At 32.9% G+C, this 72,089-nt stretch overlaps 3 protein-coding genes and 2 pseudogenes across 3 annotated transcripts in view; all 5 read left to right on the top strand.

The window, feature by feature from the left end:
* Window positions 1-8,776: 8,776 nt before the first annotated feature.
* On the top strand, window positions 8,777-9,832 carry LOC133194922 (receptor-interacting serine/threonine-protein kinase 4-like). The gene has a single exon (XM_061330820.1). It carries the CDS (start codon window positions 8,777-8,779, stop codon window positions 9,830-9,832), a length of 1,056 nt encoding a protein of 351 aa, XP_061186804.1.
* Window positions 9,833-10,800: 968 nt separating this feature from the next.
* Window positions 10,801-11,708, top strand: LOC133194921 (uncharacterized; annotated as a pseudogene).
* A 14,798-nt stretch (window positions 11,709-26,506) lies between these two features.
* LOC133194443 (uncharacterized) lies at window positions 26,507-35,281 on the top strand (annotated as a pseudogene).
* An 8,670-nt stretch (window positions 35,282-43,951) lies between these two features.
* On the top strand, window positions 43,952-45,103 carry LOC133194920 (receptor-interacting serine/threonine-protein kinase 4-like). Its single transcript, XM_061330818.1, has one exon. The coding sequence runs from the start codon at window positions 43,952-43,954 to the stop codon at window positions 45,101-45,103; it is 1,152 nt and encodes a 383-aa protein (XP_061186802.1).
* A 26,554-nt stretch (window positions 45,104-71,657) lies between these two features.
* LOC133194217 (P2X purinoceptor 7-like) overlaps window positions 71,658-72,089 on the top strand; it is a 1,462-nt gene continuing 1,030 nt past the window's right edge. The window contains exon 1 of the mRNA XM_061330221.1: window positions 71,658-71,869. Coding sequence (XP_061186205.1) covers window positions 71,658-71,869 — 212 coding nt within the window. The remainder of the gene's footprint in view (window positions 71,870-72,089) is intronic.

Below are 72,089 nucleotides of genomic sequence, written 5' to 3'. Positions count from 1 at the left end.
TTTAATTCAGTGCTAGGTATCGAGGACGTTATGGTGCATTGCGTATTTTATACGCAAGTGGAAAGACGATATCAGGGAGTTATTCAATCATTTTTAAAAAAGTAATCAACAGGAAATTCAATATCATATAGTTAAATATGGAATTTATTTCACTCGTGAGACAGACGTTTTTGATATTCTCTATATGTTTTCTACAAAACATTGAATATCTTCTACATATGTTGTATCAGATATACTTAAACAAACTTTTATTCCTTGCTGGAAATATCTGAGGTTTTGCGGATTAATTTCTTTTGCTAGCGAATATTTCTTGCTGCGAACCCTTTATACTGTGTATAAATTTACGCAGGATGTTTTCTCTGTTTCGCAAATTAATAGTAGTGGATCTATTTATACCGACGAATAATCAAATGTTTGGTTTGAAATATTAATTTCTGGATAAGGAGCCCCAAGAAACGCGTGAAATGGTTTTTGAAAATATTTATTTCTTCTGTGGACCTATTTGTTTGGGTTTTGTTTGTTTTGTTTTGTTTTTAAAAAATATACATATTAATAGTCAGTCAAGTATACATTATCAAACGTTTGTAAGCTTAAACAAACAAAATTTAGCCATATATAAATACTGTAGTTTAAACTGTTAAAAGTTTAGGGAAGCCTGTTTAAGTTCTTCCAGAGTATTACAAAATTGTGGATTAAATACAGGCTCTGAAGATAAGAAACAATTCTCTAAGCATGGTGAAAATTTGTTTTTGAATTAATTGCAATGACAGCTTATCGTACTCGCAAAAGATAAAGTACAACAATGGACCGCTTGATTTGAATCCATATATATATATATATATATATATATATATATATATATATATATATATATATATATATATATATATATATATATATATATATATATATATATATATATATATATTAAATTGAAATGGCATCACCTCCCTCTTAATAAAAAAATATAATCCGCTTGTTTTTTATCGTCATTCTCACATTGGAAACATTGAATAAATGAAATTTTTAAGGAAGCCATGAACTATCCTTTTCCGAAATTTTGGGAAGACTTCATTTTTGTGTGTCATGAAAATCTAACAAAAGTTTTGAAATACTATACTCAGAAAAAAGTTCTTGCATCATTCATTTTTACAACCCGGCCAAATTATACGACTTCGTGTCGATTCCTTATGAGACTGTTTGCAGATGTGGTAATTTATTACACTGAAGATGTTACTGTATCTATTTTTCTTAATTTTAAGATTAATTGAATATAGAACCATATACATAGCGTCAACAATTAAAAAAACAAAATCAATGTGAAGATTCTTAAAATACGGGATATAAAAATTCATTGGGAGGTGTGGATGTTCGTATATTTAATAATGCATTATAGAAGAAAACATAGTAATAATAAATAAATTCAGCATTACAGCAAGAGTCGACATTTCGTGCACATGGCTACTAGGAATGTCCATATCTAAACACACTTAGAATTTCGCTTGGTGTAAAAGATGCCCGTTTACTTAATAATGAAACTTCTGTTTACAAATTATCAAAATCTTATGAAAATTATTTATAATGAACATGGCTAGTGTTGTTTTCCTTGCTGTCATTCGTTCCTCTCTCAGAGCCGATTTTGTTTTTTGACGTATTAAAGATTTCCACTGCCAGATGGCGATTACGTTTTCCAAATGCAATCTCTCGGAGCTCCACGGGTGGCTCGTGCCTCGCACACAAACCTCGGACGTAAACATTTTGCAGATACAGTCATGTGATCCTCAAATTAACAACATTTACACGTCTTTGATAAACGTTAAAATTGGAATGAAAGTAAATTTATTTATTGGAAAGACGATCAATGGACGATCAAAGTTTTACTTAGGAATACATAGGAAAAATCTTTTTCTCAAGAACAGCAAAGCTATGATTGGTCATATTTATATAGAAGCATCCTCAGGCAGTGAATATTCAAGTTTGTTCAAATCATGACCCCGGGATAGGGTGGGGCCACAATGGACGATCAAAGTTTTACACAGGAATACATCGGAAAAATCTTTAAAAATATTTTTCTCAAGAACATCAAAGCAATCGTTGGTCATATTGATATGGAAGCATCCTCAGGTGGTGTAGATTCAAGTTTGTTTATATCATCCCCCCCTTTATATTTAAACTTTTCAATACTGAACTGATTTCTTTTTTCCTAGCCAGCTACAGTGCTCAGGTGAGCGATGTGGCCCATGGGCCTTTTATTGTAGTTAAGTTCATCTGATAACCTCGTCCGTCCAGCTGTCCGCCCTTTGTCTTTCTATTAACATTTCATATTTTTTACTTCTTTTCAGAAATTATAAATTAATTTCGATGAAATTTACCGTCACGGTAGCTCAATCGGTAGAGCGCTCGCTCCGTGATCGGAAGGTCGTGTGTTCGAATTATGGCCGCGACTGACCTAAGTTGATAAAAAAAAATAGGTAGCAACTGTTCCTTCGCCAAGCGCTCGTCACTTTGAAGTGAAAGTTGCGGGTCCTTAGGATGAGACCTTAAAATCCGAGGCCCCATGTCACGGTAGGCGTTGGCACGATAAAGAACCCTTACTGCTCAATGGCCCTGAGTGCCGAGTAAAGGTGTAAATATGAAGCCCTTCATCAGAATATGGTGACGTCTCTATATGAGTGAAAAATGGGACGTAAAACAACATACAACAATCAATCGATGAAACTTATTAGTTATTACAAAGTATCCTCGAGTAAAGTCTAGATTCAAGTCTGTTCAAAAAGAACCTCATGTCCTCATGAAAGGGTAGATAATAAGGAAAAGGCAAAACAAAGTTCTTTAAAATAAAACCTGTTCAAAAAATACTCAGCAAGACATGTAAGCAAAAAATCTCTAAAATTCTTCTTCGCAAGAACACAGTGCTCTGGTTAGTGAGTCTTTTTAATATGTAAGCCTTCTCAGGTAGTGAATATTCAAATTTGTTAAAACCATGGCCACCAGAAAAAGGGTCAGAAATAATGGAGGATCGACGATTTGGTTGGAATAAAAGAAAAACTCCTAAAAATTCCTCTACAAAAGAACTGTGTCATGATATTAGTCATACATGTATTAATATGGAAGCATGCAGGTTAAAGCAGATACAAATTTGTTCACATCATAGTCCCTTGGGATTGAAAGGGGGTCACACACACAGTGGGGGATTAAACTTTTGCAAGTGAATATGTAGGATGGATGAATATTTAGGATGAATCTTGAAAACTCTTCACAAGATAAACAGTGACCTTGTTAGTCATATCGATATGTAAGCATCCTCAGGTAGTGACGATTTAAATTTGTTCAGGTTTTAGCGCCGAGGATAGGGTTGGGCAACAATGATTGATTATTGTTGTTTTACGCCGAGTCGAGGAATCAAAGTTTGGCATGCAAAAATATATTTATTTTTAAAACTCTTCTCACGATTAGCAGTACCACGGTTAAAAAGCATCATCAGGTATTACGGATTCAAATTTGTTCAAACTGCGGGTAGGATTGGGTATAAAAAGGGGATCTAAGTTCACATGGAAATATATATATATAGTAAAAAAGTTCTCTGGTTAGTAATATTAATTTGAAAGTAGGTCCAGGTAGTGCAGATTCAATGTTCTTCAAATCATGATCCCCTGGATTAGGACGGGACAACAATGGGAGATTCAAGGTTCACACCTGAATAAAGAGAAAAAATACGTTATGATCATCTTCTCAAGAACAAATGTGTCATGGTTAAAACTAGTTATATGTTACCATCCTCAGGTAATGCTAATTCAATATTGTTCAAATCATTGCCCATAAATGCAGTGTAAGGGCCAAGTTGTGGGATCAAATTTTTGCTTATGAATGTATAGAAAATATCTTTAAAAATCCTCTAAAGAACAACAGTGCTATGGTTAATATTATAAATACTAGATGAAATCCTGCGCGGGTAATTGAACTTTTACTACTAATTCCAGTTAATATATCTTATAGTTTCCACTGACAGTTAATTACAGGCTTATAGCAGGAAAAATACTGTGTACAAATCCCGCAATTGGTTAAGGAGCAGAAGATATCCCACCCCATCGTCTTTCTTTTTACTTGAAAATCTCAGTTTAACTAATTGGCAATTTCTCTTTACGTGTTAGCAACTTTATTACTATGTTATACGTATTGTATTTAGAGGGTGCCCTGTTTCCATTTCCATCAAGGATAAAAGAAGTGAATGTGCATATTTTACTGAATTTGTCAGCACCTTTTATTGTGGTGGGGGTGTTAAAAATTAGTTTTTTTCAAACCTTATGAATAGGCCTAGTATTTAAAACTGAAGACTGTATGCAGAAAAATTGATTAAAGCTTTATGCTTTTAAACGCTTTAGTAAAATGTGAAAACTTAGAATGAACCACTTTAGAACAATACCATATTCATTAATTCATTTTCTCTTTCGCACGATTTTTACTATAATATACAAATTCTACCTCGGGTTCCTTGTCATGAAACTCTCAGTGGCTAACATGCACATTTTACTGGTAAATGTGTAAGCACAACTTACAAATAGTCTTTTGACATATTGTTTCCATGCTCATTCACATAAAAAAAACTATTTTTATACCCATGTAGTTTTACGAGGGTTGTCCCAGAAAAACACGAACTGTTTGACTATTTCATAAACTATTTTACCAAAATTAATAATTTTTTGCTCTTTGTTGGGAAATGATATTTTTGTTATTTCAACAAAATATTATGTGGCTTTAATGACATATGCACTTAAAAAAGCATTTAAAGGGTGTTAAATATCAGTGGTTGGCGCACGGCATTTTTTGACGTTCTTTATTACCAGGCTATATGGAAATATAATATGATAAAATTTACCTCCATAAATACTCTATAATCTGGAGTGCTCACGTGAAAAAGTTTATTAAGTTGACATCATAAATGCCAAAGTTATGACGTTAAATACCAAAACACTTTTAGTAAGATATTGTCAAAAATGGTGACATCGGGCGATAGTGCGGAGCACCAAATTATCAAGCAGTACTGTGATGAACGGGATATGCTTCCTGTCCAAACAGAAAACGAGAATGTTAATGAATGATGGAACAAAACAAACAAACACCTCGGACACAGGTTTATACCTAGTTTAAAAGGTTCGAGAATGGCTCTACTGGTTATCCGATAGAAAGGCGTTTGGTAGACCAACAAAAATAAATACAAACTGAGAAGTCAGGAGCTGGACGTCATACACTGTACATGAAGACCGCCGTTTAACTATGCGAACAGTTAGGTTTATGATCGGGTTTGGGAAATTGTCTATTAAAAGAATTAATTCTTTGATCTTTTGGTAACGCTGAAATTTGATATGGAGAATTTGGTAACTAAAAGAAAATTGGATACAGTGTCTAACTTATGCTTCAGACGAATTTTATTAGACGCACGATTCCAAAACAAATTCACAAACGCCACGAGCGACCTTTTTACGTCTTCAGTGTTGCGCCGACAGCTATTTTGTAAGAATTCTTTATCTGAGAGAAAAATGTTATTTCAAGAGATATTTTTTTAAAATTTTTATGCATTATTCAAAAAATATTGATTATGGTATATGCCGATTTTTGAACTTTATAGTACAAGTGAAACAAAATTTATTGAAAATGTTCGCGTTTTTCTGGGACAACCCTCGTAATCGCCTAGTTTTTCTTTTGATATCGGACTCGACGCCATCTAATGTTCTAGAAAAATTCCGTTAATTATAAGATCAGATAATCATATTTTATTTCTACTGTATAACTTAAATCAAGTTTTTATTGAATAATTCATTATTGACATTTTATCAAATAATTAAACGATTGCTTGTTATAAGTTTCATTAAAATTTGCCAGTAACTTAGATCCGCAAACCGTTACCGCAACCATACTCTCTCTTTTGTTAAAGCTAACATATTTAAGTGTAAGCTAAACAAATATCTGGAATTATTAAACGCCTTCAAAGTAAATCTTGCAGGTCGTGTTTTGTAGATGAGTTAGAAATTGATTTCAGTCTAAATAGATTTTATCGTTGAATTATTGAATTATATTTATCAACTATTAATTACAACTTTAGAACATATTGCTTTAATTTCCTCTTTTTTTTTTTTTTTTTTTTTTTTTTTTTTTTTTGCTATAACACAAAAACATCCTTAAAAAACGATCCCTATAGGCATTCAAAGTGAAAAATGCAAACAAGTCTCTTCCTTCAGCTCCCCCTTAAAAAATCAGTGAGATTTTTTTTTAAAATTATGAGTCTGTAAGGGATTATTAAAATTGACCAAAATCAAATTAAACTCAAACTTGCTTTGCAGTTCTGTTATTACGTAATTATATGTACATCCGTATACCAAATATCAATCCAGTATCTTAAAAGTTAAGTACTGTAATTCAATTTTTATAAGGAATTTTTAGCGATTTTCAGGTACGTCACTATAACTCCTATAAAAGGGGGCAAAAGTAAACATAACTTCTAACTAACTGCGATAATCTTCATGTCATATTACTATTTCCATGTCTTTTACAATTTGTTGATTAGATAGCCTAATCTCAACATTTTGTAATTTCAAACTGGTCTTCGTGCACATTAACAACAATAATCGAGGCATTATTTTAATTATTAAATTTTTCCCTTGTTTTGAGATATTTAACAACCGGTCTTTTATAATTTCTTGATACTTTGAATAATGAAACGCATTATGAAGAATTAATTGTAAGAATTCGATGCTGAATTTTTTAACATTCGTTAATGTTTTAATTTTGTCTGAATATGTATTTACCATTTCCCAACAAAGCAATAGATGTTAAGTATTTGCTTGCTTTTCAAAGGACAGCTTTCTCTGCAAATAATATGATAAATTATGTTAAATTCTTTTAAAGATATCTTGAGGAAACAATCTTTGCAAAAGCAGCCGAAGATGAAGTACTTTTATTCTTTCTTCTTGCCGTACCATGTAATTTTTTACGAAATTTCAACTATAATCCCAGATTTTGAAAAAAAAAACTTCGTCTCCTGTAAAGAAGATTACTTCAAGCAGAAAAATTACCATTTGCAATACACAAACAGTTTAATTTATTTCACTTGAGCCATGAATATTACGAGTACAGTATGTGAAATGTATATCTGCTTATGAAATAGAGGACAGAAGTCAAAAACACTGTTTTAGATGGTTACTGATGGCATATTCATCGAGATCCGTAAAGTTTATGAAAACAATATCACTTATTTTAGACATTGGGACAGTTGTTCTTTCCCATCGATTAAAGCATGAAGTTCAAAAGGCAGGGCTGAGTTTTGGTGAATTTCTGATGTGCAATGTTCATAAGTTGTTTCATCTGTATGAAAGAAGAAATTGTTGCAAATGCATACATACTCAACAGAGAACATCTGTTTTGTCCGAACATCAATGGGCAATTCTTTTCAAGAACACAGCAAAACCATGCAAGGAGAAGAAAAGGCCATGTTTGTGTCGAATCGAACCACAGTCAGACGTCTCTGAAGATGATTTGGATTTATCACTTCTAAGTCTTCTTCTTCAAAATGCCTGCTCATTGCAAGACGTGGAGTTACAAGATATAAAAACACTAAGGGAAAAAAGAAATCATTTTCTTCATGAAAAAAACGCAAGCATTGAAGATGATGTATTTCAGAGAGAATTTTCTTCTATTCGATCAACAATTGAGTCCATTGCTAATCAATGCGGAAAAGACGTTTTCACCTCAGTGACGAAAGATATCGAAAATCTGACCAAAAGTCAATTGAACGACAATATGTGTCGACATGTTTTATCACAGCTTTATTATATGGAGGAAACAACTGGCGAAAAACTCAGTCATCTTTGCGAGGATATGGAGCTACTCAAAATTTATTTGAAAAAGCTGTCGAATGGCAATCATCAAGTATGTATAGCATGATATTTATCACTGAAATAAATAATTTTTCGAGATATTTTTACTTGATTGTATTCCGCAAAAGTTACAAGTCCATGAATGTTTGCTTTTTCATAGATGTTAAGTTATTGAAGATTCTTAATCACTCATCAGCATGATCATGATTTAGTTGAAAAAAAAATCAGTATAAAATAGTTTATCAGAAAATTGTTTAATTTTCATTTCGTTTATATATAGACCATACTTTGCGACGAAAGGAACCTTCCTCCACTGCGTAGCGGAGATTATACAGAACATGGTTTTGTTGAGTCAAGCAAGGGTGCTGCTTCTTGCGGTTTGAAATATTAATTTCTGTTTTATTACCTTTTTACAAGTCATTTAATATTCTTGCTGAAAATTAATTAGCAGTTGAAAAATATTGTGTAAGAATAATGATTTTAAACAAACTTAACGTTCTTCACTTTTTCATTTTTTTTTTTTTTTTGATACTTTATAATAGTTGAAGATTTTATCAAGAATGTACCTTTTTATCCGCGTATTTACTGATGAAAAAAATTGATAAAAATGAGTAATCCGGATTCTTGCTAATACCTTAAACTGAGAAAATTAAAAGTTTAATTTCTGATTATCATCACTAGCTATGTTTGTATGCCTTATGCAAAGTAACCACAGATTTGAAAGTTAGAACTTTACATAAAATGCAAAATAGAGCTATTGTCTTTACAGCCCCAAAAAATCCAAAATAAACGGTCCGTGGAAATTTTATGTCCTATTTTTATTCTGGGCAGAATTAGATACAGTTTTTTTTCTTTTGTTTTTTGTTTGTTTTTTCTTTTATGCTATTTATTTTCTTTTCATAGAGATGAACACTGATCACGAAAAATCTTGCAATCACAAACAGAAATTGCAGCCTGCTACTCAGAAAATCAATACACCACTTCTACATATATCAACGGAGAATGGGGATTTCGAGATGACTAAAATACTTTTGGAAAAATCTCCAAACAAAGTTAATGATGTTGACGATAGGGGATGGACTGCTGCACATATTGCTGCGGAGAAAGGGGATCTCCGCATTTTACAGCTCCTTTTAAGGAAAGGTGTGGATGCTACAGGTAGCACTGATGCAAAATTCACAACATTGCACATTGCCTGTCTGAATGCTAAATACGAAATGTGTCATTTTTTACTGTCAAATTTTCCTGCTTTAATAAATGTTGTGGATAATCGAGGATGGAATGCTGCACATTTTGCTGCGCAAGGAGGAGACTTTCATATTTTACAGCTTCTTGCTGAACAGGGGGTCTCCATTACAGGGACCACTAAGGACAAATGCACTATTCTTCATATTTCATGTAGTAATGGGAAATATGAAATGTCCCAATATATACTGTCAAAGTATCCTGAAATGATAGATAATGTTAACGAATTTGGATGGAGGGCTGTTCATTATGCGGCAGAAGGAGGAAATATTCGCATTTTACAGCTTCTGATTGACAAAGGAGTCTCTCTAAATATAGCTACTGACAACAAAGAAACCCTATTACACATTGCATGTTTGAGTTCTAGATACGATATTTGTCAATATTTACTATCAAATTGCCCTGACAATCTACAAGACGTAGATGAGCGAGGATGGAATGCTATACATTTTGCTGCACAAGGAGGAGATGTTCGCATTTTAAAGCTTCTTGCCGACAGAATGCTATCTCTTAAAGAAACTACGTTTGATAAGTGTACAATACTTCACATTTCATGTAGTAATGCCAAATACGATATGTGCAAACACATACTACAAGTGCTTCCTGAAATCCTACATGATGTCAACGAATGGGGATGGAATGCTGCACACTATGCTGCGGAGGGAGGAAACGTCCAAATATTAAACTTACTTTCTGAAAATGGACTTGAAATCTGAGAACACGTAATTGATCAGATGTTTTGTTGAATTTTCTGTTTGAGAGATGTCATATAACTTGATGTACCCAGAACAATTTTTTGTGTTCACCTGCCTTTCATTAAAATCTCTAATAAGTCAGTACCTACAAAATATTTTCTACACTTTATACAAGTATTCCTCACCTTAAATCAGAAACTAGGCTTTTTGATATTATAAACATTTGCTTCTTCAATAAAAATTGAGCTCGGAGATTTTCTTGTGATTGTTCATCTACAAAATTACTTTGTGAAAAAGTCATATACGTAAGTACTCTGAAGTTTATAATAAAAGGATGCTGGAGTTCCTCATTAACAACATCCATGTAGTCTTTAGAGACCTGTTCTTCCAACAATCTGTTGGAATTCCGATTGACACTTATTGTATCCCTTTATTTTATTATTATGTTTTTATATTTCTATGAAGCAGAATTTATTCAAAAACTTCTATTCTACATAAGAAGAAAAAAACACTTGCTGTGGCCTTCAACTCGACATTTGGATATATCGACGACGTTTTCAATTTACATTAATCATTTCCATTCATGTCGCCTGCTTGGCGCAGTGGTTAGAGCGTCTGCTCTAGAGTCGCGGAGTAACGATTGATCCTTACGTCGCGGGTTTAAATCCCACTGTGGGACGTGAAGACCGATCCTTCGGATGAGACTGTATAAACCGAGGTCCCGTGTCGCAGTAGGTGCTGGCACGAAAAAGATCCCTCACTGCTCAATGGCCGTAAGTGCCGAGTATAGGACAAAATTTGCAGCTCTCCATCGGCAAATGGTGGCGTCTCCATATGAGTGAAAAATTCTCGAGAGGGATGTTAAACAACATACAAACAAACAAAACTTCCATTCATATGTCGACTCGATATATCCTATAGAGCTCGAAATAAAAGGCACCACAGAGTCTTCCACATCTGTTTCATAATTGGTGAAATCAGGTACCTAATTATCATGTACAGCACTTGTCATTTTGGCAACGGCCAGCAGAGCAAGTAAAAGAAGGCTGAGAAAGAAGCTTGCACTCGTGAACAGTCATGATATTGTGGAGTGTCCCGATAGAGAAAATATTAAACATTTTGTTGAAAAGATAAAGGTGAATGAGAAAATCAGTGTAAACTTTTCTTGGCTGATCAACATGGTCATGGATCAGACTAGTGATTGCCCGTGACATATTATCTTTTGTCCAAATATAAAATTGTGTGCAGAAGTTAATTGTGCCTTTAAAGTTTGCTTGAACGATCGTATTGGTTTTATTTAAATGTCCCATTCTTGTACAACCGATCAGGTGAAAGATTCAATAAGAGAGGATATGGAAAAAGAGGATGGACATACTAAGATATTTATTGCAGCCAGTCCTGCAGGAGTGGGAGTGAAGTACAAAAGTGTTAATAATGTTATTTATTATGAACCACCCATAGATTTAGATTGCTTCATACAACAGTTAGGACGTACTGTTTGGGATGACACTCAGTCTTATGAATTACTTATGTACACAGTAGACATCTAAGTAAGTTAGATACCGATCTGTTAGATTATACAAAGAACACGGAAAGAAAACTGTTGGAATCTTACAATTCTGTTCCAAGTGCCGATTTAGTTAAACATTTATGCTGTGATGTTTGTGATAAGCAATGTGACTGTAATGAAGAAAATTGCAAGTCCTTTAAAACCATGTATTTTATTCATAAATCTGAATTAGATATTGAAAGTTCAAGCGAATCCAGTGAAGATTATAGTACAGATACACCAAAGACTTTAAGTGAATCTGAAAGTGATAAAGTGTTAAATTTATTTAAGAACATGTATTTGTACATATATCACAGTGCTATAAATGCATTATACTTAGTGTGTTGATATTTAGTGGAAGTTGATTTTTACAGAAATTTGCTGTACATCTGATTTAGTGTAATTCTGAATACACTAAAACTTGTCTAAACAGGATACCACTTGATCCATAGAAATTGGCCAGATTACACAGCATTCCAGATTGGACATTTTAATCAACTGAATTCGAATGAAAGGGTTCAAAAATTGACACCTTTATAGGCAAGATTACATAGAACACAAAGTTCGAATTAGACAAGTTTTGTTGTACAGCATGTGTATAATTTTATACATATATAAGGAAGACAACTAATAATGTACTTAATTGAGCAGAAGCAGCTTTCTGTCAAAAGACATCCAAATGTAAAATATTTACACTATGACATGATAATTTTCTAAAACCGTTTTGCATCATATTTATAAAAATCATATAATTAATACGTCATATAAATGATATATAACAGAATAAAAATTATTGTATTAATGCATATAGTTTTCACTTCATTATTTATAATTTTATAGTCTTCCTATATCTGTCATTTTTATGTTTTTATTACTTAAGCCAGATAAGGAGGCTCAAAACTCCAAGTAAAAATGATTTTTGGACTTTCTGAAAATTAAATGATGTACAGGTGTACATATTAAGTTTATCTAACTTAATCTTCTCATAGGTTAACTGTGATTAAGTATTACATGTAGTAAACACAAAATCACTGGTGCTTATATCCATTGGGGAAAACATGCAATTAAAATATTTAATTAATTCATATTTGTCTAATAAATATACTTTTCATTTATTAATAATAGTATCATGAACTGTACATTTTTCATTATACGGTACCAATTTTGATGCACCAATTGCGCATTTCTACAAATTATGTCTCTTCAGTGATGCGCAAGCCGAAACGTTGGAAATCCAAAAATAATGGAATAAAAAAAGACTTGGAAGAGCTGAAAAAAAGAGGCCAAAGACTGGAGCCAAACACGTTGAAGGATCAGAGCTATGCATGAGGGAGATAATCCTTAATTTTGAAATAAATTTCTAAATTTTACCACACCAATTAAAAACATATCCGTATTTTCAAGCTAGTACCGAAGTACTAGGTTACTGGGCTGTAGAGACCTTCGGGGACTAACAGTCCACCAGCAGAGGCCTCGACACAGGGGTCATAATGTAAATCATATACGGTCTATAAATCTATCTTACATCCAAGGGCAGGTATTTCTAACTGTATAAATCTACCATGGAATTAGACATCTTAAGAGAGTATTGTTTAGAGCTTCCTTTTGGACTTTTACGAGAAGCACTGACTTTTACAGTTGCCGGCTTACTTTGACATTTAAACCTGCGTTATGTCGGAGGTACGGAATTGATAATAGATAAGAAAACATTAATATTGGTTGTAGGTATGGTGTTAGGGGCGCTAACATGATTTACCGGTAAACAATCAATACATGAGAAGATGGTAGGCAGAATAATATTAAAATGTGTTATTCGTTAAGGGCATTATCTCCTTTCGATTTCATTTGCTGAAAAATTAGATAAGGAAGAAAAAAACATTCCGAAAGGAAAACTTGGCAGGAGTTGGTCATGGTGGAAAGGGAGGGGGTTGAGGATAGATTAGTTGCAGTTCCCTTCCTAGACAAAGTAATATGTACTTTGAAACTGCCCATTATTTCGTTTTATTTAATTGTTCAGCTAAATATTTATATCGCAAAAGAGCTTCAGTATATTGTCCTTGTGTAAAAGTAAGCCGTCGATTGTAAAAGTCAGCGCATCTCGCAAAAGTCCTTTTCAAGTTGAAAATCATTACAATTCTATATAACAAGTTGACAACAACTAATGTCAACAATTTTATGCCCAAAGATTGCAAATAGGAGGCAATATTAGTTTCATCAGTGCATATCTGGTCATGATATTTGAAAACTTAATTCTTGACAAGTACGTGGAAGGATATGGTCAAATTTACAACTAAGGGTGAAGATCACTTTGCCATTATTTAATATGGTCATTCCTTGCATCAAGAATACATCTTTCTTTGTTTGTTTGCTTTATTTACGTAAAAAATCAAAGTTCAAGCTTTCAAGAATTTTATTGTTTAAAAATTATCTATACTCTGTGAAAACACAGGGTTTGAATGTGAACTCCGTAATTACAGATATTTCAATTTTAAATGATATTTACATTTCATTATTGTTGTTAAAAAACTCTTATCAAATGTATTTATCATGTTCATCACACACCCTTTATTAATGTGATGACCCTTCATACTTTAAACAGTGTGAAAAAAACATAGGTAATCAAAGATTACTAAGCTCATCTCGACGAATATTATCCATAAGTAGGGCAAATATCACCTCATATTTTATGGAGGTAGTGTGCATCTCGAAATCAATATCTATGCAAGTTAGGTTTAAGTAGGACTTATAGTTACTTGGAAATGGACCAGCTCCAAAAACTTTAACCTGTACACTAATCAATAAAACGTCTGTCAGTTCGAACATCTGAAACAAGTCTGGAAGTGTCCATTCCTAGATCTAGAAAATGTAGGTCAGATTCAGCATTGAAAGCTGATCTGGAGGGTCCATCTCTAGATACATTATCCATACTAATTTGGTTAAAGTATTGCTAAAATTTTATCGTCTGGAAAATAACGGTCAGAACCAGCATCTCGAGCAGGTTGGGAAGTGACATCCTAAAATGCACCATCCATGAAAATTTGGTCCAAGTAAACATTTCCAGAAACAACCGACAGCAGACTTCGGACAATGGACTTTTTAGCTCACCTGAGCCGAAGGCTCATTTGAGCTTTTCTCATCGAAATTTGTCCGTTGTCGGTCGTCGTTGTTGTCGTCGTTGTTGGCGTTGTCGTTGTAAACTTTTCACATTTTCATCTTCTTCTCAAGAACCACTGGGCCAATTTTAACCAAACTTGCCACAAAGCATCCCTGGATAATGGGGATTCAAGTTTAATCAAAGGAAAGGCCATGCCTTCTTCCAAAGGGAGATAATTATGAATTCGTGAAAAATTAATGGCATCATTTAAAAATCTTTTTCTCAAGAACATCTGTGCTGAAACTTATGTGGAATAATTGTGAGGTAGTGTAGATTCAAATTTGTTCAAATCATGACCCCTGGGGGTAGGGTGGGGCCACAATGGGTGATCAATGTTTTACATAGGACTACGTACGTAGGAAAAATCTTTCAATATCTTCTTCTCAAGCACAGCAAAGTCATGATTGGTTATATTTATGTACAAGCATCCTCAGGTAGTGTAGATTCAAGTTTGTTCAAAACATGACCCCGGGGGTAGGGTGGGGCAACAATGGGCGATCAAAGTTTCATATACAGTAGGAATACATAGGAAAAAAAATCTTTAAAAATCTTCTTCTCAAGAACAGCAAAGCCATGATTAATCATATTTAAATAAGAGCATCCTCAGGTAGTGTAGATTCAAGTTTGTTCAAATCATGACCCCTGGGGGTATTGTGGGGATCAAGGTTTTACATGGGAATATATAGGAAAAATCAGCAACAGCCATTTTGTGTCATATCAATTCAAAAGCATCCTTAGGAAATGTAGATTCAAATATGTTCAAATCATCCCCCCCACCCCGAACCACTTTTATATTTAAACATTTCAACACTGAACTGATTTCTGTTTTTCCTAGCCAAAGTACTCAGGTGAGCAATGTGGCCCCTGGGCCTCTTATTAGTTAGGGGAAGTGTCAAAACAGAAATTTCATAAAATGAATATATATATATATTTTTTTTTTGAAGTCTTGATTGTCGATAATTACGTTTCGTTTATATTTGTATGATTAAAACCACTATAAACTGTGAACACATTTACGAGTGTATTTAAGATATAACCGAATATTACATTCTCAGTGGAAGCCAAGTGTGCTTCAAGGTAGGCAAGTATCTAATATCTAGGGCTGCTTTGTGGCTTCCACTGGATCCAGGAATGTTCTTAGATTCTGGGAATTTGAAAGATCGACTTTTTAATGCAAAATGCATTTATTTTAAGTTTGCATCGCCGTATTACAATGAAAAATCTGTATTTAGATCTTGACCATGATTATAATGCAATTTGAGTTATCGAGGGAATTCCATGAACACTATCATTCTTATATACATGAATTTTATTCAACAAAGAAACGCCTTAATTATGCTAAAAGTTATTCAATATTTTGAATATGTATTATCTATCTCAAGTATTTCATAATATCTTTTAAAAAATAGAGAAGAAACATTTCATGAATCTTTTCATTTTTAGTAATTAAAATCACTCAATTAAATCAGCCTAGCAATACACTTTTTTATGTTTCAGGTCGAGTATTTTGCTTTCAGTGCCCTTTTCTTGAACAAGCCAGATCTATGATCCTAAACGCCAACTTTGAAGCTTCCTGAACGGATTTTGTTCACATTTTATGAGCTTTTAGACCTTACAAAACACTCTCAGAATACTGTAATACAATTGTTATACAATTAACTTCTTTTCACGAGTTATTTCCCTTTTATTGAAATTTTAAGGCCTTTGATTTCCAGACAAAGGCTCTAAGACTGTAATAATTGGAGCACAACACCCTTTGAAATTGAAAAGAAGCATTGAAGCAAAGAAGTTGTGCACATCGGTTTTTGTTTTTGATTTTTGCATTAAAAATGGCGCTAGAGAGGGGTCAAAAGTTAGAATGCGGAAAGAGCAAACATTTTGACATATTTTCCTTTATATCTTTAAAACTAATATATTTTGTTAAAACATGTAGAATAAAAGTTGTGCATAATAAGAAAAGATTTCATTTGATATCATTTAAAAGGGACTGGCCCCTGAAATTAGGGATCTAGAGCCCTTGAAAGTTTTAGCTTTATAACTCAAAAACGGTAAATATTTCGATATGGCTTTCGGTATTAAAGTTGTTCTTTAATACCTTATTGATCTCATAAAAATGTTGTTTTGTTCGAGTATTGCGTAATATGTTGTAATATGTAGGTAAAAAGCAGGTCCCGTCAACAGGTACGCGTTTTCATTTGGCAAGTAAATCAGAACTCTTCATGTGTATAACTTAAACAAACTTGCTATAAATAATATACCCTACTGTTTTTAATGCTAATTTTCTTCTAAATAAGGTTTTAAACGTGTTCTGTGGTTCGATCACTCATAAATTATTTTTTACAACTTTCTTTTCTTTTTTAATATAGTTTTAAAGGGAACACGTCTTCAAATAAAGGGAGGAATTAATGTATCTATATAACTATATAATTAAACTTTAAGCATCGAATAATTAATGATCATTAACTTTACGCATTTTTCGTTCTCCATGTTCACCTCGATGTTTTATAGTTATGTAACACAATCCGCGATCCCACGTTGCCGAGGTCACCAGTGTATCAGCCACCTGCGCTCATAAACCATGTAAACAAAACAAACATCTGTGAAGACTGTGATCGCGTTTTTAATCCATTGTGTAGAAACGACGATTAATGAAACATTATGTTTTTTTTTATTTATATCGAATCTTTAAGGTAACTTAATCTCAACTTTGATTTAATCTTAATTCCAAACTCTAGTGCATAAAATCACTTCGAATTTTAATCGCTTTCACCGGCCTGTTTACTATAGACACAACAATGCGATTTAAAAAAAAACAATTCATTTTGTCGCTTTGTTGTAACTCACTCCTCGTTCACAGAGATCAGCGAGCCACGGTCATATCGGTGTTAAAATTTTGAAATGGCTGCCGTAAAAAAAGTTGCTCTTTAACATCTTATTGATCTCATGAAAATGTTATTTTGTTCGAGTCTTGTGTTTCAAATGAGCTAGAAGCACGACCCATATACAGGTAACTGTTTTCATTCAACATGTAAACGAGAGCTCTACATGCGTGTAAGTAGTAGTTACCGTATAAGTTTTTATTGGTTTTCTCTAGATACCCTATAGAGAGGTTAAAAGGTTACGAGAAGGCGTAGCCTTCGAGTGACCTTTTAACCTCTCTATAGGGTATCTAGAGAAAACCAATAAAAAACTTAAACGGTAAGTCACATGTACCATAGCACTCTCAGAATTCCTAAAATGGCAGAGAGATGATGTACAAGATGCAAAAAAAAAAAAAAATCCTAATATGGTTTGTCACCTGACATAATTAAAATGGTATGCGCTATACATTGTACATACATACATACATACATACATATATATATATATATATATATATATATATATATATATATATATATATATATATATATATATATATATATATATATATATATATATATATATATATATATATATATATATATATATATATATATATATATATTACATTTTATTGTGCATTTGCGCACTTGCAATCAAAAATTGAAAATGGATAAAAACAACGCCATGAGCATGGATCTCGATTTTCTGAAACTGCCGCAAAATTTTGAATGGGCCAATTCTATCGATGATCAAACGCTCTCACAGATAGGACAGTTGATAGAGGATGAAGTAAACGTGTTTGATTGTATTGGGGATTTATCTCTTACTCAAATAGATTTTAATTTGACATAGGAGCCGGTTACACCCGAGAATGTTATACAGCAGTTGGACCACTCTGACGATCGATTTGGAAAGTTTTACGATGACGACGATATGGAAAACCTTCTAAAGTCTACCGAGAGTAAAAACAAGAAAAAACACAAGTTGGAGTGTGAAAACTTTCAAAAAAATGGCGTTCTGCACGTATTTTCTGTACCGGAATTGAAATTCCAGAGCTTGAAAATTTAACCGAACCTGCACTCATTAACAAATGGCTAGGTAAATTCGTTGTCGAAGCTCGCAGGAAAGATGGCCAGCCATATCCCCCAAATTCATTCTACATATTATGTGTCTGAATACTAAGGTACTTTCGGGAATGCGGCATACACGAAAATTTTCTTGACGAAAAAGACTCAAAATTTTATGAATTCCGTCGCATTCTTAGTGCGCGAATTAGTGAATTAACTGTATCAGGTGTGGAACTTGCCCAAAACAAGCGGAACCCATAAGCACAGAAACTGGAAATGAACTATGGGAAAAGGGATTACTCGGTGATGGGACTGTAAGAGCGCTTGTGAATACAATATTTTTCTACAATTGTAAGCTGTTCGGCCTCCGTGTCGTCGATGAACACAGGGGGATGGAGAATGACCAAATAGGGCTAGGAGTATGGACACTTTGTAAAGTTTAAAGGGAGATCAAACAAGACGTTCAAAGGTAGGACTGCAGTTTATGTGTTTTGTGTTATAGTGTTCAATAATTTTTCTATAATCATATACAGTTAATAATGAATGAAAAATATAAATTATCCAGTATACACGATAAAAGTGTGTGTGTGTGTGTGTGGGGGGGGGGGGGGGGAGTGGTGGAGAATTCAATAAAAGAGTATTGAATAATAGAAATACGTTTTGTTTTGAAGGAGGACTAGCACAACGCCACGTACAAGCCAAGGAGATAGTGCATCATTTCCAAAATATGAAGTTGTAGAACATGTACCAAAAATACATTGAAATTATTACCAAGTGCGGGAGAAGCCGTGCGTTTTACCGCCGAGCCCTAGAAAAAGGCCCGGACAATGAATTGCGGTTCCGCCAACAAGCAATCGGTGTGAATAAACTAGCTGTCATTATGAAAACCATGTTTTCGGAAGCTGGAATTCCGGGTTATTTACGAATCATTCTGGAAAGCGCACTCAAGCCACAACCCTTTACCAAGTAGGCGTCCCAGAGCAAGAGATAATGGGAAGAACTGGCCATCGCTCGGTTGAAAGTGTGAGAAAATACAAACGACCGTCCACTGAAATGTTGAAGTCCCAGCAGTCGGAGCAAATGGATATTGTTAACCAAGAGCCGCCCCAAAAAGTTATTAAAACTGAGGAAAATCGGCATGAACCTCCATCTTTCGCCAGTCATTTTTTTCAGAACTGTACAGTTTATTTTAATAAACAAAATGGAATTTTTTTTTTTAAATGGATTGTAAATCAAGATATTAACATTTCTGGTTGAAATCTATCGACCTTTTTTTTCTTTTTGACAATAGATTGTGTATGTACACTTAACAAAACTTCTAAGTGTTCACTCTAATAAATGCATTTATTTAAAAACTACATGATGGAATATTATGATATTTTCAAATTATTATAACCAATGAGTCTTCTCAACAATTGTCGAAAGAAAATTCCTTATCACCGATGAAAACCAATGTCCCGTGACGAAGCTTAAAACAATAAATCTGTACTTTGCGACACGTGCTTTGTGTAATCAGCTTCTTTTTGTGATCATTATCAATTTTTAACAACTGGTTTAACTAAAAAACACAAAACATGGGCAGAATGACCATTGAGGAAGGAGGGAGAGCCGTTGCAATGTTGATATCTGGATCATCTTTATGACACGTTTTACTAACTTTTATTTTACTGTTTATATGTCCTTGATATTGGTCTTAAAAATTAACAACCAGTATAAAAATCCATTTAAACACATTTTTCTATAGGTTATGTCTCATTTTTTTTTTTTGCCAACTTATCCCAGTTTGAAAGCTTTGGACAAAATTTAACCAAACCGGAAGTGATATGGATCTTCGTCTGAGGCCAAGGTTTCGCGTCACAACCAGGTTAAAAGATTGTTACATGACCCTGAACCACTTTAGAAACATTTAAATCAGCAACTTCAATGGTACGAAAATTGCAACAAATTTGTGCTCATGGCAGTCCAATATCATCTCAAACAGTCTGAATCATCCTTAATGAGGTACACCTACGTGCGTAACGCCCAAGGAGGGTCTAAGTGTTGACAAAAAGGCATCTGTGTCATGCACTGGCCTGCCAAATACCCGGATCTAAATCCCATTGAACAAATTTGGGACTTTCAAAAGGAATTTCACCACCCCCCCCCCTCCACACAATTTCAACGGTTTAGAAAGATCCATGCAGTAGGTGTGACAGCAGATAGGTCAACCTCCTATTCAAGGGTACATGGTATCCATGAGAAAAGGATGTCTTGCAATAATTTGAACGAGTGGTGGTCTTACTCCATAGAGATTATTTTATGTGAATTTTCATTTGAGGGTACATCATATCCTTGACACTTTGTTTTAAAGTCTGACGAGATACTTACATGAAATTTACGCAACATCGAACTGAAATATGCATCATCAACCATGAATTAAAGAAATTATTTATTGTATGCATTTGTTCTTTATAACTTAAAAAAATGTTAGGTGAACACTTAGAAGTTTGGTTCAGTGTATACGTGGAACGTTATTAAAGATTTTAAATAAATTCTAATTGATTTCGTATGCAATGCAAGGCTCCGCCTATAGGTTATGAAGGCTCCGCCCATGGGTTATAGTGTAGATAACCCATAGTTAAAGCAATAGAAAACATGGCGGCCTATGGTACATGTGTAAGAAAAAAGATGATTGCCCTTAAAAAATTACTTCAAATCGTACAAAATTTTAAATGTAATGTCAGGCGGATCGATACGTCTTTGACGCAAGTCATTGTGACGAAGACATCCCATTTTATACAAAATAAAGTAAATTTTTTAGCCAATGAAATACCGCGTTATAACCAGAATTAAATTATTTACAATTGGTTAAATCTGTTTTTAGTAAAATCCCTGTCGATATATGAGGACTGCATATAATTAAGGAATGAATTTAATAGCTACCCATTTTATATACGGTATAAACTGCGTTGGAGCAGTTTACGCTTTATAAACCGCGAAGCGGTTTATTAAAAAGCGTAAGCTGTTCCAACCCAGTTTATACCGTATAAAATGGGTAGCTATTAAATTCATTCCTTATAATTTAATTTTCATTCATTTCGTGTAAGTAAAAAAGATGATTGCCCTTAAAAAATGAATTCAATTTGTACAAAATATGAATGCAACGTCAGGCGGATCGATACGTTTTTGACGCAAGTCATTGTGATGTAGGCAACCCAATTTATACAATATAAAGTAATTTTCTTTTATCGAATCAAATATCGCGTGACAACCAGAATTAAATTATTTGAATATATTGTTTGATGCCATATACTTATTGTGTTTTATTTCTTATAGAGCTGATTTGTTTATTCTTTGATTGATTGATTCCTGTGGAATAATAAATAGTCGAACCCTTCATCGATCTGTGTTATTTTTCATCTACTATACATGTAACACAGTCACAAATGAATTAAGGATATCGGATCCTCAGCCAGGAAGGATAACTCTTAAATGTATTATTTTATTTAAAAAAGTCTCAAAATGAAGCTTGAAATTGAGATTTTTTCATGCGACAATTTTCATGTTATGCATCTCAATAGAATTCTCTAGGTTCTTTGAAGTCTTAAAAACGGTCTTTTAAAAAGTTGACATTTGTACTTCATAAAAGACAAAAATAAATTCATTTTTATAGAAATTAAATTTCCTTTAAATCTAGCAATAGATACTAATGCTTATTAGCATGATTTGAAATTACACATGATATGTAATGTCTAGCAATGATAGCACAAGCTTTTTACACTATGTATTATATAACAATTGAAGTAAATAGAAGAATTAAAATACTGGTTAAGCAAAAAAAAATTTCTCCAAATGCCTTAATACCTACATTTTTTTATCCTGAAATATATTTGTTGATCAATTTTCAATTAGAAAATGCATAGCGGGTCTTTTATTCGCATTTCCTGAAAATATATTTGAAATTTGATAATTTTTACTATATAATATGATTAGCTGTAATGATGAACTTTTAAGAAATACCATGGGTAAATTCATGTTACTCTGTGAAATCAGAGACATTTTTGTGCGAATTTTCAATTACCTAACAGCTGATTTTCAGAACCTGAGGATCGGACTACCTTAAAGGGCCTTTTGTTAAGAAGTTATTGTCAGTGAATAGAAGATGGGGTGAAACCTACAAAATACTTTTCTGCCCTAGAAAAACGAAATTACCTCAATAGAAATATCAAGAACTTAATCAACAATGATAGTAAATATGTAAACAACAAAAAAAGATCTTAGAAGAAGTAAGAAAATTTTACAAACTACTAGTATATGAAAACAAAGATCAAGAACTCGATGATGTAAATCTTGAAGATACCAATAATTTTGTAAATTTTATGTTTTAAAAAATACCTTTCACCTTGTTTTTAGGAATACTGAGTTTACTAGAAAATTACAGTTGAATTATGATCATAAGACAATTCAAAGAAACCAATCTTTCTTCCAAAACCTTTTTCAAGTTATTATAAAAAGCAAACAAGGTGCAAGAGAATTCTACGATATTTTTATGTCAGAAATACAAAAAAAAAAAAAAAAAAAAAAAAAAAAGAATAAAAATTAAAAAAAAAAAATAATAATAAAAAACATACAAAACAAACAAACAAACAAACAAACAACAACAACCACAAAAAAAAAAAAAAAAAAAGAAAAAAAAAAAGAAAATTTAAATAAATGCGAAAATATTCTAGACCTAAATGTTGATGATTTCTGATAGAAAAAACAAAATATACTGAAAGAAAAATGAAACGCAGGGTAAACTTTTTACGTGGCATAAGGTTATATATTTTAGACGTATTTTCCAGTTATCCTATCTAACATTTAAAATCATCTTTACTAAAAAATGTAATCAAAATCCCATTTGATTTTCCCCAGTAATTCATGAGTTATTGAAACTCATATGACGGTACCCCCCGAAAGTGAAAAATGAAAATTCTCATTATCTCACATGTCTCCCTTGCGCATCTGTCACAGCCTTGATTCTCCTATGCATGGAGTTGATCAGTGTGTTTATCCTTCTAATAGGGACATTATAAAACCCTTCTGAGAAGGCAGACCTTTGTTGATGAGACCAGCTTGGACATTTTAAACCCTGTCAACCGTACCTTGATTTCAAGAAATGCACACCGACTGTAAATATCGAAAAATGACGGTTTAACTTAAATGCAGCAAATGCTACTACGAGATGTTTTGAAAAACATGTTGTCATCGATATGCACGTGTTTTCGGCTATTTACCACTTTCCTTATGTGACGTCATACATTTCACGGTTGAGTAGTTCTGAACACTGATTTTAATGCAAAGTAACCGAGATATCCCTCAGACCAATTTTCATAATTTTCGGTTATACAGTCAAAAACTTTTCGCATATTATGTTACCCGGCGTTTCTTTTTCCTTTCAGTATACTTTGTTTTTAAACATAATAAATGATGTTAAGAAAAAGTAAAGATGTTTCCACTATAGAATTGTAAATAGAATTTTAGCCACAAGTACATTACTATACAAAATTGTTGTTACTAACTGACACCTTTGTAGCTTTTGCAAAACACATCCAGAGACACTTTGTCACATTTTTTGGAAATATGAGTTTGTTGCAGAGATTTGGGAAAATGTATTGAGTTGGATGAAAGAATAGTTTGGGCATTATATAACTCTAAATAAAGTTGATGTTTTTTTTTTTTTTTTGGGAAAAATATTACAAATATAACAATATACTTAATTTAGCAGGATGTGTAATTAAAAATCATATCTATAGAAACAGATACAAGAAATGTATACCATCTTTTGAGAAGGTCAAACAAGAGAATATATAATACTTTAATTGTGAGAAATGTATTTATAAGAAAAATGGAGATATGGACATTTTCAAAAAGCGATGGAATTTGATAATATTCTTATATGGCAAATTTTATATGTAAATTAAGTTATACGAATACTATAGTATAGAATTACAGTTTCAGATGAATATTTATTTTTCAATGATGACAATTTTAAGATTTCATTACTTAAAGTTGCATAATGAGTCAAAACAATGTGTTTCTTTTAAGAAAACTGTATCACAAAACAAAAGGTTTCTGTGAAATATGAATATAGCGAAGTTTTGACAACTCAACTGCACTGTAAAGCAAGAAAAAAAACTGCATAATATAAGTGCCGGAAAAACAAATGTTGTATCTATTGCTTTGTTTTTATCGTCAATGTCAACAATGTCAAGGTCACGCGTCCTTTATTTTTAGCGTGAAACTTGTAAACAACATTGAGGCAAGCAGAAGTAAGGAATAAGTTATGATCATCTTTTTTGATTGTTTCAAAATTTTCAGTCATCCGACATTTATATCTATGGAATTGAAACCATGGTAGATGCTTCAACTTTTCAGCGCATGCGTACAATAAAGAGGAAGAAGTGAAGCAATATTTTTGTGATGGGTTATACAAAGATTATTTTTACTTTTATTTTTCTCCATTAAATTAGATTTTTTAGGTTCTAAAACCTGTAATTTTCTGAAACCTAATATCTTCAAGAACTGAACAAAATTTGCATGTGTCATGCAAAAATTCTACTGTTGTCTATTTTCCCGTTTGTCCGTCACAGTGTCACTTTCATTATTGATATAAACATAATCATATGCATGTTATGTGGTGGATGATGAGTGAATGTGTTAGAAAAAAGTCCTTTCATATGATAAACTGTATATCTGTTCTATGATTTTGTAACTTAGTGAACCCAGGGCCCCAACTCTGGCACTAAGGCACTTTACTTTGACATGTTATGGGACAAATAAAAATTTTTAAAAAGGGATTCTCATGGTCATAATTTGTTTTATGTGCTTTAAAAGTGTTGTTAACACAGAGAAATATAATTTATATAATAAAATCAAGTTTAACCAATTGGAAAATATCTATTTATAACCATGAAATATAAAGAAAAAAAATTAAAGTGTGCATTTCAGACAAGAATATATTAAGGATATATTAGAAGACTCTCTGAGAATCCCTAATAATAATAATAATAATATACTTACAATTGAATCTTGAAACCAAAACAATCTACATGAACTGTAACTGAACTGCAAGAGCAATAATGTCACCAGGAGAAAATTCACCTGTCTCTGTAGGCCCTCTGGTTTATATAGTACACCCAATAATTCTTTAATTCAGATTTTTTTGTTGAATATTGTCATCTGTGCACCAAAAGCACGCTCATGTGTTAGTATATCACCGCTGAAGACTACAGATTCACAAACCTCTTTTGAATCTACAACACAATGGGGTACGACAAGATTGTGCATTTTTTTTGCTATATGTGTATCATGCCCTCAGTTGAATTTTCATTGGCATCAATTATGTCTGCGTTAATGAAAACTGTCTTTTGTTTGGCAATTTCTATAAATTCATGTGGAATGCACTTTGGTAACACTTTCTCCAAATGCTTCAAAGCAGCAAAATTTTTCACCAATATTTTTGCAACATGTTTTTGCAAATCTTGACGATAGCTAAGGATTTCTTCATTAGATGGTAACCAGTTTGAAGCTTCCAGATAAAGAATATCTGCAACTCTTCCAGAAAATGTCAAGTCCGGGGCTATAATTGCAGCCCGGAGGATCGGGCTGCTCTATACATAGAAGTTTAAGTGTTGGTGTATGGGATTGACGTTTGGAGTAGTTATTCAGAATTTTAGGTTAACTGTACATTAAAAAGATTTTACATCGGAATGTTCTCTCCCTTCATAAATTACGAGATAGGCAATATAATTACTTGCATGAAGTACATCTTCCAAAATTAATATATTTCCATATTTTATATACAGAGTTGCTCATAATTTACTATCGAGAAAACGATAGCTCCCTTTTTTAGAACATTAGATTTTACTTAGCGGATAAAAACGTACGTTACCATGGTTACATATTTTGTGTTTTATTTCATTAAGCAAATATATTTTTAATGATAGGTGATACGTGTGTCTTATTTTTTATAATTATTTTATGCAGCCAACATTTACTTGAGGAGATGATAAAGTTTAAAACGGTGTCGGTTTTTTTTTTGTTCGATTTTCATCCGATTAGAAGCTTTTCGTTACTTTTCTTGATAGTCTCAATCATACAGACGCACGCTTCTATCATGTTTTATCACGCAATTTGAAGCGATTTGATGATCAAGACGAATTTCCACTGGAGAATTTGGCGGCAAAACGATGTCGGAGGTGGTGACTTAATTTGGTGAAGTCTGTCAAACCAACGGAGTCAAAATGGTAAGACATGTAATGGGTAGAATTCATCAAGGCATTGGTAAGTTTTGTCCTTTCAATGGAATACAATGCACTGCTATTGCTTTTTTAGCTCTTGTAGTCTTAAGTGGCATGTCGAGGGATCGCCCACTAACATGGGTAGACGAAGTTACCCCCAGTGATATAGATAATCTAGTGAATGAAGGCACTTCGTTGTACGCATATATTGCCAGAGTATGGGGTGTTTCGGGATATCTGACACACAATGATTTACCAAGTTCTCTTCGAGATTAGATGCCACATAATATGCACTCTCCCAATTACAAGATTCAAACCGATATTTTTTTCGGTAGAATAGGTAGTAATAATGAATATAATTTGGGCAAAATACTGTAGAAAATTCCATGGATCAGGCGTCAATAATAATTAATGTTTACATCTAGGGGACTGACAATTTCCATTATTTGTGATCTTAGAAATGATAGGTATGCAATTTTTGATTCACATCAAAGAAATGAAAATGGTTTGTTGGATGAATCAGGAAATGCAGTTCTACTTTTTTTGACAGCATTGACAGCATACTTGATTTTCTAAATCGTGATTATTTTGGATACTCGTATGAATTAAGCCCAGTTATTTTTAACTATGATGTTCATCTGCAACCCCAGCCTCACTTTTTCCATTCATATGCAAAACAGACAGAAAAAAGTTTTAAGTTAGAAAAAAGCACCTATCGTAAAAGAAAATGCACATCTCAAGATGAAGCATTTGTAAGTACATGTAAAACTTTTCCAAGTACTTCTGATGTCACAAATGAAAACAGCATATTTAATAGCATTAATATGACCAATGTAGGTTACACTTGCACAGTAGAAACATCAAAACCATCAGTGGAATTCTTAAATTGTGATTTGCACAATTCTGAATATGAAGTTCATATTAGACAACCCTCCAGTTATTGCAAGTGTTGTGATAGAATTTTATTTCCTGAACAGATAGTTAATTTGAAAGAAATTACAGCTACTGCAGAAATGTTAAACTTGTCATATGATGATGTTCTCTGTCGTTACTGTCATGGAAGAATTAAGCAAAATAAAAATTGTCCATTGAGTACTAAGCTGAACAACCTTGATAATGGTCGTATACCAACAGAACTGTTAAAACTATCAATATTAGAGAAACGCATGACCTCGTGGTCAGTATGCTGAGAAGGGATTGGTACTAAACTTGCCAATGAATGTACAGGAAATAGCTGATCAGTTGCCCAGAAATTTTGAGGAAAATTCAACATTATCCGTGCATTTCTTACATAGTGAACCAGTTGTCAATAATTAACACTTCATCAGTTGCAAAAATTTGAGAGATGCTCTTATGTGGCTTATAGTAAACAACCCTCTCTATAAGGAAATCAAACTTAATCAAAGTATTGACATACTTACTCATCTGGATGATGAATTGTTAAATGGGTATGAATCGTCATATCATTTAGATGATAATTTTAATTATTCTACTTTGACACTTTTGGATGTAAATACACCTATACTAAATGCTTCTTCCTTTATAAGAGAGGGTGCTATTAAGGTTTCGAGCTCTACTCATCAACCTGTTAACATTTTTAATTTAACATCAGGAGAAGAAATGGCATTTCCCTGGCTTTTTCCATATGGAGTTAATGGCTTAAGACATCATAGAGATACCCATGTTAATCCCTCCATGTTTTTCAAATATAGGTTATATAATAGACATGCAGAGTTTAGATATAACTTAACATATTTGTTACACTCCTATGTTTCTTACAACGTCTCATTGCTTAAAAGTGAAATAGGAGTTCATATGCGTATGTGTAAAAGTAGAGATGACAGATTTACAGCCGCTGACGTAAGACATAGTAACCAGGCTTCTGATGTTTTGGAAAATTCGTACATGTTCATGAAGAACATAAAAGGGACTATTGCTTACTTCAAAAATGCACTTTATAATTTACTGTCAATGGTTCGATGTCTTGGACTCCCTACAATATTTTTGACTTTGTCTGCTGATGACAATCATTGGACTGAACTTGGAATGTGCCTTAAACACTTGACCTATGAGGAAGCATTCAGACATGGAAGTTTCTCATCATTTATGAAGGATGATCCATTGATGACAGCTTTGTGTTTTAATCGTCGTTTCAAATATTTGTTGAATGATGTGAGATTAGGGAAAGGACAGCCATTTGGACAGACTCAAGATTATTTTGGTAGAGTAGAATTCCCGAATAGAGGAAGTCCCCACATGCATAAGTTTTTATAGGTGAAAGATTTTCCAACAGAAGTTACAGAAAATAATAAACAATTTTTTCTGAGATATATTGATAAAACAATTCATCCAAATGTTCCAAAAAATGATTCAAAATTGTGTAAGTATGTGACTAAGTATCAAACACACTCTCATACTTTTTATTGCCAGAATCGACTAACAAGATGTAGGTTTCACTTTCCACATCCAGTATCACCCGATACAAAAATTGTCCAAAATATAGACATGTCTAAATCAAACAAAGGTAAATTTTATGTTCTTAGAAGTAATGATCAGTCTACCATGATTAATCCATATAATCCTGTTGTATTACGGCATTGGCGTACTAATATGGATGTCCAACTTGTCTGTAATGCAGAGGGAGTTGCATACTATGTCTGCAGTTATTTGTGCAAGTCTGAGCCAGAGGATTTAAAATCTGCATTAGGCAACCTGATTCTTAATGTATTTAAACAAAATCCAGATCTGGAAAAGCACAAAAAAATTATTACAAATTGGATTATGTGTTCTTAAGCACCGTCGTCTTAGCTCGCAAGAGGCGGCATTTAAACTTGCTTCACACTAGCCGCTCTTTTGTAAATTTAAATACTAGATTACCAGAAAAAAGATTTCGACTTCTCAAAGGAGCTCAAGAAATAGCATTGCTTGACAATAATAGCACTGATATATTTTATTCCAATATGTTAGATTATTATCAGAATAGGCCTTCAAGTATTGAAGCAATGTTATATTTCAAATTTGCATCATTCTATGTTAAAACTCAACCCTTAAAAGAGAACTCGCGCAAAAATGCAAGTGAAAGAATTTACATTCAAAAGTATGATATATACATGAGACCCAAAAAAAATCCAAACATAATAAGATTTACAAACTTGCCACTCCACAGTGATGGTTACTATTACAGTTTACTACTGATGTTACTTCCTCATCGAGATGAAAAGGAATTGACTCGTGATTTCCTAAGTGCTAAAGAAGCATTTGTTGCTAAACGACATCTTTTTGATGTTTCTGTTCCTTATGAAAAATTTTCATTTGTTGAAAAAATAGAAACTATTATGCGTCGTATACAAATGTGTGAACAGGAACTAGAAAACAGCCAGATTGATTTTCACTTGCAAGAAAATAGTCTTTTGAAAGTTTGTGTTCATATGATATAAGTGAAGTGTCGCATGTTACACAAACTGATAGCTCAGCTACATCATATTTACCATTTACTTCACAAGAACAACTGCATATGCATTCTTTACAGTGCTCAATGTCATTTGCGGAATATGAAGCATGTGTTATTAAGTTGTCAGAGACTCAATTATTTTCTCTTAATATGATTAAAAATCATTTTCAAACAAATCAGAAAAATTCATTTCATTTATTTATAACTGGTGGTGCCGGCACTGGTAAATCTTTTTTATCGAAAGTAATAATTGCATTTTTAGAACTTTACACATCTCGCATTCCTGGGGCTAAACCTGTTTTGGTTTGTGCACCTACTGGTACTTCTGCTAATGTCATTGTTGGCCAAACAATACATTCTGCATTTAAGATTCCAGTATCTAATTATGGAGAATATCAACCATTATCACCCTTTTGTTTGTCAAAGCTGAGAAATATGTATGTCACTTTTCATACACTAATTATAGATGAAATTAGTATGGTCAGTAGCACTATGCTCACTTATATCAGTAGAAGATTAAGTGATATTAAGCAATGTGAATTACCCTTTTGGGGATTAAACGTAATAGCTATTGGTGATTTTTTTCAGCTCCGACCTGTGAAAGCATCTTTTGTATTTGTAAACACCATATTGTGGGAATTATTTAAGCCAATTTTTCTGAAGGAAAACATGCGTCAACGAGATGACAATCTTTATGCCTCTTTGTTAAATAGAGCTAGAGTTGGTATGTTGACAAATAGTGATATCTCTTTATTAAAAAAAAGATTAATCAATCCTAATGCAAGTGGATATGAGACTGCTTTGAGGGTTTTTCCAACTAGAGCAAAAATAAATTCCTACAATGAATTTAGGCAAAATTTGCTGAGTAACAATATTGAAACATTGCATGCAACCCACTACTTTGCATCAAATGATCCAAATGCAGGAAATGATGTTCCTGATTTTTTTCATACCACAAGATGACAATGCTGCCGGTGGTTTACCATCATGTGTTAAGCTTTCCATTAATTCAAAAGTCATGTTGATCAGGAATCTTAATACACAAAACGGTTTAGTCAATGGTGCCATGGGCTATGTAGAATCTTTCACTAGATCTCGAAGTGGTAAAATTATATCAGTAAATGTGCTTTTTGATAATCGGATTAACAATCATAGTAATGCTACACAACAACTCTCACAAAGGACCAATGCAATACCAATTAAACAATTACACCATCAATTTATCATCCATGGACGACACATAGTAAGAGTGCAATTTCCAATCATTTTGTGTTTTGCATGCACTATACATAAGGTTCAAGGAATGTCACTGGACAAAATCTGTGTTGGTATTGGACCAGATGTATTTGAACGAGGAATGGCATATGTAGTTTTAAGTAGAGTGAAGTGTTTGGATGGTCTTGGAATAATTTCTTTTGATCCGAAAGTAGTTTTGTCTTATGATAAAGTTCTTGAAGAATATGATCGTTTACGTAAATTCAGTTACAGAAAGTAACTTCTTTTCCCTATTGTTAAAAATTGCACTGAACTTTTATTGAATTTCCAGTTACGTGTGTGCTTGAAATTCTAACCTTTGACAACCTATATTTTGTCGGGCTCTTGTTCTATCTTTACTACCAATAACAGAAATGTGTTAATTTTAGAAGTTCATTCAGTAGTGACCATGCAAAATTATACAAATTACAAACTGGCTAATTATAGTGGTGCAGCTTATAATTTAAGATCGCAATGGATAATGTATGAAACCAATTCATTTCTCTTGAAATTATGTCATATGATTCAAATTTGTTACCAAACTAGTAACTGGTAAAATTTGATTTTGAAAAAAATATTTACATAAATATTCATTTCCAATTGTGTTTCAGTAGACAATTTCTCTGTATTGAATGATTTTTTTCTAAGATACACAAATTAAATACATTTTCTTTGTACACAGTACATTTTACAATTAGCCATTTTTTAATCTTAAAAGTTGAAAATTGAAAAAATAAATGATAATTCATTTTCTGCAGAATAAGAGATTCAGTGGCATTTTAGTTTTTGTTGTTGAAGTGTACATGTATGACGGAAATATTTGACGTTTATTGTATTTACAGAAATCTTCATATACTCAGACATGCTTCACAGAAGCATCAATTCAGAGCTTTGTCTAACAATATATATATGATGCATATTTATGTATATTCTTAAAGAAGAATAGAAAATTGTCATTTCAAATCTGTTTATCATTAAGCATTATACTCTTTATTTAACACAGGAACAGAATGAAACATTACAGTGCAAAGTTCTAAAAAAGTCAAAAGAGCTTCAACAGTACACAAATAATGGCGTCCAAATGATGTTTTTCAACTTGGTCTGTGCAGATAAAACTAAGTTTTACAATTTAAGAGTTTACCAGAAACACAAGTTCAACAATATTTCTGTTGGACGATGCTACAAGTTTATAGACACTATCAATAAAGGTGAAAACAGATACTGGGTTGTTGCAAGCAGTTTGGTAGCATTCATTTCAAGAGTTGATGTTCCTGAAGAAATGCTGAAAGATATTCCACTCTTACCTGAGGAACAACCAGTAACAGGTGTAAAGAGAAAGCTGAATGAAGCAACTGCATGTGACGAAAGGTCAACAATTACGGGGAAAATTGTGCAGGTATAAATTAAACATATCAAACATGTAAAATATATCCACAAATGTATATCAGTGTTTTATTAATTTTAGTCATAAGTATCAAAATTTTAAAAAGGTTACTATTGGCAATATGTTAATTGGTTAGAAAAAGGTAATTAAGAAGTGGAATGGCACAGAACATTAACTTTACAAAATTGACTTGTACAGAATTAACAAAATTAATTGTACCAATAAGCCACCTTAATCATTATGCTATATTTTGTAGGCATCACCAGTAAAGTATAGACGAGAAAATTTAGCTGTAAGATTACTCAACATTAAAGACCCATCTGGAAAAGCAAAGGTTTGCTTATTTGGGGACAATGCTGAGATGAATTTTGAAGTGGATGATGGCGTTGAAATAAATGGCTTGTACCGGAAAACTTACATGGGAAGGCAGCAACTTACATCATCACGTGCCACAACTTGCAGAGTACGTTCAAATGATTTAAACATTCACTGCAAAAGTTGCTAATAACAACTGAACAAATTTTATTTTAAGAAGAAAAGCTATTTCATTAATCCCATTGAGTATTTTTTGAAAATATGTTTTACTCAAAATTCTTAGTTCACCAGACCCTTAAACTTTCATTTGTTTCACAATTAAAATCCACTTTGTGCAACTTTTTTTCTGCTTATCTAATGTCAACTTCCTCTTGAATGACAAGTATTCACATCTCAGCGGGGGGTAGTTAGTGCTAGTGAGGATTGGCTCACAATTTCTTGTTTTAATCATCAGAAGTAATTTCTTTTACAGTTCCAAGATGTTGAAGGCATTTCCATTACTCCAACAGGCATAATGGATGATGACGACTTTCTCCCAGATGACATGTGTGGTAAAAAAAAGCATTAAAATCCTAGTTACAGACATAATGGATTTTGATGTTTATCACTGCTGTCCATCCAGATGTACATTTACTCACATTTGGAAACAAACATTATCAAGCAAGACAATTAAAGACTTATCTTACTTTCATACAAGATACAGAAAAATATAGGGAAGATCCTATTCAAGTTTTCTTGATTTTTTTCCTTTAATACATACCCCACCCCACCCCCAAAAAACATCTTGTAATGTATTAAAGGCTTATCTTACTTTCATACAAGATACAGAAAAAATAGGGAAGATCCTATTCAAGTTTTCGTGTTCTTTTTTTCCCTTTATACCCCCCCCCCCCAAAAAAAAAAAAAATTGTCAAAAACAACTGCAATTTAATTAATGTCCTGACCCAAGGATCGTGAAGCATCTCAAGTCAAAAGTCAAAATCTTCATGTTGTACTTAAATATTTTAGAAGTCAAGTAGATCAAAATTAAAATATGTTTCATTATTGAAATAATAGAATTGCTGTTATTTGAAATTTTTAGAATAATTCAGTAATTAATAAACATTTTACAGACATTGGAAAATTTGACTTAATTCAAAGTTTCTTTCATGATCATGGGGCCTGGTTAAGGAGGCTGGGGTTCAAGAAATTCACCATCAGAAAATTGTCCTATATTTTCATAAGCAACTCTTCTCGGTGAGATGGGTTTAGTCTAAAAATGGCCACAACACCAAGCCCCTTACACATGATGTATTATTACATGTACTTGGTATATACTTATCCTCATTTATTCTAGGATGCTATGACAAAAAATTGGTAAATAACAAATGTCCGACATGTGGAAGGGAAGAGAAGCAGGAGAAAAAATCCTGTAGAGTTCAGCTACTGTATAAGCAAGAAATTAATCTTGCATCTAATGATGACTTCTTGGAGCAGATATCTGGTCTTCTACCTATTTCTTTTGAAGCCGATATCATTGACAACAAATTTGTAAACATTAAGTAATGTGCATGTGTTGAATAATTTTGATAACTACCAAAAAACATTGCCTTTTTCTTGACATTGTAAAGTGTATTTCTATTTTAATTGTACTTATTTCTTGTACTACAAGTTACATTAAGTAATGTGCATGAAAATGTATTGTTAGGTGTGACAAATGCCAAACAAAAATGTCTTTTACTTAAAATCATTTAAAATGTACTACATGTAACATTAAGTAATGTGCATGAAAATGTATTGTTAGGTGTGACAATTGCCAAACAAAAATGTCTTTTTCTTAAAATCACTTAAAATGTACTTCATGTAACATTAAGTAATGTGCATGCAAATGCATTGTTAGGTGTGACAAATGCCAAAAATAAAATGTCTTTTTCTTAAAGTCATTTTAAGTGTACTACATGTAACATTTAGTAATGTGCATGAAAATGTATTGTTAGGTGTGACAAATGCCAAACAAAAATGTTTTTTTCTTAAAATCATTTAAAGTGTACTACATGTAACATTAAGTAATGTGCATGAAAATGTATTGTTAGGGTTGACAAATGCCAAACAAAAATGTCTTTTTCTTAAAATCATTTAAAGTGTACTACATGTAAAATAAGTAATATGCATGCAAATGTATATGTGTGATAACTGCCAAACAATAACACTTTATTCTTAAATTCATTATAAAGTTAATTAATATTTTACTTCCAAGTATTTCTTGTACTACATGTACATGTAGTGGTCTTATATGGCAGACACAATTTTTCTTTCCCAAACCAGTAACATTATAATTTTTTTCTTTATTTGTAGCCACAAAATGTCCATTCTTTAGATGTTCTTAAGATTGTGTGGTTTTTTTTTTAAATTTGTTTCAGCAAATACTAGTATATTGTGCTATTGTGCTAGTATGTTTCTTGCCTACTGTACTTGTTATCTTTAATAAATTGTACAGACACATTTTATCAATTTTACTCATTTTTTCCCAATCTTTAGATATGTTATTTACCCTATATAATCATTTGTACTGTAGAGGTTATCAATCTCAAACATGATGTCCACATATCAATTCTTTTGGATCTGGGAGGTCACTTTGATTGATTAACAGGTGCTGAAAGATTAAACTCTAGGATTACTTATTAAAAAAGATTAAACTCTAGGATTACTTATAAAAAAAAAGAGTATTCACTTAAGTTTGGTTTTTTCACAAAAATGATGTCATTGGTACTTTCCTTCAAGTCCAAATTTAACAATATGGGAACTACAGGCACCTCTTAATAAAACAAAATTGTGTTTTCCTTATTTTTCGCGAGTACTTATTATCGCGAAATGGCTCTTTCACGTTAAATCACGAGAACAATAATTCGCGAGTGGACGGTTGATCAAGGGATTTTACATTGATTTCAGCACCATAAAAATAAAAGCGAGAAATTTTATTTCGCGAGTGGTGCTTCTCGCGTAATTACGCGATAATTAATTCCTCACGTATATTTAGGAATCTACAGTATTTCTTTCCCGGGCGACATTTGATGGCGACATCAATGTTTTCTTGTTCTTTTCTGTGCTAATAACACAAAGAACCAGTGCCAGCTTTTTCTCTATCGATCTGATGTCATGTCTCCGAGACTCACAAGTAAATCTAAGTTATCGCCAAGCACGTCTATCGCCTTTACAGGATTTTGTTTGGCTCTCTTGATTTTCTTCTTAAGTCTCTCCATTGATTTGTCGTGTGATGCTGTAGAATATATTTTTGAAGAAAAAGTTCTACTGGGTACAATGCAAGAATTGGAAACAGTTATCTTGTCACAAAAATGTCAATCCAGGAAGAATACTCCTTACTCTCAGTTAAAAATGTTACGGGAGTATTTGCAGTGCTGTGTGGCTCCAAGCTTGAATCATACAATGCTGTTGTTTCACACATCCATTTGAAAGAATATGCAACTTTGATTAAGCTGATAAAATGTCTACGTCAGCATAACTAAGATGATCACAAGGTAAGAGAACTACGAACGATAACTCTCGATTCCCGCCTAAATTTGGAACCCATTTAATTCAATATAAATGACAATTTGGTCATTAAAACTTACTTGAATACAAAGAAGAGCTCATTAGTAATTGCTTAATATTTTTCAGAACAGTGTCAAGAAGTAAATTGCTTTTATTTACAAGTCTTTTCAAATCGGGCTTTTTAACGTCACCAGATTTTCAGATACTCATAAAAAAATGGATAAATGACCCTTAAATCTTTCCGTATGTTTAACTTATGTAAAATTAAACATATATGATTGATAAAGTACCTATTTTTGTTTCTAATCTCATTTAAAATTGGTAAAAAAAATGACCATTTTTGCTGTTTTTAATTTGTAAACGCATGCCCCCCCCCCCTCCCGTGAAACAACAAAAGCTTTGGTATGAATTTGTGAAATAACAATTCATAATACCCGTAAAAAGAAATTTTGTTTCACAGGGGGGGTGGGGGAGATGTTTTAAAAATAATTTCCGTTTTCCGTTGATTTCTATAGTGAAAAACACAAGTTTTTCCAAAATTATAGAGTTACCCCTCCTTGTTTTCCCAAATAAATTATGTTTTATGAAAATTCACAAAAAATTGTACATAATTATTAAAAATCATTCAAATATGTCAACTTTTGAAAATTGACTACGGAGCATCTGTGTTTCACAAACACATCTTGTATTTCTAGTAAATTTAATATTTGATATAAACCTGCCAACGGTTTGACCACAGGCACCTGACGTTACTTATTTTTCTTTTAATAAAAAAATATAATTCATTTGGTACATGTAGGGGGTATATTTTTTTTATTCAAAGCCAAATAAGTAACGTCAGGTGCCTGTGGTTTTGACCACTGATCCAAGTTGCATGTCAATTATCGTTTGCAGAATGAACTTTAACATTGTCTACACCTATCGTAAGGGATTACTCAAACATTGTTAAATATTAAAAAGAAATATCATTGATATATAATAAAGAGGACCCTAGAATATTTTGAGGTTGATCTAGTTGATCCAAGCAATGATGCATAACTCCCAAAGGCCACACTTTGTTATCTATTCAGAAATGATTTAAAACCGAATTTTGAAGAAAAAAAAAACTGGATCCGAAATTCATTCTAATAACTTTGAATTTAAGCCTTTATGGCAGAACCTTGTCAAATCCTTACGATATGTCAGAGAACACAATCCTAACGTCTTTGCCCCTATCAAGAATTGATACAGTGTATGAATATGATATGTGCGTAGCTCTCTGCTAATATTAGGAGACAAACTAAAATTTCTAGAAGCTATACATTTTATTTTACATGTACTGAAAATCAACTATTATTTGCGACATCTTTTATTCGCGATTCTTCAGTTAAGAATACATCCGCGACTATTAATTTTCGCGACTGAGGCAACATTCTTCATAAATGCAAAGGTGAATAATTGGTTCGCGATAACGAATATTCCCGAGTAAAAGAAGGTCGCGAAACTCGCGAATATTTCTCGCTCGTGCATAAATGTTGGTTTACAGTAAGTGTATTCTTTGGAATGAAGACGCTGTCCTATAATATAAATATGTTCTACTTGCTGTGTAAACTTTGTATTGAGTTGCATAAACTATAAATTCATGTACATTTAAGTAAAATAAGCTCTTAAATCTTTAATTTTTGGAGAAAATACATACATGGCCAAGGTCATATTCTCTTAAAAAATCAGAATTTATGTATTTTTTGCAGGAAAAATCCATTTCTAAATAGCTTAAATCTTTATTTGTTTTAGAATCAATATATGTGAACTTACAAAACTTAACGATCATGCACAATTTTACTTACTCATTGGTTTCCATTACATTTCTTAGCAGATTATTGGTTAAGTCTGTTATCTCCCAAAGTTTAATCTACACTTTGTTAATATGTCTCCTGGGTCTTGAATTTTCAAACTTGACAAGAATAGCATTATAGCCTCAGTATTAGTTACATGCATTTCATGATAAAATTCTCCTTCCAGATGAAGCCATAGCTAAAGTGATTAGACACCTGACAAAGCGTGGTGTTAAGTATACGGCTCTCTATACAGCCAGGACCTCACAAGCTGTAAGTGTTTATAGAAGAAATCATATTTACAATACAGATTGTTGTTGTCAGAATATTAGCTGAGCACTTTTAAAAAATGAAACATGCTATTAATTTAACCTCTGTTTATCTAATTTTGCCAAATATGAAAAGTTAAGTACTTTCTGTGTTTGTAATTCAGATGTCGCTGTTGGAAAAAAACAGTCTAATATATACAGATGAATTTCACATTCAGAAGAGTTATCTCCCGTTGTCGGCGTAACACTGATTTTTCTCACTATAACTTTTGTAACTTACCTGTAAATATTTTCAACCTTTAAACGCTATCGGACAATTTTGATCCATTCCTGTATTGTCATAGTATGGGGCAACATAAAAAACATAACAAACATATTCATACAGATTTCATTTGTAAGTCATTACCCCATGAAGTTGATAATGGTATAGAGGGAAAACAGAGTCTTACGCCGGTTGACCCCAGATTTTTAAATTTGAAAGTCGTCTATTTATTTCTTTTTTTTCTTTTGCATCATATGGAGAGAGTTATGATTAATCATATGTTTGAATCGTATGTCTAATGTTGAATATAATATTGTAAACATTGCGAACGGAACGCTAATTAACTCTACATGTTTGCTGATGTACATGCGATCCATCACTGTGGTGTCCTAGAATAAAACTTATATCAGTAACAAAACAGATGATGTTATTAAGACTTCAGTCAGTATATTCTGTTCGAATGACACAACCAAGTTAGATTTAATAGACGCTTTCAGTTTTCAAATTTTTAAGCAAGTAACTCCTTTTTTTCTTTTGAATATACATGTGCATTTTTTTTTAAAAAAAAATTAAGACTTCATTTTATTTTTCTAACACTTGATTTTTTTTTCAAATTGAATTTTTGCAGTAAAATAAGTTAATATTTTTTTCGAAAGTCTGACTCGAAATAAATAGACTGTGTGAGAAATGATAAAAATTATTGCATTTGTGTTTATTTTATAGCTTGAATTTTGGTTCCAAGGCTGATACAGGTGACCAAATGATATTAAGGTAAATTTTGACTGAGTCTTTAAGATATATATTAGTAAATTTGCTTTTATTTAACAAATTTTTGGATACTTTCTAGGAAGAATGATAAAATTATTCAATATAGCATTTTTTTAGATACAGGTCATTTGTATATATTTCTTAAACTGAAGGCAAAGATATAAGATGTAAACATGCATTTCACATTTTCTGAAAGAATCAAAATAGAATTGTTAATATGTAGCAGTGATTATTGCCCTGACTATTATTACCGAATTATTAGTCTACTACATGTACATGTATTAGCAACAACTTTTTTTGTAATTGTCAGTATGAAATCATGCTTAACTATTAATTTTTGTGAATAATGAAACCCTCTACGTAGATACAGCGAAACCTGTCTAATCCGACATGCCCTGGGAAACAAATTTTTTGTCAGAATAAACAGGGTGTCGGATTATCATGATTATACGGTACATAAGGGAATCATTAAAATGGGATCTGAATACAGGTTAAAATTCATAGTGAAACAAATTACAACTGTGTTGATTATACAGTTTTTATTGTGCTTAAAATATAAACTACAGTGTATATCATCTTTTTACCATTAAGAGGTTTGGCTTCCTTTGTATTTTGTACACTTCCATGTTTTGTACAATATTATTTGACTTTCTTTGTAATTTGTACATGACCTCATTTTGTACATTACAGCATACACATGGCAGTAGGTAATGTGTCAGGCTACTGGAGTGTAGTAGAGGCCAATCTGACTGTGAAGGGCCAAACCAATGACTTCTCCTTAGACAGTGTGTCTGCTCCAAAGGGATTCTCCTATCACTGCTCCAGCTTAGGAAAATCGGGCAACAGCACGGGGGCCAACATCACGGTTTCCTTTGATGGATTCCAGGTAAGGTAGCAGGATGTTTAGGGCGGGTTTTGACAGGGGACTATATTTTAGTCATTTAAGTATGTTATTATCTTCTTTCAGTACAAAGAAGGTATTTTGAAGGAAATTTAAGAGGTAGAAATTACTTAAACCACATAGTGTGAAAAGTTTCAGTTTTTAATCTTTTAAACAAATTCACATATGCGGAGTTAAAGCTTCCTTTTAGAAAAAAATCACTCATTAAAATCAGTCTTCCTTGGTTTGTATTCCAAATACTTTTTGAGTAAGTGTAAAAAAAAAATGAAGATGTTTACCCTTAAAAAGTGACCTCAAATGTACAAAGTTCATATGTAACGTCATGCGAATCGATCCATTTTTGATGCAAGCCATTGTGACAGAGATGGATTGATGCACGCAAACTCAGTTTGAATGATATAAAGTTAATTTTCTGTCCAATCAAATGGCACATTCATACATGTGATATGTACAGGCGGTACGCAAAATGTACAGTTTTTTTAGAGCCCATTCATCGTGTACCGGCGGGACACCAAAATTCACAGAATATGAAAATTTGTAAAGTATTTTGAATTTCTCGCTAAATGCCGCCATTTTCCTCTCATTCTCGCTCGCGAGACACTGGAAACGTCACCTGTGTTTGACACTTGACCTTCTGATAATTGTGTAGTGTACACAAACCATCGCGTGTGAAGGTGTGAACTGCCAATTAGGATAATTATCTTCCTATAAATCCGTATCAAGATACCCCTTTAGGTAGCTTTATTTTTAAAGGGGTACTTAATTATAACTGTTAATGTTTCGTAACTTGATTGAAAAAAAAAATAAGCCAACTTCTATAGTTGATATACATGAATCTGCTGTTGTGTTCCAGACAACAGTTCTTATTTTTATCATGTGACAATTGTCTTTTACATTGCTGCACAGGTTTTGTTCCAGTCTCCTTTTTCTTCTCTCTTCAGTCAATATTACATTATTTTAATGTTTTCAGCTTTTGACATTGTCTGTTGGCTTCTTTTATATTACATGTACATTATTATGTTCACAGCTTTTGACATTGTGAGTTACCAGTTGTCTGGTGGCTTCTTTTATATTACATGTACATTATTATGTTTACAGCTTTTGACATTGTGAGTTACCAGTTCTCTGCTGTCTTCTTTTATATTACATGTACTTTATTATAATGTTTACAGTTGCAGCCATTTGATGTTGTGAATTACCATGCAGCTCTCGGCTGTCTTATATTACATGTACATTATTATAATGTTTACAGCTGCAGCCATTTGACGTTGTGAATTACCAGTTCTCGGATGGCTGGGACTGCATCCCCTTCTTCACCGAGGTGATCTGGATGGGAATTTTGTTTCCATGGCATGGTCCTCCTCATTCTCCTCCATGGTTTTACCATGTTGACCTCGGTCACCACCCAGGATAGATTTGATGACCCCAAGGGCAAAACTATCACTGTCAATGTCAATGAATAGAGAACTAATTCACATTTGTTTTTATATTTTTGTTACTTAACATTCCTTAAAAGTTAGATTAAGCTTTATGAATATGTCTCTGAAGAAGGTTTTATCTGACTTTTTATAAATCAAAAATGACAGTAAAATTTTTGTTTATTGCTTATTACATGAAACTGTGTAAAGAATTTGCTAAATTATTATTATAGGGTAATTTTTTTTAAAGTAATTTGTCAAATTGATTTGCTTATGAAATCTGTGATGTGATTTATTTCTTATTAAAATTTTCTGAAGATAGAAATGCTTTATTGATTATCAAAACTCACTGATGGTCATATAAATTATTCATTAGGCATGAAAAAATTGATTTCTACAAAACCTTTTTTTTTCACATTTTGATGGGAGGTGGGGGATTGGACATATTAAGAGATCAAAGTTTTACAAGGAAGATATTGGATAAAATGAAGATTGTAAGATTATATAGAGAGAAATGTTCTTTTTAAGAGCATTGGGACCATTATTACATAAAATTTTTAATATGGATATAATGCAAGTGCCAAGTTTGTTTAAATCAAGGCCTATCAGGGTAGGGTGGGGGCCACAGCAGGTTTTCAAAGTGGGGATGTTTTTTGGGAAAAATACTGAGCCCGTTCATTTTCCATCAAATGTCTCAAAGTCACTTTTTAGTAGCAATTTTCAGAGCTCTCTGGTAGATGGTAAAAAAATGATGGCTAGAAAAGGAGAGCTTGAAACTGTCTTTAAAAACAAGACGCATATATTTCAAAATATATTTTAAGAAAACCGAAATCCTCCTTACCAACCGTATTTTTCTAATCGGATATTGATTTGCTAGAATCTAAAGGTAGTGCAGATACAAGTTTCTTTAAATCATGGCCAATGATGCCATAATATTGAAATACTTGTACATGTGAATATAGAAAATATACAAGTATTGAGGGATGATTTTTCTTATGAACAAGGCCAAGATTAGTCATAAATTAGTAGGCAAGCACCCAGATAGAGAAAATAATTCAAATTATGTATTCCATTACCTTATCTTTGCCTAATATAATGTTTAGAACATTTTAATCTATTTCAAATTGCATTTTGCTATTCACTTTCTATTTCCATTTATTTCATCTAATTATATCAAAGGTCAGATCATGCTAACTGCATAGAACTACCAAAATTAGAACTCTTTAGTGAGCAGTGTTTAGAGCTTCTTTAACTTTCATTTTGTTCATTTTTCAGAAAATAAGTCAAGATTTTTCGGACCATGTTTTTGCTGAGGCTAGCATGGGTGCTGCTTCTAGCGGTGTGTTTCTTGTGACTTTCTCACCTACTCTGTATATACCTACATGTATCATAAAAACGACCAAATATAACTGTTTAAAATCTAATTATTAGTATAAAAAAATTAAAAACTTGACATGCAATTCTCTTGATTACAACGTTATAGTATTTAAATTCTAGTTTATTTGTTATCTGTGATATTTTCCAAGGAAATATCTAACCATGGGGACTAATCCATAATTTTGCTCACATACCAAACTGTATGTATGATGAGTTCAGTCTCTCTCATTATCACATTTAAAACTTAGACCTGTGTACACTTTTTACAAAGTAGTGACTGATGATTGAACTGTAGATGAAATGTAAAAGAGTTCTAGGTATCAAATTTTCCAAATTTTAATTCATACCTCTCGGGTCAAGATAATTTTTTATGCTGTAAGCCTCGATCAATATTGATATTTTTCTGGGGAATAACACACCATATTCACTACTGAAAGAGTCCATAATTGTATAATATTTGGTTTTTACTTGTGGATAAAATTTAATATTTTCCTATTTTAGAGATGGACATTGTTCATGAGCGATCTGGAAATCACAGCGAGGAACTCCAGTCTGCTCCTCAAAACATCAATACACCAGTTCTTCATACATCAACTGAGAACGGAGATTTCGAGAGGACTAAGCTACTTTTGGAAAAATCCCCAAGTAAAGTAAATGATATTGATGATCGTGGGTGGTGTTCTTTACATATTGCGGCAGAGAAAGGAGATCTTCGCATTTTCCAGCTTCTCGTGGATAAAGGAGCTAATCCCTCATGTAGCACTAATGCTATTTTAACTACACTGCATATTGCCTGTTTGAATGCTAAATATGACATGTGTCACTATATACTGTTAAATTTCCCTTTTTTAATAAAAAATGTGGATAATCGATTATGGAATGCTGCACATTTTGCTGCTCAAGGAGGAGATATTCGTATTTTACAGCTTCTTGCTGAAAAAGGGCTCGCCATTAAAGAAAGCACTAAGAATAAATGCACCATTCTTCATATTGCATGTAGAAAAGCAAATTATGAGATGTCCCAATATATACTGTCAAAGCATCCTGAATTGCTAGATAATCTCAACGAATTTGGATGGAGGGCTGCACATTATGCTGCAAAAGGAGGAAATATTCGCATTTTACAACTTCTGAAAGACAAAGGTGTCTCTCTCAAATTAACCACAGAGAACAAAGAAACTTTACTACATATTGCATGTCTGTACGCTAGATACGAGATATGTCAATTTCTACTGTCAGTATGCCCAGACAATCTACAAGACGTGGATGAACAAGGATGGAATGCTACACATTTTGCTGCACAAGGAGGGGATATTCGTATTTTACAACTTCTAACTGACAACACGCTATCTCTCAAAGAAACAACTCACGAAAAATGTTCTATACTCCACATTGCATGTAGCAATGCCAGATACGATATGTGCAAGCACATACTAAATGTACTTCCTGAAATCCTACATGATGTCAATGAATGGGGGTGGAATGCTGCACACTATGCTGCACAGGGAGGAGATGTTCGTATTTTACAGCTTCTTGCTGAAAAGGGGTCTCCATTAAGGGGACCACAGAAGATAAATGTACTATTCTTCATATTTCGAGTAGTAATGGAAATTACGAGATGTCCTAATACATACTGTCAAACTATCCTGAAATGATAGATAGGGTCAACGAATTTGGTTGGAGGACTCCACATTATGCTGCAAGAGGAGGAAACTGTAATATTTTACAGCTTCTGATAGACAAAGGAGTCTCTCTAAGTGTAACCACACACAGCAAAGAGACATAACTACATATTGCTTGTTTGTATGCTAGATACGAGATATGTAAGTATCTACTGTCAGTATTCCAGGACAATCTACAAGACGTGGATGAGCGAGGGTGGAATGCTGCACATTTTGCTGCACAAGGAGGAGATGTTCGCATTTTACAACTTCTTGCAGACAGAAATCTATCTCTTAAAGAAACAACATATGACAAGTGTACTATACTTCATATTCCATGTAGTAATGCCAAATACGATATGTGCAAACACATACTGCAAATGCTTCCTGAAATCTTTCATAATGTCAACGAATGTGGATGGAATGCTGCACATTATGCTGCAGACGGAGGAAACACGCAAATATTAAACTTACTCTCTCAAAATGGACTCAAAATCTGAGAACACGATTTTGTGTGTGTGTATGTGCGTGTGAGGGTGTGTGTGTGTGAGAGAGATGGTGTGTCCAGAAACATTTTATTATGTGCTCACCTGTCTTTCATAAAAAATTCTTAAATACATGTAAGTCAACGAGTATTACAAAGTATTTGTCATGCAACAGGCTGGCTATAAATTTAAAAAAAAAAATAGGTTCATCAAATTAATTATCTTGTTATGAACATAAGTTTTCCTTAAATGTTTCTCCAGGAAAAAAAAATAGATTGCTGCCAGCTTTTGCTGAAGAATGATCTGGAAGAAAAATCAGAAACTGACATACTGTATCATGATACGCAATTCCGGGCAACTATAGTACGTTTTTCAATGTGTTTAATTTTAATAATGTGCACGTTAAAATTTGCTTTGATTTTTAAAAAAACATTGCGATCGACTGCTGGAAAAAAGTCGATTCCATCCGATGAACTCGACAATCCATTTATCGCTGTAATAGCGCAAAGGGCGTCATTCTTTGTAACTATTATATACTTTTTTCTATCACAAATGTACTGCCAATGCATTTTAGAGAGAGCTTTTATTCATTTACTTCAAAAAGTGTCCTTGAGATGGAGAATCAATATACTAAATGAAGGGCTACAGTCTTTTGTTAATAGGAGATAGCAGAAAAAGACAAAAAAAAAGGTATTCTGCATATCTGCTTCTCAAAAACCACTTTGATATTCATGAATTCTCATATTCAAAACATCCCCCCCTCCCCCAAAGGATGGGCCATAATAGCGAATCTTAAATAGTCATCGACTTTGACCTCGGTGTTTGACTTGTATTTGAGAAACTTTAAATGTCCTCATAAGCTAGCTGCCATACATTCACAAACGCATCTTTTTTTGTTTGTTTTTTTGTTTTGTTTTTTTTTGTTTTGCTATTATACATTGTAATTCGTGGTTATGCTAGTAGCAAATAAACATCTGGCTACCCTTTGATTATTATCTTTAATGATGCTATGAAGCAGGCAACACATGTGTTTCTTGGAACATTCTTGCTGTAGTTATTCACCATCTGTATATGACAAATGCAAAGCTTTGATTTGTATAAAATCATGAACACCCTGGGAGCTGGGATAGAGGACATGGGAAGGAGTTATCTCTGCATGGTCTACTATGTTGAAAACTCCTAAAAGTTGTGAATATTTACTCCCATTTCCCACTTGTCATCATTACTTACTCCTTCTCACAACATACAGGGACTTTTCACATATTCCCCAGCCCTCCCTTGAATCAGGATGGTGACAAATCATTTAAAATGGTTAAGAGTTTAACAGATACTAAGTATTGCACATTATCTATTGATTAAGCTCTATAGTTGAATTTGGCCTAACTATACTGCTACTGCTTGATTTTGCTATTCAAAAAAACCATGATTTAATTGTTGTCCCCTGCTTTCACTGATTGGTCTGTCTGTCTGTCCGCCCGTCCGTCTCTTTCTATCTGTCTGTGACACTTTCGTTTCTGCGCGATATCTCGAGAAACCTTAAGTTTGAGCTTTTGCTGTGAAATTTTACATAATGTTCGTTAACTCCCTGTGGTCTAAGGAAGACCCCTAGTGATTTTGAGGTCAAGGTCATAAATTCCTACATTCTGTTTGTTTGTATAACTTTCATTTCCAAGCGATATCTCAAGAAGCTTTGATCTTTTGCAATGAAATTTTATACCATAACTCCCTCTGGCCCCGCCCACCCCTCTAAAAGTGTTCCGTCCCCCAACCCACCTCCCACCTCTAGATCCGCTCATACTCTTCTTTTTCCTTAAGTGGGGGACAGAGATTCTCTGAATAAGTTTGTTTAAAAAAAATGTGCAGTCCCTAACAAAAAAATACTATAGTAAACTATAGTTAACTATAGTTTACTATAGTTAACTATAGTACCAAAGTAAAAACTTTGGAACTTTGATTTACTACAGTAAAAACTTTGGAACTTTGATTTACTACAGTAAAAACTTTGGAACTTTGATTTACTATAGTGAAAACTTTGGAACTTTGATTAACTATAGTAAAAACTTTGGAACTTTGATTTACTATAGTGAAAACTTTGGAACTTTGATTTACTATAGTAAAAACTTTGTTTAAGTACGATAAATCCCGTGGAATTATGTTTTTGATTCCCATTCTTAACATTTTATGATATTTCAAGTTTAAGATTCATAAAAGCTTTAGAGAACATTTTAAAAACCCGACCCCTCCCCTAAAAGAATAATGTACAAGATATGAATTTTAATGTAAAGGTTGTCGCTTGCGCCGATAAAAAACAATATTTATTTCAATGTATTTGATTTTAATGTTATGCAGAGGTAACGTAAGTATTTTTTTTTTTTGGAAAAAAAAAATAATATATTATAAAAAAAAATTGTCATTTAGAATCAAAATATCTGCTTCATCAACTTCAGTCAACGTGTATCTTTTATTTTTTATTTATAAATGTAAATATTGCATTTGAATTCACTACTTCGTATATTTAAATAAAGATGTACAACAAAAACCAGCCCCAACAGCCCCATATCCACCCCTCCTCTAAAACGGCTAAATAATCAAAAAAAATTATAAAAATACAAAAGTTGTTAAACTAATGAAAAAACTTTGAAACTTTGATTAAGTTTAGGGAAAACTTTGAAACTTTAATTAACTATAGCAAAAACTTTGGAACTTTGATTTACTATAGTGAAAACTATGGAACTTTGATTTACTATAGTGAAAACTTTGGAACTTTGATTTACTATAGTGAAAACTTTGGAACTTCGATTTACTATAGTAAAAACTTTGGAACTTTGATTTACTATAGTGAAAACTTTGGAACTTTGATTTACTATAGTAAAAACTTTGGAACTTTTGGAACTTTGATTTACTATAGTGAAAACTTTGGAACTTTGATTTACTATAGTTAACTATAGTAAACTATAGTTAACTGTAGTTTACTATAGTATTTTTTGCTAGGGGTTTTTCAACGTAGATAAAAGTCACACTACGGTGATATGATAATTTTCAGCTTCGAACAATAATCATAAAAGCAATGCGTGAAAAATTGCTTTTTAGTTTATTGTGCCTCCTTCAGAGCATTTGGGATCATAGTTTCTCTCTGACATCTTCTAAAGCCAAAAATTAAACACAATTACGAGAAATGTTTTTAGAGTAATTGAGTTTTAGAATTTTACAATTAATGTGTAATTAGGGCCTCGAAGTGCGTGTGCCTTATTATGGTCTGTGAATCCATCCGGCCTTTGTCCGTTTGTCTATCAAAGTTTTTTTAGATTAAATATCGAGATCGAAAAGCCTCTCTGCAAAATCCTTGCTCTGAGCTTTTTTCTCTGCCCTAGGTCTATTTGGGTTCACATTTCACCAACAGAGTGCACATGAGTAGAGGATGTAGAGTGACCTTGAAACAATTTCCTAAATGAAAGGTCAAAGACAGAAAATCTCTTTACTTATAAAATCCTTGTCTGGTATATATTTTCATCACCAATCATCTTCCCAAAGATGATTTGGCTATGCAGCGAATAATGATAGAGGGGTCTGGTAACCAAAGAACAAGGATTTTTTTGTACAAAAATTGTCAATTTTTTTTTTACCTTTATTCGATCACCAGGATAAAAATGGACATTCTGAAACCTTATTGAACATCCTCAGAACACCATCGAATTATACCAGCTAGGAGATCAGGGTACTGGGTCTCTGTAGAAAAAGTTTTTATTTGTCTGTCTGATTTAAGAGTAGTCTCTTTTAAACAATTTTATCCACATATCTTCATAAATAAGTACATGCATATGAGTATATCTTTCTCTTCAAGTCAAGCAAATTTAGTAAATATTCTGCTCTTAAAAACCGTGAAATCTTTATATCCAATTCCAGATGATTCTGTGTAATTTAGAATTGGATTTGGATTGGATTATTGTAGAATTATTTAATGTATACATATATATTGGAGCAAACAAAAAATGCCAATATGGATATAAAGATTTGATTGCTAATTCTTTAATATGTGTATAGAAGATTCTTTTTATATAGAATATTGATGATATTTCATGAGTTTGTACAAGCCAGACGTTGTGACTTTTTCATTTCACATGCTGAATACTATCATTTAGTAAATCGAAACAAAAATCTAAAAAAAAAAAAAAAAAGGATCGTCCGGTATTTGAACGTGGAACCTCTCACATGCTAAGCGAGAGTCATACCCCTAGACCACGGAGGCACTTAATTATATAGCAAATTAAATGCAAACATTAGGTCACATATAATGTTTATAATCACGTTCGATATTGTCAAAATTTTACACAATATATGGTGTCTAATTTAGCCTTTACTAAACAGTTCTAATAGATGTAATAAGAATATAAAGTCCGCCGACAACCTGTATTATACGTAATAACTCTCCACATGCCCCTGTGTTAAAATAGTGCCAAGCGACTTTTAATACAATAAATAATAAAAAACAAAACGGGACAGGACACTTTGAGAGGGGTGAGAGAGGCCCTAAAATTTCATTGCAAAAGCTCAAAAGCTTTTTGAGATATTGCCCGGAAAGGAAAGTGTTACACACAGACAGAATTATGAATTTACGACCTTGAACTTTGACTTTTGACCTCAAAATCAAAAGGGTTCTTCCTTAGGCCACAAGCAGTGTTATGTAAAATTTCATTGCAAAAGCTCAAAGAATTCTCGAGATATCGCGCGGAAACGGAAGTGTTAAAACAGACAGAATTTATGAAATCATGACCTTGACCTTTGACCTTTTGACCTCAAAATCAATAGGGTTTTTTGTTAGGCCATATGGAGTTGCCATGCAAAATTTCATTGCAAAAGCTCAAAGGGTTCTCGAGATATCGAGCTGAAACGAAAGTGTTACAGACAGACAGAAATACAGACGGACGGAGGGACAGACAGACCCAAATCAATATCCCCCACTTTCAGTGAAAGCGGGGGACAAAAAAGGAGACTATTTAGAACATATTAGCTTCTCACTCTGTACCACCTTTAATATATACATGTAATAAAGCAGAATATCAGTCCTTGTGTTAACCTTGTTTCTTTATCATATTTTTCCGCCAGCAAACCACACATCTTGGACTTGCTCAACTTGTAGAACTTTTGCACTTTGATTTTAAAAAGTTTCGCGTTAATTACTAAATAAAACAGAGCCTTGAGGAAGATGAATTGATTATTGGCTTTATAATTTTACCTTTTTATACCTTTAAATAGGACAGATAAGTACCTATGTATGCGCAATCGACCTCGGATGATTTGGTGGAGGAATATGCACCAAATGGAAACATTCCTCCGCCGGAAACTGCCCTATAACTTATTTCTTATTTAGCTCTGCATAAAGTTCTTCAAAAAAATTTAATTTGTCTAATTCTTCCTTGTATATTAGTTTTGATTACAACCTTATGTTAGTAGTCTTTGAAAGCAAAAAAAAAAAAAAAAAAAAAAAAAAAAAAAAAAAATCATAGTGTTGAACACTGTTGACGTCCAATGTTAGTGTGTTAAATGCGTAAAATGTAAAAACGAAACAGGAAGTAATTAAGTACCGGGTTTTCCAACTGGACGGTTATATGCAGTATCTGCCTATCTGTAGTTGTTCATGGTTGTGGCTAGTTCTAATTGCTCTACGAAAATGGGCGCGACTTGACTTGGTTTATATTATGTAAGTGTCATCTAATATTAAACCCAAACTACTATACATGTATTATACTATGTTAAATATTTTTTTTTTAATTTCTCTCGATATCTCTTCCTCGCTTCTGTTTCTGAATCTGGTCGCTAGTCTACGTCCCTTTCTCATTGTTTGCCATTATTGTTGAGTGTAGCTACATGCGATCAAATTAAGACGGAGTCATTTAATTTTTTTTTTTTTTTTTGTGGAGTCGGTAAATAAAGTGGATATTGTTTTAAGTTTTTGATATCTTTGAAATGCGATTGATTTAAATTGCGTAATTTACAGAAGTGGCATACCTTTATTTAAGGTAGTACAAAATATCCATGAAATCTTTTTTTTCATGAAACACTTGAAAAAAAATATCACTAAAATGTCAATAATTAATGATCCTTGTAAGAAAATTAATAAATTATGACTTGTTTTTCGCCATATTTTGTAAAAAAAATTAGAGAATTCTATATATTGGTCATTTGAGAGCTTACATTTTAGGATATGTTTATGCCATCTACATGCAATATGACAGTCTAGCTGTTATTAATTGAAAAAGTGACTTTTGATCCATTTTTAGTAGAGACCTGATGTTTGGAAATATTTATAAAGAGTCCCCATTCTTTATACACAATGAAGGTCAAGGTCATATTTGGAGGTCAAGGTCAAATACTGTGACGTCATCTACTGATTCTTTCAATTTTTTGCATTGAATATTTTTTTTAAATCGCCAAAATACATTAAACTGTTGGTTCAATGTTACTCATTTTGACACATTTTAATCTGGGTTCTATTTTAATCATTATGTTGATTTTTTGTAAAAATTGAATCATTCATTTTCTCTTAACGGCTTGGCCAAAATCAGGTGCCCGTATTCGTTGCAGATTAACAAAAAATAGAATAATGTCAAATGAAATGTATTAAAAGTATGTTCTGTGTAACACTACATCCTTTTGGCAGATTGACTTAAAGGACAAGGTATGGTAACGGCCGAATTGGGCCCCTTATTTAATGTAAAATCAGAACACAGTTAAAATTGCGATAGTTTGTACTTAAGAACTTAAAATGATTCTCGTTTCAAAACCAGCACTAATTTTGATTCAAAGCTTACACGGAGGCCATTTGAGGGTATAGAAGTAGGATATATTCCTGAATTTCCCCAATTCTGGTGGAATTTCGTCAAATTCGGGATACCTTTCACTTCGGGAAACATAGAGCACAAGCTTGCCTATCAGATTTTTATACACAAGATGCATCTGATACTAGTGTATGAAATATTTAAATTTGGTAGATAGGCAAGCTTGTCTCTATGTTTTCTGAAACAAAATGTGCTGCAAAATCGATGAAAATTTGCATCAAAATGAGAAAATTCGGAAATTGGCATGTGACCTTCCTGTGACCTCTGTGTATCCCATAACTTAGAATCAATACTCATTTTGTGGCAGAGGTGACAACAGGTTTTTATTGATAAACTGTTGCATCATTCTAAAAGACACACCAAATCAGGGGGTCAAAAAGGGGTCTTAGCCTATCTTGTCCTGTCGAGCGGTTAAAAAGTTTTCACTCTTACTATATTTGCATCCCAAGTGGGCTACGAACTATACATATTCAGACATAACATATATATTTCACATATTTAAATGAACAAAAAATTCATATACAAAACTCTTCAAAAAATATTGCCTGAGGGAAAAAAAAATAAATTAAAAAAAACAAATAAAATAACATAACTCATTTTTATTAAAATGATACAGTATATAAAAGACATGGGTAAATCTGTTAATCTTGATGAGAGTTTTTCTACTGTTAATATTTGGACATTAAGAGTAAAAATACATTAAAGTACTTTCATTTTTTTCTCAAGATAATGTATTTGGGGATGAAAATTACGAACTTATTTGATAGTAATCGGAGAAAAACCGTGTCAGATATTTTTTCATTGACTATATTTAAACATTGGACTCCGGACTATACGTATAGTATTTTTCATTTAATTAGTAGTTGCTTGTATCGGTAAATATTTGTTAAAATTATCAACTTGGATTTCACATTTGTTTATTAAATCCTTTCATTTGGATATTAAATCATAAATCCTATGAAATGTAACAAAATAAAACTAAAACTTCATATAAATTCACAATATGATTAAAAAATAAATTGTCAGAACAAAACAATACATGTCAGAATTACATGTAATTTGTGTTTTGATCATGTTGATATCAAAATATTGTTTAAGACCATCTGAAGCAGGGATAGGGTAATTGAAAAAAGTAATTGTAATTGACTGTAATTAATTACATTTTTTGAAGTAATTGGAAGTAATTTGTAATTGAACATATTTTCAATTATTTGTAATTGTAAATTAATTAATTACACTGAAAAAATACAATGTAATTTCAATAACATTCAATTACTTATATAATACACATTCATGATATATTAATGATATATTGTCACCACTACCTCCCCATTTTATTTAACTGGTTTTCATTTTATTGATCCTTCAATTAAACAAAATCTTAAGTTAATGTTTACAAACAAATAATTAAATGATTGGCTTGATAATAATAATCTAGTTTCTTTCTAATATTTATGTAAATTTTGAATGTTTTGATTTACGTTTATAAATCTGAATTTTGAATCACCCATCTTAGGACTATTCAGCTATGAAACACCCATTTGTTATATTTCAATCTTTGTTGTTTGATCAATAATAAATAAAAAAAAAAGATGTGTGTCATTAATTAAGTTCTCTCTTGTTGGGAAGAGATAATTGCCCTCCACAGCTGTAAATTGCAATCAAAACAAATCAACTCCTCTAAAGAGATATTCATTCATTTTAGAAGACAAAGCCAATGGAGATAATTATTTCAAATTAAAATGCTCCGCTAGCTTTAGAAAAGAAAAAAAAACTTTCAATTTGATAATTATTTTAACATCTAAACAGATTTTTATGAATGAATTTTCTATCTGTACAAGTATTATTAATGAAGTAAAATTGTTCAACATAAATAGCAATTTAGAATGTTCAGGCTACCTTCAAAGGAAATATCTAAAGTGACAGTACGGCGCATCTCATCAAAAAACTGACTTCATAAAATTTTCCGACAAGATTTGGAATTTTTTTGCAACTCATAAATGTATAAACTTTCAGAAAATTACAACTTTCACGATGAAATAATTTTGATTATTTCATAAAAATTATTAATTATTTATGGGATGTAAATATATACATCGCAACGTGTTCGGTGTTCCACATTCCATGCTATGCACGCATGCGTAGTTTTCATAAACAAAACAGCATGGTAAGAGAAGGAAGCCCTTAGAGCCCGCTAAATTGACAAAGTCGACCAAAAAGAAAAAAAGAAACTGAAAATAAAGCTTGAAAAAGCAACTTTTCTGACTAAAATTTAGTTTGGGGATTAATGTAATTGTTGGATGAGGAAGAAACGGGAACTCGGCAACACTCACGCAGGGCTCGCGAAGGTTCTACTCGACAGGTTTGTTGATACTTGTTTTTCCATCGCTTTGAAAAAAAAATCAGTGTAAACTCAACATAAAAATGCACCTATGACTTAAAAACATTGCCTCCATTTGAAGTGATGATTTTTTTTAACTGTGCAGAAATATATTTTATTTGACATTTTGCCGCGATAACGTATGATTTGGTGGTTTTACCTTTCTTGGACCCCAATACACTAAACGTCAACATTTGTACTTTTAATTCTGTAAATTCGTCAGAACGCAGACTAAAATCTCTACGATTATTATTTTATATTATTATATCAGAAAGTCATGATAATTTGCTTTTGAGAATTGCTTTTACCTCATATTCATTATAATTGTAATTTCTACAGTGTAGGCACGTGCCGTTTTAGAATTCACGTGGTACAAATAAACAGACCTAAAATTGCTCCAGTTCGCACAACCCTTGGTTCTCCGACAGATTCTAATTACGTTAATTTTTTATGAGGAGAGAATATTTATGTTTCTCAAACTGCTTACATCAACTTTAAATCTTATTTCCTAATGACATATTGGGTAAATTTGAATGAAAAAGCACGTTTTGCAGCCGTACTGTCGCTTTAATTTGAGAGCCTACAGTTGCGACTCATTTTACTCTATTAAAATAGCCAATTTTAATCAAATATCATAAGCAATGCAATTTGTGTACATGTAGGTTTTGTGTAGTGGAAACTGCATCAAACTGATCTCGGATAGTTCTTTAAGAGATTCTTTAATGTTTTGTAAATAAATGTTATGAATTAAACCACAATGATACCAATGCCTATAGCATATTATTTCTTGTACTGTTTGTGCAGAGGCTGAGTTTATATGCAAATAAACAATGTTCTGTTTATTCATTGACAAAAATTATAAAAAATTTCAAAAAAATTAAAAATGTAATTTGTAATTTAATTACTAGTAATTACTTTTGCAAAGTAATTGTAATTTAATAAATTACACGTCTTAGAAAGCCTGTAATTTAGTTGAAGAAAAAGTCAAAGTAATTGTAATTTAATTAATTACTTTTTAAAGTAATTGACCCCATCCCTGATCTGAAGACCAAGACCGAGCTTTAATTTAGCATCTAAGAAGGATGAATTTCATGTGAGCACTAGGGCTATGGACTATACCGTATTTTGGATAATCAAATTTAAGAAAATGTAATTGTATAATAAGATTTTGGTATATTTCGTTTATTTGGTTTTCTAGCACAATTCACACAACTTAGTTTCAGTATTTATAATGCTATATAATAATTACTGTAAAACATGTAGCTTAAGATGGTCATTCAAAAATGTGTATAATTTATCATTATGATGGTGTAATTCATAAACAATTACAAAACATGATTGTAAAGTTTCATCACCACTTGAAATAAAGAACATTAAGTACAATATTTTATTTTGTCCATAAACAATCAATCTTCTCTTCGTTTTTCCTTTTTTTTTTAATTTTTATTTGTTTATTTTCTTTTTGTTTAAATTACCAATTCCATGACGATGGATTGGGTGGTGCAATTATTAGAGTGAAAGTCTCACTTTGAATTAAATCGCAAAGTAAGGAGCTGATCCTTATGTTTTGAGATCAGATTCCTCTATAGGATGTTAAGACTAGTTAATGAGAATTAATAAACCATTGAGGTCCCATTTTGCAGTAGAAGCAGACAGGAAAAAAATTTCTCAATAAAACAGAAGTACAGTTATATGGTCTGTAAATTTGCTAAATTCATATGTAGAATTCATGACCCTTTTGTACGTAGGATATGTGTGGCCAAAAATTCTTTTAAAAATATTCCAATGCTAATTATTCTAAATGGATTGATAATGTGTATTGCAAGAAGGAAAACCTTACCATGTATAATTAGAGATATATATGTTGTGACTAAAAACATAACAGAACAGACTATAGAAATATATGGAGATAACGAACAGTATTCAAGCTCAAAAGTCCATAAAACATTACAAAATAGGAACAGAGCAAACACGGACCTCCAAAACATCGGAGGTGGGATCAGGTGCCATGGAGGAGTGAGCATCCCCTGCCGACCGGTCACACCCGCCGTGTGCACCTTGCAATGATCGGGAAATAACGGAAAAAATCCGTCGACAATTCAGTGTGTAAATAATGGCCTAACAATTAGTATGAGAAACGTCAGTCAGCATCTGACTCAATGATGAATTGTATTTGCTGACAAGGTCATTGTATCGAGCATAGAACTTACGAAATGATGACTATAAATGAGACTGCTGATATTCTTGTTTCAACAACTTGTTTGTCAATAATTTGCATCGTTTCAGAAATTGTACATACGTAGATCATGCTCTTGCGTATCGAATCAACTGAGAGATATAAACTGAGAGATAAAAGCAAGCGTTTAGTTAAAAGAATGTTAATTTCAGACATGTTTTCTTTAATGACAGTGGTATTTGTATTTAAAAACATTGCATTTGTTAGAACAAACAAATCATTTTTTATAGTTATTGTATCAATAACGTATATGGCTTTTTCCGGAAGTTATATCAGGGCTATGGACACCAATCAATCATTTATCACTTTTTTTAGTGTTTACGCAAAAACCATTCATTGCTGTTTTTTAACTTTACTGTGAAAGTATTAAACAAGAGTATGATTGATTATACATTCTTTTGTTGAACACAAACTATAGTAAAATGTAGGGCCACGGACTATACCAAAAAAAAAAAAAAACAGTATGGGAAAAGAATTACAAAATGCGCACACATTTTACCATATAACCACTATATTTTTCTCACAGTACTGTTTTCCTTGAGTAAAATAAAAATGTTTAAACACATTATGCTTGCTTTTTTTTGCTAGAAATAATGTATTTATTCCAGTATTGATAAAATATAAATTATATAACAAAGGGACATAAGCACATATTTAGGCATAATTTCCACAATTTTCATCCTTTTTTTTTCTTTTTATGTAAAATAAAATTAACTTAAATGATTTCTCTATAATAAAATATATTTAATTTGTAATAATTTATTCTAAATACTTTTAATTAACCACTTTTAAAATTTAAAAAATCAAGTGCAACAGCATAACGCTCCAAAAATTATTAATCTTTTACTTTATTTTGTTGTTGTTTTTTTTTTCAAAGATGCAGATACTACGAGAATATGATATTATATACCAATGGAAAGCTCTCATTCTATTCTTTGCAATGCAATAAAAGACATTGTGATTAGATGTAAATGTAAACAGTTACATCTATATAACATCATTCAGTTGGAAATGGACATCTGATCTTGGCAAAGCCGTTAAGAGAATTTAAAGTGTATCATACTTGCATGTAAATTTTCAATTCCTTGACTATGTATGTTCTATTTTTTTTTATCACATTTTACTCAAAAATACCAGTATCAATATAATTTACTGAAATGTAGTTACAGAAAGGCTGTATTTATGAAAAGCATCACTCAAATTTGCAATAGATCGATCGATAATTAAAAAAAAAATGCATATTCTAGAGTGCAATGTCTGATTTCACAATCTTCTTACAGGGGGCTGATAGGCCATATTCAAGCTATGTGGGCAAAAATTTTGCGGTTGAATTTCTATCAAATTACATACCTGTATAAAGAGAGATTTTGAATCCTAGAAAAAAATTTCAAAGTTTCAAAGAAATTGAATTTGAGGACTAATTTGACCTACCTATTGTGTACTACCTTAATTAAAGGAATGAAACAAATAGAAAGATCTTTTTAATATGGTTATTTGAACTTACTAAAAATGCGCCATATAAGGACTTTATCAGATATATAATTTGCATAAAAATTCAATATTTAATTTTAATCTAAAGGGTGAGTGTGATATTGATAAGGAAAAAAAACCCACATGAAACATGTATTACATGTAAATGGATTTTTAAAAAAGTATGAATTTCATATCATTTGAATTAATAGAAAATCCTATAGTATATGTTCTTTCAGCATAATGTGTACATGTGCCTATATTTGCAGAAATCTGTGATTCACAAAAATGACAGATTCTTCTAGTGAAGCAAAATTTTCAGTGAAGCTTATCTCACTTATCCTGAACACTGGAAAAATAGCTCTCTCATGTCGATTAAAACATGAACTTAAAAAGACAGGAGTGACATTTCAGGACTTTTTATCAATCAACAAGCACGCATTGTTTCATCTCTACGAAAAGAAGAAATGCTGTAAGTGTGTTCAGACTGATCAACGAAGAAAATCAATACTTTCAAAACCTCAGTGGGAGATTCTTTTCAAGGATAATTTAAAACAATGCAATAAACAAAGGCCGTGCTTATGTCAGTATGAATCACAGGACAACGTTTCTGAAGAAGATCTGGATCTATCACTTCTGTGTTCTATCTTACTAAATATGTGCTCTCTGCTCCCTGCTGAGTTACAGGATATTAAAAACTTAAGAGAAAAGAGAAACAGCCTTATTCATAGGAAAAATGGCAATATTGAGGAGGATATATTCCAGAGAGAATTCGCTTTCATTCGTTCAACTATTGAATCTATAGCTTATCCATGTGGGACAGAAGTATTCGCCAGAGTGACTGAGGCGATAGACAAAGAAGATTCAACCGATGAAAAGCTAAGCAGTAGGCCTATTTGCCAGGACTTGGAACAGCGTAAAACTCATTTTGGCATGCAGCCGAAACGTGCCCATGACGTAAATATAGATTGTTAAATCTGTTTTAAAACTGAGTGCACAGACCTTGACGTTTTAAATCTTTCTCTTTATTGATAAAAATATTATTATAGTATGGGGATATTTTTTTCAATAACGAGACAGATTTAAAACGTCAAGTGCCTGTGACTGAGTGATCACTTTTTAAATATCCGGTCGCAACTTAGTTGGAGATGATATAGTATCGCGAAAACGAAAGTGAGTTGAGTGCGTAACGGAGGAAATAATAAACATCGTGATAATATTAAGGTGCTCTACATGTTTCAGAATCGATCAACGTCTTTGGGAATTTGATGGTAAATTAACATCCAACTCAGGATTTATTATTTTTATTTATAGTATCATTTTCCTCCATTGAATGTCGATCTTGGCTCAAGATATCATGTTATAAGGTAAAGATCTCCAGCGAGTTTCCAAAATCAAGAGAGGTTTATAACTGAAAAGAGGGGATCTAATCGCATCGTATATTGCCTGATGTTTAAGATTATTTTGCTTCTTTGCTTTTTCAGGTCACAAGGGACAAACAGGAACAATGCACATCAGTGAAGAGTAATGATTGGAGAGATGAAGAATCTTGCGATGTTGTATCGAGCGATATTTTGAATGGTTGGTTGTACTTATCAATTTTATTGACAATTTACACAATTTACGCTTTATCAGAAACAAAACTTTGAGTAGTGTAATCCATATGCTTTCTCATTGATAAAAAAAGAGCAATCAACGCTTTTTTGATACTTTATGCTAATTTATTATTTAAACTCTTAAAAGTTAAATAGAAAAAAATATATATACTGTATACATTGTATATATACATATCAGTGAGTACCCATAACCGGTCATAAGAGGAAAACACTCCGTGTTATTCGTGTTACTCTCTGAATTCTTACTTCACCTGAGCCAAAGGCCCAAATCAGCTTTTCTGATCAAAGAGTGTCCGGTGTCCGTCTGTCGTGTATCGTCTGTTATTTTTTTACATCATCGACTTTTTTTTAAGAACTACCGGGCCAATTTCAACCAAACTAGCCACAAAGCTTCCTTGGGTGAAGGGGATTTAGACTTGTTCACAGATAAAAATTCGTGAAAATTTGGTGGAATCATTTAAAAATCCTTTTCTCAAGAACCACATGGCAAGAAAAGATAAAACTTGTGTGAAAACTTCATAACATACTGTACAATAGATACAAGTTTGTTCATATCATACCTCCGGTAGTAGGGCGGGCCCACAAGGGGGGAGGGAGTCGAAAATTTACTGAGGAATATACAGAAAATGTCTTTAAAATATTCTTCTCGAAAACTGCAAAGCTATGATGAGTCATATTTTTATGGAAGTATCCTCAGGTAGTGAATATTCAAGTTTGTTCGAATAATGACCCTGGGGTAGGACAGGGCCATAACAGGGGGTAAAAGTTTACCATAGGGATATATAGGAAAAAAATCTTTAAGAATATTCTTCTCAAGAAAAGTCATTATTAGTCATATTATCAAATAGAAGTATCCTCAGGTAGATTCAAGTTTGTTCAAATCATGACCCCCGGGGGTAGGGCGGGGCCACAACAGTGGGTCAAAGTTTTACATTGGAATATATATAAAATGTCTTTAAAATCTTCTTCTCAAAACAAACGAGCCATTATTAGGCATATTTATTAAGAAACAACCTTACGTATTGTTTGTTCTTATCAATACCAAAGGGTTTGAATGGGGCACAATAGAGGGTCAAAGTTTTACATAAGAATATCTGGGAATCATCCTGCAAAAGAATTCTGCCCAAGAACAGCAAAGCCGTGATAAGTTATATTATTATAGAAGCATCCTCAGGTAGTGTAGAATTAAAGTTATTCAAATTTATGGTTTGTAGGATGGATCCACAATGGAGATAGAAATAGATAGAATAGAAATACATTGGAAACAAGATGTGTCTGTGAAACATTGATGCCCCCCTATGGCAGCTTTTGGCGAAGGTTAAAGTTTTTCAAATGCAAGTCAAACTCAAAGGTCAAGGTCTGGAGATAAAAAATGTTGTTTGTTGTTACCCACATAAAGGCATTGTCTCCATGAATACACCAGTTAAATATGAAAGCTAAAGCACCAACCATTCAAAAGTTTTAGCCAAGGTTAAAGTTTTTTAAATGTGGGTCAAACTCAAAGTTCAAGGTCAGAGGGTCAAATTAAAGGTATGCAGGGAAGGCCTTGTGAAATATTCAAGCCCTAGTGCCAACTGTTCTGGTCAAGGTTCAAGTTTTTCAAAAGCAGGTCAAACTCTAAGGTCAAGGTCAAAATTGTTAGTATAAAAAGAAGAGTGCTATCAAAAGAAATACACCAGATAAATATGAAGGCCTTAGTGGACTTTTGCGAGAAGTGCTGAATTTTACAGTCGACGGCTTACTTTGACATTTAAACCTGCGTTTTGTACGGAGGTACGGAATTGATAATATATAAGAAAACATTAAGTAAAGGAGAAAGGCCGAATACTGTCCATTCTGTGAGAGAAAGAACTAATCGAGGGCCGTAGGCCCGAGATTAGTTCTTTCTCTCACAGAACGGGCAGTTTGAGGCCTTTCTCCTACTTTTAAAACATGACTGTGACGTAAACATTTTGTTTGTGTTGTCCATTCTATAGCTTAATGTTGAGCTAACTCCTCAAATAATCCATTAAGTTACCTGTAAGTGTCCATCCCTTTTGGAAAACTGTCCATTCTTTTAAGAATGAACAGTTTTTTCAAAAAGAATGGACAGTTAGAACAAACAGAATGGAGAGTTACAGGTAAACTTTGGAATGTGTTCAAGAGGGAAACAAAAACAAATACATTAGATACTTTTTAATTTACATGTAAACAACAAAAAGAACACAGAGATCAAAGTTAATCCAGAACACAATGTCTGCACAGCATCCATTCAATTTCACTCTTTAAATAAAGCACATTATTTCAATACTCAAAATTTAATTTTCACAAAACTTGATTTCAAATGACACAATTTCGGATTTGATTAAAATCTCGGAAAAATCATTCCCTCGAGGAGAATTCATTTTCAGATAGAAGTACGTCTAATATTAAATCCTCCACCCAGAAAACAGTTTGCCACATGAACACTAAACTGCTGCAGTTACTTGTAATATTTTGGTAGAAAATAATTAAAAATGAAACATTTCCATATTTGATTTGAAAAACATTTTCAGGTCGAAGATTTGCTCATGGCTAATCCAACACTCCGAACACAAATTGCATCTCACCATTACACTGGTGCAGTTAATATATCCTCAAAAACAGAATTCAAATAAAACATTTCCAGGTTTGATTCGAATTTGATCATCTGTATCTGTCGTTGAAGTTCATTTTTGGGTCAAAATTTGGCTGATATTTCTTTTACTCTTACTTTTCTGTTTCCAGATCCAAACATCACTAATTTTGTGCATATTTTGGTTTATTAGATTTGGATTCTGTCATATACTCTCTCCATCACAGGAAAACATGTATGCCTTTACAACGCAAACTGTAAACTGATTTTGAAGCAACGTATATACTTGTATAAATACTAGTATCCCAAAAATCCACCTGTAACTGTCCATTCTTAAGACAAAGACCTTTTGTTTTTTGCATCTGGAAACACAATTCAACAAATTGCTCTCTATCCCTAGATTACCTGTGACTGTCCATTCCGTAAACAATGAACTTGCTTTCTGTCATATCTGATACCAGTTTTGTTAATTTTTTTTATTTAATTCTCAGAACAATGGAAATCATGTTTTTAGTGGTTATAGGTATGGTGTTAAGGTCGCATACATGATTTACCTGTATACATCAATACAAGAGGTGATGGGAGACAGAATAACATAACTTAAAATACGTTATTCGTGAGGGGTAGTATCTCCTTTCAATCTCATTTGCTGAAGGAATTAAATAAGGAAGAAAATATTTCGAAAGGAAAACTTGACAGGAGTTGGTCAAGGTGGAAAGGGAGGGGGTTGAGGATAGAGTGGTTTCAGTTCCCTTCCTAGATAACGTAATATGTGCTTTGAAACTGCCCATTGTTACCTTTTAATTAATTGTTCAGCCAAATATTTATATCGCAAAAGAGCTTCCATAGATTGCCCTAGTGTAAAATTAAGCGTCGACTGTAAAAGTCAGCGCTTCTCGCAAAAGTCCAATAATAACTGTTCAAAAGTTATGGCCAAGGTTAAAGTTTTTGAAAAATCAATCAAACGAAAAAAAAATGAGTTAATTCGGTGCTAGGCAGCAAAAATATGGATACGAATCATGAAAATGATCAATATGTATGGTCACGAATTATTTATTATTTGTGTGAATCATGAAACTACACAATCTCTCTCTCCTCCATTTAAATTCATACTGTGGACTCAATCTTGAAATAATATGCAAATGTCTACATTCCACTTCCATGTGATTTAAATATCTCCGCCCATTTGCGGGTACCTTAAATTCGAAAGTGGTCCAGTTCAAATTTCCGGAATTTAAGGCCTCTACATTTTCTTTTCAATGACGTTGTGTGGAATTATAGAAACATGTTTAACAAAAAATTCAAAGTATAAATACCAAAAGCATATGTATGCACAATATTCATAGATTAATTTAGCAATATAGTCTAATTCAAGGCTTAAAATGGGTGACCGAAAAGGTTTCAAATGATACTGTAAAGTGCACTCATGCTTTGGAGTGGACTTGCATTTGAGAGACTAAGCATCGCTATAAGCTGCCATGGGGAGGCATCAGTGTTCCAAAAACACGTCTTGTTCTATTGTTAACATAAACAGTAGTTGTGTTTTTCATGCCCCTGTTATCGAAGATTCGGGGGCATATAGTTTCTGTCCTGGCTGTCTGTCTGCGTGGCTGTTTGTCTGCAAAAACTTTAACTTTTGATTGGTTGGAAGTATGGCTTTAATACTTTATATGTATATTCCTTTTGACATCTTTCTTTGGATACCAGTATATTTGACCTCTTGACCTCTAGTTTGACCCACATTAATTTGCAAAATTTTACCAAATTTTAACCTTGGCCATAATTTTTGAACGGTTAGTGCTAAGGCCTTTATATTTCACAGATTTATTCCCAGTGACAAGGCCATTCATTAGATACTAAGAATTTAGACCAATGACCTTGACCTTGTAATTTGACCTACTTTAGAAAACCTTTAAACTTGGTCCTAACTTTTGAACAGTTGGTGCTAGGGGTTTCATATATCACATGTGTATTCATTCTCACTAGACCTTTCCATGGTCATGAAAATTATGACCCTTTGACATTGACCTTGGACTTTGACCTGCTTTTGAAAAAAAAACTTTAACTTTGTTCATAAAGTTTGAATGGTTGGTGTCAGAGCTTTCATATTTTACTTATGAATTTCTTGAGACAAGACCTTCCCTTGGGCATGATTAATTTTAACCAGTTGACCTTGACCTTGGACTTATTTTTCTGAAAACTTTAATCTTCGCCATTAAATGGTTGGTACTAGGGCTTTCATATTTCACAGTAATATTCCCTGAGACATGATTTTTGGGGGGTAATAACATTTCTTTTTATCTCTTGACCTTGACATTGGAGTTTGACTTGCATTTAACCTTTGCCATAAGCTGCCATACAGGAGCATCAGTCTTTCACAAGCATACTTTGTTTTAAATAAACAATCAACAATAAAAAATAACATTAATATAATATATGTAATAATCTAACGCTAGGGTGCATTATGGCAATTAAAAGTAGACAAAAGCTTAAGTATTTTTAGCCGCATTCAACAATCGTGTCATGTTTAACCTTTGACATAGACCTTCGTAAAAATGGCTGACATGTGAATATGAGCATGTTGACGCACATGTCGGAAATATCTATGGGATAGCACATGAAGAAAAAGGTGCTTACTGGTTTGACATAAAATATGAAAGATACAATGGAATAAGTGTAATTATTACGTTTCCCAAACGAAGTTTGTGAACATATTGTTTTTACTTTCTTTTTTCAAATTTTCTCCGGTACTTTTTTGTCTGCAAGTGTTCTCGGAAACTACTCATCCGATTGAGATCAAAGCTTTTTAGGGTTAATAGGCATGTTGTGTAGATGTGCGGAACAACGGTCATTTTGCGCGCACATGCATGCATGTCCGCGCGCGTACCATGAGTGAAATGTCTGATATTCTTAATATAGCCATAACTTTTATATTTCTTGATGAATTGCTTTGAAACTCAGAATATAAAGAAACATTAGTAGTCCTGACAAGACGACATGGTCAAATCAGCATGAACCCACGCGCATGCACGTGCGCTTCGCTCTGATTGGCTGATACAAAAATCTCAGTAACTTCCTGTTTTTTTTTTTTTTTTTTTTACAAAATACTTTGGAGTTTTAAAAATAAGTATATATTATAAGGTTCTACAACATATTATATAGGAAATTTCTCGAAAACACGCGTATGTATGTGTGCTGCAATCCGGTTGGCTGAAACTTTAAATGGGTACAACTCCCTTGGTTTTCAACAAAACAGGATGAAATTTATAATACTGGTAAAGATAGGCACATTGGGCTTCTATATTATGATACTATCAAAATTGAATGCAACATCAAGCATGCGCGTGTGCTGAATTCTGATTGGCTAATACTTAAACTGTTATTTCTCTCTTATTTTCAATGAAATTCTCTGATATTTTACACAAATGTAAATATTGGGAGACACTATAAGAATATATATGTGAAAATGTAGAAAACATGTGCAAGCACGTGACATTTGATTGGCTAATACCCAAGGCATATGGCTTTATCGGAGTAGTTTTCCACTAAAATACCCTTACAAATAAAGTGTCCATCTATATTACAAAAGTATTGCCTAATATTCAATGAAGCTTGTAGGGAATGGGGCATCATAAGGGATTGAGGAGCCGTTTGGGGAACACCTGTAACAGTTCCCGTTACAATTAGCACTAGTTGTTATCTGTTTTTGACGCAGTTTTGATTTTGACTGTTTTAATATCTCAGCATTTGATTGAAGTTTTTCAGCATGCAAACATTATGTCACAATTGGTTTTGTTCACAAACAGGGCGGAGTTTGGGTAGTGTAAATTTAAGTTTGTTCAAATCATGGTCCCCTGGGGTAGGTTGGGCCGAATCTAGCCAGAGTGCCCAGATTAGCGATGTGGTCCATGGGCCTCTTATCAAATTCTTAGGACCAATTTCACGAGATCATTTTTTTTTTTTTTTTTTGTTATACATAGAAAGAAATAATGAATCCAGCAAAATGTACTTCCAAGAGACTACAAAGGGAACCGAAACCATTCACAGAGCTCATGCAATGATTGTAGGGTGTGCAGGGGCGGGTAAGACAACCCTATTGAGGCGACTAATGCGCCAATGGCATATACCTATGAATCTCTGTTCTACAGTTGGATTGGAAATCCATCAAGATTTATTTGAAATTAATCCCGAGTCATTTACCCTGAAAGGTAATTCATGTTTTTCATATTTAACAATTTACGAATAATAAACTGAATTATAAAATATTTAAAGGCGCTTTCTCTTGAAGGGCTACTTAATGGTATGTGTTTTGCATGTGTTTTGCATTCCGCCCGTCTGTTAGTTTGCACAGAAGGTATCTTTCAAACTGTTAGGATAAGGAAAGAATCATCAAACCTTCAAGTTGGTGCATATTCTGGGAGGAATTTGCAATATTAGAGTAGATATCCATTTTACAGCGATGCACAATAAATTCTTGTCCATTATCATGCATGTAACTTGTCAAATGTCAGGCCTAAAATAATCAAAACTTATAAGGAAAGCTGAGGTATTTTGTGAGAAAATTTTATCGCAGTCAGGCATAAAAAAGGTCGTTTCAACCTCTTCGTTCGACTTTATGGTTATATTTACTTAAATCATACCCGGATTTTGTTTTGCAAGTTACAGATAAGCCAGAACACGCCCAAATGAAAGGTTATATTTGCTAACAAGGTCATTTTTACGATCAAAGAATTAACGAAATGCTGACTTTAAACGAGGATTACTGTAACATCAACATATCTGTGTATAGCCTGCCTTGGGTTGAAAATTGATTTTATTATGTCACCTGAGTCACTCATGTGACCTATTACTATCTGTTTTCGTCCGTCATATTCCGTTGTGCGTCGTCCGTCGGTAGTAAACTTTTGAATATTTTCAGCTTCTTTTCTTGAACCTCTGAACCAATTTCAACTAATTTTGGCATATAGCATCAATTGGTGAAAAGGTACACAAATTGTGAATTTCCTGGTCCCTGTCCCCTCCCCCCTGGGGCATGAGGGGTGGTTTTAACAATCAAAATTGGTGTTATCTTTAAAAACCTTTTTCTTTACTCTTGGACATCAAGCAGTCAAACTTTGGAATGATTTTAATAAGCATTGAACCCTTTACCAAAATTGTGAAATTCATGGCCCCAGGGCCAGGAGTTCTGGAGACCGTTTTACAAAAGAACTTACAACTAAGACCAAAAACTTTAGTTGATTGTAAAATTTTGCAAAATTAAGGATTCTGTTTAAAATTGTTAGCGTAAAAATATCTTTGTACATTCCCTTTAAAAAGATAAAAACCATTTTCAATTTATTGTAAATTAGAAAGTTATAAGCAGAATAAAATTTTGGTCTTAGTCGTAAGTTCTTTTGTAAAATGGGCCCCTGGAATTACTGTAGGATGGGGAAGGAAGGATCATATAGTGAAAATGCATAAATTCTTTAAAAATTTTCTTTTCACCCCCTGTATATAAAGTAGATGCACTAGGTGTACGGTTATGATGATCAAGGATGCCTCTTCCAAAATTATGAAATTATGGCCCCAGGGTGAGAGGTTTTGTGGGGGGGGGGAGGGGGCTCTATTGATTATATAGTGAAAGTGCATTATTTCTTTGAAAATCATCTTCTCTGTTCCTAGATATTTAGCAGATAAATCAAGTATATAGTTATGATGAGAAAGTGCACTTCTTCCAAAATTTTGAATAACTTGGCCCCTTGGTCAGGGGTTCTGATGTTAGGGTGGGTCTCTTTTGATTATATATCAAAACTGGGTGCATGGTTATGATGATCAAGGATGCCTCTTCCAAAATTTTGAAATTTGTGGCTCCAAGGTCAGTGGTCATATGGGGGTGAGGGATCTATTGAATATATAGTGGAAATGCCTTTATTTGAAAATCTCTCCTGCCCCTTGGTATTCAACAGAAATAAAATTTGCATGATTATGATGAGCAAGGATGAAATACATGGAGATAACGAACAGTATTCGAGCTCAAAAGTTCATTAGAACAATACAAATCAGGAGCGGAGCAAACACGGTCCGCTAAAACATAAGAGGTGGGATCAGGTGCCATGGAGGAGTCAGCATCCCCTACCGATTGGTCACACCCGCCGGGGTCTCCATGTCATGATCGGGAAATAACGGGAAAATCCGTCGACAATTTAGTGTGTAAATAATGGTCTAGCAATAAGTATGAAAAACGCCAGTCAGCATTTGACTTAACAATAGATTGTGTTTGCTGACAAGGTCATTGTATCGACCATAGAACTTGCGAAATAATGACTTAAAACAGGACTGTTGATATTCTTGTTTCATCAACTTGTTTGTCAATAACATACCTTGTTTTAGAAATTGTTCATACGTAGAGTATGCTCTTGCGTATCGAACCAACTGAGAGATATAAACACCGTATGTAGGTGATAGGGGTATATTGCTGCATAGGTAAGGGAAGTTGACGATTGAAAAGTTAAAATCATCAAGTTTATCATAAAGCTTTGTTGTTAGGTTACATTAACGTCTTTTTCTAGTAAAATATCCAAGTATAAATCTTTTATTTCAAGGTCACTGGGATATATCGTTTCGACATATGAATGGAAATAACTAATATTAATTAATATTACGTCGTCGATATATCTAAATGTCGAGTTGAAGGACAAAGCAAGTGGTTTTTCACTCATGTATAAGATTTTGAATAAATTCTGCTTCATATGAATAAAAAATAAGTCTGCTAATAACGGGGCGCAATGGGTACCAATGGGAATTCGAACAGATTGTTGGAAGCCCTTGTCTCCAAAAACCACATAGATATTGTCAATCAAAACTCAAGCATCTTTTCAATATCAACTTCAGAGTACTTGTGTGTACAATCAGAATGTTTTTTTAACAAAATAATTTTGCAAATGACCAATGACAAAATAAGTAAATTTACGAGTTCCATTTTTAGGTCACCTTAGTCACTCAGGTGACCTATTGCTATCTGTTTTCGTCCGTCGTCGTGCGTAGTCCGTCGTCCATCTTGCGTCGTGTGTTAACATTTGAACATTTTAAGCTTCTTCTATGAAACCGCTAAACCAATTTCAGCTAATTTTAGCATATGACATCTATGTGTAAAGGGGAACAAAATTTGTGAATTTTATGGTCCCTGCCCCCCTGGAGCATGAGGGGCGGTGCTAAAACCACCAAAATTAATGCAATTTTCAAAAATCTTCTTCTTTACACCTGGACATCAAGCAGTCAAACTGTTGGCATGATTGTAATAAGCATTGAGCCCTCCACCAAAATTGTGAAATTCATGGCCCCAGGGTAAGGGGTCCTGGTGCGAGGGCGGGGCTATATAGATCATATAGTGAAAGTGCATTGTTTCTTTAAAAATCTTCTTCTCTACTCCTGTTATTATTTAAACAAATAAAATACATAGTTATGATAAGCAAGAGTGACTCTAACAATATTGTGAAATTCATGGCCTGAGGGTCAGGGGTTCTGGTGATAGGGCGGGGCTATATAGATCATATAGTGAAAGTGCATTATTTCTTAGAAAATCTTCTTCTCTTCTCCTCGGTATTTTTTAAACAAACTAAATACATAGTTATAATAAAGAAGGATGCCTCTTCCAAAATCGTGAAATTCATGGGCCCAGGGACAGAGGTTCTGGTGCTAGGGTGGGGCTATATAGATCCTATAGTGAAGGTGAATTATTTCTTTGAAAATCTTCTTCTCTGCCCCTGGGTATTATTTAAACAAACTAAGTACATTGTCATGATATGCAAGGATGCTTCTTCCAAAATTGTGAATTTCATGATTGTTCTTCCAGAGTAGGGAAATGCATGACCCCTGGGTCAGATGTGTTTGTGTAAGGGTTGGGCTCTTGATAATATAGTGAAAATACATTAATTCTATTGAATAATTCTGTCTGCTCCTTGGTGTTAAGCAAATAAACAAAGTGATTACTTATGATGAGCAAACTTCTGGTCCCAGGGTGAGAGACTCTAGTGTTGTTTGAACATCTGGACCATTTTGTCAAGTGTTCTGGTCCTGGCCAGGGCTCTATTAATTTGTATTCTACTGAGAGGAGTTATTCCCCTTTGCCATTTGCTTTTGATAATTAATCACTTAAATAACGTAATTGAAAGGTTAATAGAATAAGAGAATTAGCAATAATTTTTATTGTATAATACAAAAAAGTACTTTCATAGTTTTAATGATCAGGTAGACTTTTAAGTATTAGATAAAAAAAATGAGACAAAAATAACGTACGCCAATGTAAGAGATTTCAAAAAGGAATTAAAATAGTACAGAAGCACTGATAGTTTGTTAAGATACTGTATGGTGATAGTGATAAATGGGGAACAGATTAGAAACTAATTTATGAACTGTTAATGAATACTAGACTAATTATTTTGTTGATCCTGATCACCCTATTTTTCTTGCTTTTGGGCAAGAAACCTCAACTTTCAGTTCAATTTGTACTCTATGGATCCTCTAAATTGTTGTATTATACTCAGGTGACCGTAAAGGCCCTTGGGCCCCTTGTTATTGAAAAAGTAGCAGTCAATGATGTCAAAAAGCCTTGACTTTAATTTATCGGGGGGAATGGTTGTAAGTTGAAAAGTCGTAAGTTTTAATGCAATTGATTTTGGTAAAATTTGGTGATTTCAAATTTTCCAAAAGTTCTTTGAAATTTTTAAAGGGAACCCGCAATACCATGAAAAATCGTCTTATTTTAAAGTTTTTATCTTTTAAAGCTTGAAGCAGAAAACCGCACCAAAATCCGTTAATAAATAACAGAGTTATGCCGCTTAGAAAGTGGCTATTTTTACCTGCTTTGAAAATCCAATTAAGCAAAAATAGAATTAAGCGAAAACGAGGCTCTAGCGGAAGTGACGTCATAAGGTCAACAAGGAAAGCGGTTAATATGGAAAGAAGTGAAGATAGTGCGAGTTTAAGTGACGATAACGTCTCTGTTTTATCTGCTGGATCATCTTCTTTTGACGATTCTTACATCGGAGACGTCGGACTTGGTGTTCGACCCTATTTATTTGAACCAGAGGTGGATTCAGACGAGGAATTACCCACGCCAAGATCCCCTGATATCGATCCGACCGAACGTGTTGGGAATAATGATTGGTAAGTTGTAACGATTTTTCAATGAAAATGAGTAAATTATTTATCAAATGTTTACAACTACTTTTATTTCTATCCAGTTTTACTTTTATACAACACTTTAACAATGATTGCATGCGAATTGTACTAAAGATTTTCCCATCATTTACCATACAAAGTCGATCGTGAATTGATGGTTGTCATTTTTTGTGTATGATTAAAATTAAACCTCTGTAATAGAATT

This window comes from Saccostrea echinata, unplaced genomic scaffold (assembly GCF_033153115.1).
Source record: "Saccostrea echinata isolate AGI-Se365-2 ecotype Australia unplaced genomic scaffold, CSIRO_AGI_Sech_v1 ptg000029l, whole genome shotgun sequence".
NCBI lineage: Eukaryota > Metazoa > Mollusca > Bivalvia > Ostreida > Ostreidae > Saccostrea > Saccostrea echinata.
The sequence above is the reverse complement of the archived record's forward strand: the minus strand, read 5'-3'. Positions and strand labels throughout refer to the sequence as shown.

Coding starts and splice junctions, on each gene's coding strand:
- LOC133194922 (XM_061330820.1), top strand. CDS start 8,777: ATGAACACTGATCACGAAAAATCTTGCAATCACAAACAGAAATTGCAG.
- LOC133194920 (XM_061330818.1), top strand. CDS start 43,952: ATGGACATTGTTCATGAGCGATCTGGAAATCACAGCGAGGAACTCCAG.